At 48.8% G+C, this 72,089-nt stretch overlaps 1 protein-coding gene across 5 annotated transcripts; it reads left to right on the top strand.

Moving 5' to 3' along the window:
- The first annotated feature begins 15,004 nt into the window (after positions 1–15,004).
- Positions 15,005–69,600, top strand: LOC100216876 (uncharacterized). 5 transcript variants are annotated; one of them, XM_008681522.3, is made up of 20 exons: positions 15,005–15,553; positions 16,091–16,168; positions 16,276–16,310; positions 16,410–16,488; positions 16,797–16,889; positions 16,977–17,061; positions 17,359–17,434; positions 38,770–38,895; positions 39,012–39,110; positions 39,189–39,290; positions 39,559–39,717; positions 39,813–39,908; positions 40,708–40,759; positions 40,836–40,947; positions 41,046–41,116; positions 41,618–41,997; positions 48,226–48,323; positions 67,884–67,959; positions 69,062–69,184; positions 69,268–69,600. In XM_008681522.3, the coding sequence occupies exons 1-20, from the start codon at positions 15,157–15,159 to the stop codon at positions 69,334–69,336; spliced, it is 2,406 nt and encodes an 801-aa protein (XP_008679744.1). In that variant the 5' UTR covers positions 15,005–15,156; the 3' UTR covers positions 69,337–69,600. The 5 variants fall into 5 exon arrangements, 3 of the variants coding, with proteins under 3 accessions (XP_008679744.1, XP_008679745.1, NP_001296836.1); XM_008681523.4 differs by having other exon boundaries at positions 15,007–15,553; positions 39,198–39,290; NM_001309907.1 differs by having other exon boundaries at positions 15,108–15,553; positions 41,645–41,997; positions 69,268–69,547.
- The last annotated feature ends 2,489 nt before the right edge of the window (positions 69,601–72,089 follow it).

The following is a 72,089-nucleotide window of genomic DNA, read 5'->3' as shown; positions in this document are numbered from 1 at the left end:
TGCAAAACCTATTCAAAACTACAAAGTAATACCCCTTGCCCCTACTTCATGAGAAAGGCCATTTAATTCAAGAAATTGCTAGCACCTTTCCATTAAGCAAAAGTTTACCAAATCTTAGAATAATTGCTCTTGCACAAAGAAGAAGATAGGAAAAATTGGAAATTTGTTGATTGATATTTTTCAAGTATAGTGGTAGTAGAAAGGACCCCTTTGTCTAGAAACTTTAGAAAATAATAGCAAAATAACTAATAATTATTAGTGGCTGATAATTTGTACAAAACCATGTTATAACATCTAAATTCCAGCAAAAATAAGTCCTAGAGAATAACCCACTGCTAAAAGGGAGTTGTAGTTCAAAACACCCCCTCTGCCCTAATATTTGATAATTTTGTACGAGAGAACCCCTCACTTTTTAAGCCCCAAAACTTGAGACAAAAAATTATACGCCAGTGAGAAGCCACTGTAAGTTTTGAAGAATTTTTGAAAATTTATTAAGCTATCTTGTAGTTCAAACCCACCTTAAAAGCACAAGAAAAATAGAGAAGAAGAGAGGAATTAGAAAGATTAATAAGTATTACCCCAACATGGCAGCTAAGAATATGGTTAAAAATCCTTAAGATATAAAGAAGAAAATCAGTAGAACACTAAAATGGCTTAACCATTCAGTAATCAACTTGACCCTAGGTTGCTAAGTATACCACAAAAATCTCAAATAGTAAGAATAAGCCCTACCTTATTAAATTGATCATCCCCCATCAAATCTTAATTGTTAAATTACATATCATGCCATGCATATATCTTACTCATTGCATTCATTAGATTGCAATCTCGCTGATGGAGAGTACGTGCTCATCCCTGAGCAAGGAGCTGTCCACGAGGAAGACCAGGAGCAAGCTTCCGAGACTGCCATCGAGGATCTCCCCGCAGCCCGAGCAATTGAAGGCAAGCCCCGGTTTTATGCATAACTGTTATATATGCTAATTTACTACACTTAATATTTGTAGGCTTGTAATGTGCACTTAAGTGTACGAGTTGCTTGAAACCTCTAGTTGCATGAACTTAGGATTCCTTTTTGAGATGGATACTAGTATGCCAGGTCGAGTAACTGCTTGCTAAATCAGGATCTCGGTAGAAGTCGATTGATTTTTCTAGCACTCGCGCGAGGTCAGGAATTGATTGTATTCATCTTGATAACGAGATCTATGATGGTCTATGGACTTGGATCCAGGGAGGATGCCTTGTCCATGAGACGGGAAAAGGAATTAAGAATTAATGTGCGGATACCTGAGTCAAGCGTTTAAATGTACTAAGCACATGTCAAGAAATATGGTAACCGGTAAACCTAGTACCTGAGTGAAGCCGGGCGCGGACTTTACCCCTCACGCGACCTGAGACTGGGTCTCCCATGCTAGCTATAGTGGGTACAAGTGCGGTCACTGCACAGCGGCAGCAGGGGTCAGTGGAGCATTGTATGCCAAGGCGGTGAGGCCTGGCCGCGAACGGGAAATCGATGGGGACGGTTGACGTGTGTGGGGACGGAGTGCCCTGACATGTCGTGTGTTTAGGTTTACCTTGCAAGGTTTTAAAACTCGATTCAAATCGTCTGCTTCTCGCAGCTAATGAGACTGCTTGACCCCTTGTACTACATTGAGTAAGAAGTGAAATTAGGCTTTACATGAGATAACTTGTTGATTGCATTAAATGATTGTTACCATGTATGCTTAGAAAGAGCAAACTTAGCTAAAATAATGATATTAGAATTTGAAGAGCTAAAAATGAATTTTAGACTCAGGTAGTGCTTTTGGCAAACCAAACCCCTCAGCCAAACAGTTGCATGGTCTAGAGGTAGAGTAGTAGACTCCTCACACCGGGTAAGTCTAGCTGAGTATTAGTATACTCAGCGTTGCTTGTGGCATAATTTTGCAGGTATGCTTCAGGATATGGTTGATGGTGTGACTTGGCCTACCACCCTGCCACCGGGTTGGACGGTTGAGTGGGATGCTGCTCCAGCAGGAGAGGAGCAGGAGGAGTAGTGGGCTAGGCCTTGCCCCATTCCTCACTTTCGACGATATTGATTATCCGCTGCAATTTATTTTGTGAACTTATATCAGCTACTTGAAAACCCCCGATTTATGTAATAACTCCAGTACTTTAATTTGAGGTTTCCTGTTTTATTGTATTTCTTTTGCGACTCACCTTCGAGTGAGTTTGTGGTATTTGATCCTGGTTAAGTGGCTTTATCAGACTAGATCTGAGGGACTGACGGGTTATTCCGATTTAAGTGTGTTATGGCCCCTGAGGCATGACTTAGGCACTTAAGCTGGAATGATTTGGGCGGTTCTGCCACACAAGGGGCAGTTGCGGTTGGCCGAGGGGTCTCGGTTTGACGGGGCGGTACCGGTACCGGCGATCACCGGCAAGTAATCGAATGGACAAAGAAAACGAGGGAGAGAGAAAAGAAGGTTCGGCGAGGAAATTCACCTCAGGTGGGGCGGGAACGGTGGCGAGGCTGTGCCTGACGGTGGTGGAGCACGGTCACAGACGGCGGCGGGTTCGGGCGCAGGAGGCCTGGCGACGGGGAAGCTCCAGCGAGCTTGAAAAACAGGTGCGCGCAGCTCGGGTGAGTGGGCAGAGGCGAAATATGCGAGGCAGGGGGAGGTGAGGGTGTGTGGGGACTTGTAGAGGGGGTAGGGTTGCCGGTTTGGAGCTGGGTGGCGACGTGGGCGCGGCGATCTCGGCATGCGTGCGCGTGGTCCGCGCAGGTGAGCGGTTGAAGGAGGGGGGAAGGGACTGGCGAGCGAGGCCCGCGGGACAGCAGCACGGACGTGCGAGCACTCGACGGGCCAAAGCACCGACAAGGTGACCCCACAGAACAACAAGAGGGAGAGAGGAAGAGAGGCGCGGGTCGGTGCCGACAGGCAGGGTCCGCCTGTCGGAGACCGGGGACGCGCGCGCGGCTGGGCTTATTAGGCCGATTGGGCCGAAATGGCTTTCTTTTTTTTCCAGAGATTTTGCAATTGCTTTTCTATTTATTTTCTCTAGGTTTTCAATTCAAATTCAAACCAATTTTCAAATTCAAGCTAATTCAAACATGTGCAACAATTCAAAGAATATTTAAACTCATCATGATGCAACATTTCATGACTCATAATGTTTTAACCAAGAAAAATAATTAATCTCTCCCTAATTAAGCTAAATCTACACAAAAGGAAAAAGTGAGAGAGAAGCTAGAGAGAGATAGAAACTAGAGCGAGAGAGAGAAGAGTAACACCTGAATTTAGATGATAATAAGAAAGAAATTTTATACCCCCAAATTCATGGTGTTACATTCTTGCTCTCTCACCTTTTGGGAAGGCGAGGGTGTCATTGTAATATGAATATTGTTAATGCTTATTCATGTTTGGTGAAGATAATAATAAATGACTCATTGATATATAACAATTATTATCTTCATTCCTCTGTATTCCTTCACTTTCTAATTTATATTCACGTTTATATGGTAAAATGATGAAGGTGTGTCCTTCATGACCTTCGCCTGAAGATCATTATATCCGAGAGAAAATAATGCTTCGAAGGACGAAGGTCTTTAACCATTAACAATTGTGTTGCCTTATTCTTGATTTATAGCATTTGAGAACAAGTGACCAACAGTCTTAAATGACATATGCGGTACAGTTGATGCATAATTTATTTTCTTTTTAGACATTTTAGCAGTTTTAGCATGTGAAACAGAATGCTTAGAATGAGATGCTTCAGTTCTATAAATATGAGCATGATGAACATGACCATTTTTAACATGAGCATGATGATTCTTAGGATAAATAATGTAAGCATCATCATCATGAACAATTGAAGCCTTGCCCTTAACGAATTGAGGAATTTTCTTTCCTTGGGCATTAATTTGGGTGTTTTCTTTGCCCCTAGGTTGGAAGCCTACATCATCCTTAATGCTAGGGTGTCTCCCATTAGAATTCATGCTTCTAGCAAATTTAAACTTTTCATTCTCTAGTTCGTGCTCAGCAATCTTAGCATCTAATTTAGCAATGTGCTCATTTTGACTTTTAATTAAGGCAACATTATCAATCAAAGAATCAACATCTACATCTTTGCATCTAGTGCAATGGAAACATGTTCAGTAGAAGATGTAGAAGTATGAGCAACATTCAATTCCTTAATCTTAGCATGTAAATCAACATTCTCAATCTTAAGACAAGAAATTTAGTCATTGCATGTTTTTAGCTCATTAATCAAGTTTTTGCATTTTCAGTCTCATGAGCTAAAGCTTCTTTTAGCTTAACAAAATTTTTATTTCGTCTTGGTTTTCTAAAAGTTCATCCTTCTCGTTAATGGTTTTCACTAGCTCATTAATTTTTCTATATTTGTTCAAAGTTAAGGCCTTTGAAGAGAAAAGATAAATCATCATCATCATCACTAGAGTTACCCTCATCATCGAAAGTAGTATACTTAAGGGTGTCTCTACTGTATACCTTCTTCTTTCCCTCCTTGTTGAAAGGGAAATGTGCCCTTGGGCCATTTCTAAGTATTTTGGTGATTTAGTGTCCAACACAAGTGCCTAAGTGTTAAACTATGCCAAATGGTGGACAAAGTGCAAATAAATACAAAGGTATGATTCTAGACTTAGTATATTGGTTTTTGTGTACTAACATATTTGTCTAAGTGCTAGAATCAGAGAAAATACAATTGGATATGTCTTGGCTCGAGCAGCCAAGACTCTGCTCAGTCTGGGTGCACCGGAATGTCCGGTGGTGCACCGGACAGTGTCCGGTGCGCCAGGCTGGCTCTGGTGAAAAGGCCGCTCTCGGGAGTTCGTCGGCGGCGTACGGCTAAAATTCATCGGACTGTCCGGTGGTGCACCGGACTGTCCGGTGAGCCAACGACCGGCCGAGCCAACGGTCGGCCGCGCAATCCGCGCGTGACGCGTGGCCGGGCCAACGGTCTGAAGGGGGCACCGGACTGTCCGGTGTGCACCGGACAGTGTCCGGTGCGTCAACGGCTCCAAATCGCCAACGGTCGGCTGCGCCAAAATAGGAAAGAAATCCACACCGGACAGTGTCCGGTGGTGCACCGGACTATCCGGTGCGCCAGGCGACAGAAGGCAAAAATTGCCTTCCTGGAATGCTCTCAACGGCTCCTAGCTGCCTTGGGGCTATAAAAGGGACCCCTAGGCGCATGGAGGAGCACACCAAGCATTCTCTAAGCATTCCTAAGCACCAAGACTCCAATTCCGCGCATTTGATTCTTTGTGATAGCAACTAGAGCTCCATTTGAGTAGAGAACTCTTTGAGTTGTGTTGAGAGCTCAAGTTGTGACTTGTGTGCGTATTGTTGCTCTGATTTTGTGTCTTGTGTGCGTTGCTCATCCCATCCTTACTTCTGTGCTTCTTTGTGAACATCAAATTGTAAGGGCGAGAGGCTCCAAGTTGTGGAGATTCCTCGCAAGCGGGATATAGTGAAACAAAGCAAAACACTGTGGTATTCAAGTGGGTCTTTGGACCGCTTGAGAGGGGTTGAGTGCAACCCTCGTCCTTTGGGACACCACAACGTGGAGTAGGCAAGTGTTGGACTTGGCCGAACCACGGGATAAACCACTGTGCCTATCTGTGTTGATCTTCTTGTGGTTATTGTGTTTTGCAAGAACTCCTCTCTAGCCACTTGGCATTATTGTGCTAACTCCTAATCAAGTTTTGTGGCATTAAGTTTCAAGTTTTTACAGGATCACCTATTCACCCCCCCCCCCTCTAGGTGCTCTCAATTGGTATCAAAGTCGTTCTCTTCAAGAAAGGGACTAATCGCCCGAAGAGATGGATCCTAAGGGAAAGGGGATAGTGATCAACGACAAGGAGAAGGAGTCCTTCATCAATGAGCCGAAAGACGACAAGCCTACTGACTCAGGCTCAAGTCATAAGAAGAAGGACGGGAAGAAGAAGAGGCGCATCAAGAAGATCGTCTACTACGACGACAGCGACGAGTCCTCTTCTTCCCAAAAGGACAACGATGACAACGACTATGAGAAAAAGAAGACTGTTAACTCGAACTTTTCTTTTGATTATTCTCGTATTCCGCAAAATTCCAATGCTCATTTGCTTTCCATTCCCCTCGATAAACCCCCTCACTTTGATGGAGAGGACTACGGATTTTGGAGTCACAAAATGCGTAGCCACTTGTTCTCTCTCCATCCAAGTATATGGGAGATAGTAGAAAATGGAATGCACTTTGATAGTACGGATAGTCCCATGTTCATCAATGAACAAATTCATAAAAATGCACAAGCTACTACTGTGTTGTTAGCCTCATTGTGCAGGGATGAGTAACATAAGGTGAGCGGCTTGGACAACGCCAAGCAGATTTGGGACACCCTCAAGATCTCACATGAGGGGAACGACGTCACCATGCTCACCAAGATGGAGTTGGTAGAAGGCGAACTAGGAAGGTTCGCAATGATCAGGGGGGAGGAGCCAACCCAAACATACAACAGGCTCAAGACCCTCGTCAACAAAATAAGGAGCTATGGAAGCACGCGATGGACGGACCACGACGTCGTCCGCCTAATGCTAAGGTCTTTCACTGTCCTTGATCCACATCTTGTAAACAATATTCGTGAAAATCCTAGGTACACCAAGATGTCGCCCGAAGAAATACTTGGAAAGTTTGTAAACGGGCGGATGATGATTAAGGAGGCAAGATATGTTGATGATGCGTTGAATGGCCCAATCCACGAGCCTCAAACCGTTGCTCTCAAAGCAACAAGGAGCAGGGAGGCGCTACCTAGCAAGGTGGCGCAAGTTGAGGCGACCGGGCTTAACGAAGAAGAAATGGCCCTCATCATCAAGCGATTCAAGACGGCACTCAAAGGTCGCAAGGAGCATCCCAACAAAAGCAAGACGAAGGGAAAGCGCTCCTGCTTCAAGTGTGGTAAGATTGGTCATTTTATCGCTAATTGTCCCGATAATGATAGTGACCAGGAACAAGAGAAGAAGAGGGAAAAGAAGAAGGCTTACAAGAAGGCTAAAGGCAAGGCACACCTTGGCAAGGAGTGGGACTCGGATTGTTCGTCGTCCGACTCCGACAACGAAGGACTCGCCGCCTCGGCCTTCAACAAATCGTCCCACTTCCCCAACGAACATCACACCTGCCTCATGGCAAAGGAGAAGAAGGTAAACACTCGAAAGTCTACTTATGCTTCTTCTAGTGATGATGAATCTAGCGATGATGAAATAGACTACGCTAGTTTGTTCACGGGCTTAGATAGAACTAAGATTGATAAGATTAATGAATTAATTGATGCCTTGAATGATAAGAATAGATTATTAGAAAAGCAAGAGGATCTCTTGTATGAAGAACATGATAAATTTGTAGATGCACAAAATTCTCTTGCTTTAGAAGTTAAACGGAATGAAATGCTTTCTTGTGAATTGTCTACATGCCATGACTCTATTTCTAGCTTAAAGAGCATAAATGATGACTTGAATGCTAAGTTAGAAATAGCTAATAAATCAACATCTTGTGTAGAACATGTTATAATTTGCAATAGGTGTAAAGATTTCAATATTGATGCTTGTAGTGAACACCTAGTTTCAATTTCTAAATTAAATGATGAAGTGGCTAGTCTTAATGCTCAACTTAAGACTAGCAAGAATGAATTTGATAAATTAAAATTTGTAAGGGATGCCTACACGATTGGTAGACACCCCTCAATTAAGGATGGGCTTGGCTTCAAGAGGGAAGCCAAGAACTTAACAAGTCATAAGGCTCCCATCTCCGCCAAGGAGAAAGGGAAGGCCCCTATGGCTAATAGTGCTCAAAAGAACCATGCTTTCATGTACCATGATAGGAGATATTCTAGGAATGTTCATTATGATAGAAGTTACAATGATGTTGTCTCACATGCCATGATTGCTTCAAGTTCCTCTATTATGCATGATAGAAGTTTGGCTAGGAAAAATGTCATTCATCATATGCCTAGGAGAAATGTTCATGTACCTAGGAAAACAAATAATGAACCTTCTACAATTTATCATGCTTGCAATGCTTCCTTTGCTATTTGTAGAAAGGACAAGAAAGTGGTTGCTAGAAAATTAGGGGCAAAATGCAAGGGAGATAAAACTTGCATTTGGGTCCCTAAGACCATTGTTACTAACCTTGTAGGACCCAACACGAGTTGGGTACCTAAGACCCAAGCCTAAATTGCCTTGCAGGTTTATGCATCCGGGGGATCAAGCTGGATTATCGACAGCGGATGCACAAACCACATGACGGGGGAGAAGAAGATGTTCACCTCCTACGTCAAGAACAAAGATTCCCAAGACTCAATCATATTCGGTGACGAGAATCAAGGCAAGGTTAAAGGGTTAGGAAAGATTGCTATTTCATCCGAGCACTCCATTTCTAATGTGTTTTTAGTTGAGTCGCTTGGGTATAATTTGTTGTCCGTCAGTCAATTATGCAATATGGGATATAATTGCTTATTCACAAATGTAGAAGTGTCTGTCTTTAGAAGGAGTGATGGTTCATTAGCTTTTAAGGGTGTACTAGACGGCAAACTCTATTTAGTTGATTTTGCAAAGGAGGAGGCTGGTCTAGATGCATGCTTAATCGCTAAGACTAGCATGGGCTGGCTGTGGCATCGCCGTCTAGCACATGTGGGGATGAAGAACCTTCACAAACTTCTAAAGGGAAAACATGTGTTAGGTCTAACAAATGTGCATTTCGAAAAAGATAGACCTTGTGCAGCTTGTCAAGCAGGTAAACAAGTGGGAAGTGCTCATCACATCAAGAACGTGATGACTACTTCAAGACCCCTGGAGCTGCTGCATATGGACCTCTTCGGACCAGTCGCCTACCTCAGCATCGGGGGAAGTAAGTATGGTTTAGTAATTGTTGATGATTTTTCCCGCTTCACTTGGGTATTCTTTTTGCAGGATAAATCTAAAACCCAAGGGACCCTCAAGCGCTTCCTAAGGAGAGCTCAAAATGAGTTTGAGCTCAAGGTGAAGAAGATAAGAAGCGACAACGGGTCTGAGTTCAAGAACCTTCAAGTGGAGGAATACCTTGAGGAGGAAGGAATCAAGCACGAGTTCTCCGCTCCCTACACACCACAGCAAAATGGTGTGGTAGAGAGGAAGAACAGGACGCTTATAGACATGGCGAGGATGATGCTTGGAGAATTCAAGACGCCCGAGCGGTTTTGGTCGGAAGCTGTGAACACGGCTTGCCACGCCATAAACCGGGTCTACCTTCATCGCCTCCTCAAGAAGACGTCATACGAGCTTCTAACCGGTAACAAACCCAACGTTTCGTATTTTCGAGTTTTTGGGAGTAAATGCTACATTCTGGTGAAGAAAGGTAGAAATTCAAAATTTGCTCCCAAAGTTTTAGAAGGGTTTTTGTTAGGTTATGACTCAAATACAAAGGCGTATAGAGTCTTCAACAAATCATCGGGTTTGGTTGAAGTCTCTAGCGACGTTGTATTTGATGAGACTAATGGCTCTCCAAGAGAGCAAGTTGAGCTTGATGATGTAGATGAGGAAGATGTTCCAACGGACGCGATTCGTACCATGGCGATTGGAGACGTGCGACCGCAGGAACACAAGGAACAAGAGCAGCCTTCTTCCTCAATGACGGTGCACCCCCCAACCCAAGATGATGAACAGGTACCTCAAGAGGAGGCGTGTGATCAAGGGGGAGCACAAGATGTCCAAGTTGAAGAGGAAGAATCACCACAGGCCCCTCCAACTCAAGTTTGAGCGACGATTCAAAGGAATCATCCCGTCGACCAGATATTGGGTGATATTAGCAAGGGAGTAACTACTCGCTCTAGATTAGTTAATTTTTGTGAGCATTACTCTTTTATCTCTTCGATTGAGCCTTTTAGGGTAGAAGAGGCCTTGCTAGATCCGGACTGGGTGTTGGCCATGTAGGAAGAGCTCAACAATTTCAAAAGAAATGAAGTTTGGACACTGGTGCCGTGTCCCAAGCAAAATGTTGTGGGAACCAAGTGGGTGTTCCGCAACAAATAGGACGAGCATGGGGTGGTGACGAGGAACAAGGCTCGACTTGTGGCAAAAGGTTATGCCCAAGTCGCAGGTTTGGACTTTGAGGAGACTTTTGCTCCTGTGGCTAGGCTAGAGTCGATTCATATTTTGTTAGCCTATGCCGCTCACCATTCTTTCAGGCTGTACCAAATGGATGTTAAGAGCGCTTTCCTCAATGGGCCAATCAAGGAGGAGGTGTACGTGGAGCAACCCCCTGGCTTTGAGGATGAACGGTACCCCGACCATGTGTGTAAGCTCTCTAAGGCGCTCTATGGACTTAAGCAAGCCCCAAGAGCATGGTATGAATGCCTTAGAGACTTTTTAATTGCTAATGCTTTCAAGGTTGGGAAAGTCGATCCAACTCTTTTCACTAAGACATGTGATGGTGACTTATTTGTGTGCCAAATTTATGTCGATGACATAATATTTGGTTCTACTAACCAAAAGTCTTGTGAAGAGTTTAGCAAGGTGATGACTCAAAAATTTGAAATGTCGATGATGGGCGAGTTGAACTACTTCCTTGGGTTCCAAGTGAAGCAACTCAAGGACGACACCTTCATCTCCCAAACGAAGTACACGCAAGACTTGCTAAAGCGGTTTGGGATGAAGGACGCCAAGCCCGCAAAGACTCCAATATGGGAACTGACGGACACGTCGACCTCAACAAAGGAGGTAAGTCCGTTGATCAAAAAGCATACCGGTCCATGATAGTTTCCTTGCTCTATTTATGTGCTAGTAGACCGGATATTATTCTTAGTGTATGCATGTGTGCTAGATTTCAATCCGATCCAAGGGAGTGTCACTTAGTGGCGGTGAAGCGAATTCTTAGATATTTAGTCGCTACGCCTTGCTTTGGGATCTGGTATCCAAAAGGGTCTACCTTTGACTTAATTGGATATTCAGACTCCGATTATGCTGGATGTAAGGTCGATAGGAAGAGTACATCAGGGACGTGCCAATTTCTAGGAAGGTCCCTGGTGTCATGGAGTTCTAAGAAACAAACCTCCGTTGCCCTATCCACCGCTGAGGCCGAGTACGTTGCCGCAGGACAGTGTTGCGCGCAACTATATTGGATGAGGCAAACCCTCAGGGACTTTGGCTACAATCTGAGCAAAGTCCCACTCCTATGTGACAATGAGAGTGCTATCCGCATGGCGGACATCCTGTTGAGCACAACCGCACAAAGCACATTGACATCTAGCATCACTTTTTGAGAGACCACCAGCAAAAGGGAGATATCGAAGTGTTCTATATTAGCACCGAGAACCAGCTAGCCGATATCTTTACCAAGCCTTTAGATGAAAAGACCTTTTGTAGGCTGCGTAGTGAGCTAAATGTCTTAGATTCGCGGAACTTGGATTGATTTGTAGCATACATGTGTTCATGCCTTTGATCATGTTCCTTATGCATTTTGTTGTTTATTTATGGTGCTCAAGTTGTACTCATGATCCCCGGACCTCACAAGTCCAATTGCAAGTGATGCACTTATTTAGGGGGAGGCATGCTACAACTTGACCCTTTAAGACTAACCATGTGCTTGAGTTTACTTGATTTAGTCTCAAAGGTAGATTGAAAGGGAAAGGTGAACTTGGACCATGCAAGACTTCCACTGCACTCCGATGAGAGGGTAACTCACTCCAAGTTCGTCTTCATATTCTTATTGCCTTTGTACTCTTAGTTGAAAGATTTTGGTGAGGCAATGGGGTTTAAGGGCCAAGATTGATCCCGTTTTGGTGCTTGATGCCAAAGGGGGAGAAATTAAGGGCCAAAGCAACAAATGGATCAACTACCACTTGATAATTTTGAAAATAGAAGGGTAGAGTTTTGTTTTGTCAAAACACTCTTATTGTCACTTAGTGCTAAAAGTCTGTCTCTTGTGGGGAGAATGTTTGACTATGGGAAAAAGGGGGAGTTTTTGAATCTTTGATCAATTTCTCTCGGAATACCTCTCTTTATGTCTCTTCAAGTGAATTTGACTTAGAGATAAGAATTTGAGTTTGATTTGCAAAAACAAACCAAGTGGTGGCAAAGAATGATCCAAATAAACCAAATTTGAATCAAAATCATTTCTTGTTTGAAATTACATTGATATTGCACTTCTTTTAGTTGCTTTATGTTGTGTTGGCATAAATCACCAAAAAGGGGGAGATTGAAAGGGAAATGTGTCCTTGGGCCATTTCTAAGTATTTTGGTGATTTAGTGTCCAACACAAGTGCCTAAGTGTTAAACTATGCCAAATGGTGGACAAAGTGCAAATCAATACAAAGGTATGATTCTAGACTTAGTACATTGGTTTTTGTGTACTAACATATTTGTCTAAGTGCTAGAATCAGAGAAAATACAATTGGATATGTCTTGGCTCGAGCAGCCAAGACTCTGCTCAGTCTGGGTGCACCGGACTGTCCGGTGGTGCACCGGACAATGTCCGGTGCGCCAGGCTGGCTCTGGTGAAAAGGCCGCTCTTGGGAGTTCGGCGGCGGCGTACGGCTAAAATTCACCGGACTATCCGGTGGTGCACCGGACTGTCCGGTGAGCCAACGGTCGGCCGCGCAATCCGCGCGTGACGCGTGGCCGGGCCAACGGTCTGAAGGGGGCACCGGACTGTCCGGTGTGCACCGGACAGTGTCCGGTGCGCCAACGGCTCCAAATTGCCAACGGTCGACTGCGCCAAAATAGGAAAGAAATCCGCACCGGACAGTGTCCGGTGGTGCACCGGACTGTCCGGTGCGCCAGGCGACAGAAGGCAAAAATTGCCTTCCTGGAATGCTCTCAACGGATCCTAGCTGCCTTGGGGCTATAAAAGGGACCCCTAGGCGCATGGAGGAGCACACCAAGCATTCTCTAAGCATTCCTAAGCACCAAGACTCCAATTCCGCGCATTTGATTCTTTGTGATAGCAACTAGAGCTCCATTTGAGTAGAGAACTCTTTGAGTTGTGTTGAGAGCTCAAGTTGTGACTTATGTGCATATTGTTGCTCTGATTTTGTGTCTTGTGTGCGTTGCTCATCCCATCCTTATTTCCGTGCTTCTTTGTGAACATCAAATTGTAAGGACGAGAAGCTCCAAGTTGTGGAGATTCCTCGCAAGCGGGATATAGTGAAACAAAGCAAAACACCGTGGTATTCAAGTGGGTCTTTGGACTGCTTGAGAGGGGTTGAGTGCAACCCTCGTCCGTTGGGATGCCACAACGTGGAGTAGGCAAGTGTTGGACTTGGCCGAACCACGGGATAAACCACTGTGCCTATCTGTGTTGATCTTCTTGTGGTTATTATGTTTTGCAAGAACTCCTCTCTAGCCACTTGGTATTATTGTGCTAACTCCTAATCAAGTTTTGTGGCATTAAGTTTCAAGTTTTTACAGGATCACCTATTCACCCCCCCTCTAGGTGCTCTCACTTGTCCATGAGGCATTTTGTGGCCAACGTTGGGGAAGATGATGACTTTATTGACGATGATGTTGGTGGTGTCCTGATCGGAAGAGTCGGAGGAGCTCTCGTCGGAGTCCCATTGCCTCCCGACATGTGTCTCACCGCCCTTCTTCTTGTGGAAGAATTTATTCTTCTCCATCTTCTTCTTCCCTTTCTTGTCTTTGTCCCTATCATTATCGTTAGCATATGGACATTTTGCGCTACAATGATCGGATTTACCACAACAATAGTAAACCCTCTTGGAATGTGGCTTGTAGTCCATGCCCTTACTTTGCTTAGGATTTGTTGGAAGCTTTTGATGACGAGGGCCATCTTCTCATTATCAAGATTGGAGGGTCAATTTGAAGCCCCTTGCTTGGAGTAGTCTCCTCCTCTTCCGTCGCCTTGAAGGCAATGGCTTGTGGCTCGAGCGTGGAGGAGTTGCTATGGGCAATGTCCTCCACATGTTTGGAGTCTTTGACCATAAGTTCAAAGCTCACATACTTTCCAAACACCTCCTCGACGTCATCACCTCGTATCTAGGATTTTCACGAAGTAATTGAACAAGAGTAGCATTAGGAAATACGAGTTACCTTAGCATGATTTTAACAACTTCATGGTCTTCTCATTTGGTGCTCCCAATGTTTTAGACTTGGTTCACCATTGTTTTGAGCCGGTTGTACATTTTTGTGGTCCTTCTCCTTTATTGAGGGCGAACCATTTGAGCTCTCCTTCAATCACATCCATCTTAGTGATCCTGTCACCTTCGAGCGTTGTCTTGAGGACATCCCAAATCTCTTTGGCGCTATTCAACCCTTGTACTTTGTTGTACTCCTTCGTACACAAGGAAGCAAGAAGTATCGTATTTGCTTGTGAGTTAAAGTGCTTGATTTGGGTGACCTCGTCCAAATCGTAGTCCTCGTCCCAACCTGTGGAACCTGCATTCCAATCTCAATAACATCACATATGCTCTCGTGGAGCGAGGTTAGGTGATATCTCATTTTATCAAATAAACCTCACCATCGAATTGTGTGCTAAATTTTATTAAAAAAATATTGTACTAGAAATAAAAAGGGCTTTAGAGAGTGTTTGGTTTCCTAGCTAAAGTTTACTTTATATCGCATCACATTAAATATTTAATATACGTATTAAATATAGACTTAGTTAAAATTAATAGATTTGTCTTTTTTTAGTTTTTATCTTTGTAATTAATTTTATATTTAGATCATATTTAATACATATAATTATTATACAAATATTAGATGTGATAGAGACTAAACTTTAATTAGTTGTGGGATATGATGAGAATTAAATAGGGTGTTTGGTTTTAGGAATAAACCAAACCATCATTTTCTTACTATTTTTGTTTGATTTGTTGAATAAAATGAGTTGATTTTTCACCGCTTCATTCTCATAATTAGTTAGAATATAATTATCTCATTAAATTTAATAAATTGACTTATAACACCTCATGCTAAACGCTTCCAAAGTTCTTCGACTGACAAGCATTATCGTCAACCGGTGAGCCCAGTCGTGTATGCACCCACGTGTCGTCCAATGACGCTGTTTGTGCCGTCCCATCAGGCTTCCTTTTCCAAGCACTTTTAGCACGCCACGTCTAGAGCTGCAGGCTGCAGCTGCCCACTATACAAACGGTGGCGGCCTTGCCAAGAAAGCACCATCGCTCCAGTTCGCGCTCATGGCCCCCACTGCTGTGGATCCCGGTCCCAGCGACCACCTTCTAGCGCCGGCGCCGGCTGCCATGGCTGGAGGAGGGGATGGCGGTGATGGACAGATGGAGGTGGTGTTCAATGTGAGCAGCAGCGACACCGACTCCGATGACCTCGGCGCCGGTGGTGGAAAGAGGTCGCGGCCCGTGGCGGGGCAAGGTGGTGGCAGGGATCGAGAGGACAAGAAGGCCAGAATCTTGGCCGCTGCCGCCACGGTCCCAGCCGGATTCCTAGAGCCGCTTTCGCCGGTGAGGTTACTCCCCCCGCCGGCGCCGGGAAGGAGCGTGACGAAGCAGTTCTGGAAGGCCGGAGACTACGTCGGCAAGCCGGATCACCTGCTTGCCGTAGTGGCGGCTCAGCATTCTGGTAACAACTCGCACCATTATAATGCACCATTGTTCCGTGGGACAGATTTACTATAACTTGGTTATCTGAATTTTAGTTTTTTTTTCAGAAGACACATATATACTTTATACTAAAATTACATATTCTGTTTGGTTTGTTGCAATTTACGCAGACATAACTGCAATTTTTGGTTCTGACAGTTAAAAAAACTATTAGACAAATTCACAGAAAATCTGGTCCGTGTTGGAAGATAAAGAAGAAAATGATTGGTTATGTATAAAGACAAATCACAAACCATAAAATCAACAATAAATCATTAAAAATCAGGCACCTGAAATATAGGAGAAATGAATAACTAAATATTAGAATTTGTTTGTCTATTTTCTTTTGGATATAGTTGTGGGCATGCAAATATTTTGTCATCACACCTCTGGTCTGAAAGTCGGTGTGTCATATGGTAAAAAAAAAGTCGGTGTGTGATCTTTTATCCTTTACAGCTTACCTTCCGTATGACCTGCATGCATGGCCATTCAGTTGTTATGTCTTTGCTATCGTCAGATTCTGGAATGGATCACGTTCGTGTGCATCCCAAATTTCTACATTCCAACGCGACAAGCCACAAGTGGGCACTAGGAGGTACCTTACATTTGATGCATGCCCAACCACCGAGACATTTTTTTTGGGTCGCTTGCCTTGTTGGTTATAAATGCTGCTAGATTATGATGCCCTGGTCGATTTCACAGCTTTCGCCGAGCTGCTTGACAACTCTCTTGATGAAGTATGTGTGCTTGACTGAAATGAAGATTCAATTTCTTCAGATCTAAGGTGTTGTTTTTCGGTCCTTGTGTTCTTACCTCATGGATGTTTTTTTTGCAAGGTTGTGCATGGAGCGACATATGTGAACATTGACATGATAGAAAGTAAGAAGGATGGAACTCCAATGCTGCTTGTTCAAGGTGCGATAGGAAACCCCCAATTTGCATGGGTGACTTGGCATGCTTTCATGAACTGATTGAAGATCCTTTTAATAATATAGTGGATGTGTTTCTGTTGTGCTCATGCTACATTTCGTAGCATGCTTTTATGCTAGAGTTGATTGTAACAACTTTGTTATCCTTCACTCCAAAAGTAAATCAGTGTCATAGGATCCTAGCACCTCCTTTTTCACAAAATGTGCTTCATTGAAGGTTACTGATGTAGTGATAGCTTTGCTGATAATTGTTTATCTCCTATCTCATTTAATATAATTTTCAATTGTTGATAGACAATGGTGGGGGGATGAACCCAGATAAGATGCGTCATTGTATGTCCTTGGGTTATTCTGCGAAGAGCAAAGTCAAGAATACCATTGGACAATGTAAACTGATTGTTTTGAATCCCGTTTGTTATCTTCTGACCACAACACAACACAAAGATTCAATTTACTTACTCTACTTCTTTGCAGATGGAAATGGTTTTAAGACAAGTACGATGAGACTTGGAGCTGATGTCTTAGTGTTTTCATGTAGTCGTGGTATTGAAGGAACAAGGTTGTCTTCATTACCTTGAAATATGGTAGAAGTGTATCTTTATTATCACTAAGTTTGTGTTGCCATTGCCATGCACCCTGGCCATCCCTACCATATGTCAATTTCATGTACCTGCAGTAAAACACTGTTAATATTGACAAGATTAGTTGGGGAGACTATGCTGAATTTACCATTAGAGTTTTCATTACAAGCAGGCTGTACATTTCACTTCAGCTATGCTCTTTATAAGATTTCTTGGCTTTTTTCCTTGCAAAGCCGACAATGACATGTACCCTTCTTCCTTTTGTTCACACGAAGGCCTACACAAAGCGTTGGGATGCTATCATACACCTTCCTAAGGAGCACCAACAGAGATGATATCATTGTTCCTATGGTAATCTTGATTTCACCATTGCTTTATTGCCTGCATCATCTTTGTGTTGATGATATTTTTATCGCTTTAATAGTGGTTTCTTTTGTTAACACTTTAAATTTTTGAGGTTGATGATTTTGTTTTGTTAAATATGGATAGTTTACTAGGTGATTGGGCACCACCAAGTTTGGGTTGTCAACCAAAATGATATCATGAGTAAACCAATCTGGATGGATTATTCTTGCATCACTTATTGAGAGTGTATTGTAATATGTGACTTAGTGTTCCAAATGTAATTGTTGATTAAACATCTGAACTAATCCTTTTAAGTGAAGAGTGCAAGCAGGGTTGTCACATGTGTTAGAGAATCTGCTACATATGGAAGGGCCTGAGCCTGGCAATCCTGTGTCGGCCGGCCACTGTACTTATGGATAGAGGGAATTAGAGATAAGAGTCCGGATCTGATTGATCCTGTGTATTATTAGCTTCCATAGACATAGGGGTTTCCTTTTACCTCTCTTCCTCCTCTCCTATATATGTACACAATTTGTCCCTCATTCAATACAACAATCATTCTTCCTCAATCCTTCTTACTTACATGGTATCACAGACCTAGGTCTACCGACCGATCCTTCTTTTTTTCCCACTACGCTTCCACCTCAGTGCGCGCCCACCATTCGGCGCTGCCATGACTAGCCTTCCTGTGTCGCCCCTCGACGCTGTCTCTGGCTCCGAGGTGCTTCAGCATCCCAACATCGCCGACACCTCTGCTGAGCGCGCCGATCTTCTTCGCGCCGCCAAGGATGAGCACTAGCGACGGGCTCTGACCGCCCGTCAGGCTGCCCTTGCGCGCGCGGCTGATGCCGACCGCGAGGCTGCGCTTGCCCAGCAAGAACGCAACGCAGCCGAAGCCCGCGTTCGCGCTGCTGAGGAGCGCGCCGTCCGGGAACGCGCAGTCGCTGCTCCTCCCCACCCGGAGGAGGATACTCGTTCGTCTGGCACTGCCGCCGCCGACGACATCCCACCTGCACCTCTTCATGCTGCTCTTCTCCACCACGAGGCAGCCGCGCTGCTAAACCTTCATGCCCAGGCTGTTGCAGTAACCAACATCCGGGCTCTTGTTCCACTACTCCTTGACACCAACTCCACCTTCTACGCCCGCTGGTGTGAATCTTTCCTTCTCACCCTCACCAAATTCTCCTTGGAGTGCCACATCCTCTCCGATTCTGTTTTTCCCGAGTCACCCGATTGGGTTCGCATGAATGCCGTCATCCGCACTTGGCTTCTTGGCACTCTTTCCAATGCCCTCGCTGGCATCATTTCTCAGCGCGGCGCCTCTGCCCGCACCCTCTGGCTCTCTATAGAGTCCCAGTTTCTTGGAAATCGCACCACACGTGCTCTTTATGCCGACCAAGAATTTCGGTCCTTCTCCCGAGGCGATCTCCGCGTCGCCGAATACTGTCGCCGCTACAATAAACTCGCCGAAGATCTGCGTGATCTCAGCGAACCTGTTTCTGACCGGACTTTAGTCCTTAACATTGTCAGAGGCCTTAACGAGCGCTTCCATGCTCTCGGTCTGCATCTGCGCCGCACCAACCCACTTCCTAGTTTTCTGCAGGTCCACGATGACCTGGCTCTTGAGGAACTCACGATGGCAAAGGCTGCTCCAGTCGCTGCCCTCGCTGCCCTGTCCGACATCGGCAGCTCCAGTGGATCCCAGTCGTCCCAGCCTGAGAGCACCTAGAGGGGGGGGTGAATAGGTGATCCTGTAAAAACTTCAAACTTAAGCCACAAAAACTTGTTAAGTGTTAGCACGATTATTGCCAAGTGGCTAAGGTGAAGTCTCAACAGTCTCAACAAAACACAGTACCACAAGAGAATCAGGCACAGAGTGACACAGTGGTTTTATCCCGTGGTTCGGCCAAGACCAACGCTTGCCTACTCCACGTTGTGGCGTCCCAACGGACGAGGGTTGCAATCAACCCCTCTCAAGCGGTCCAAAGACCCACTTGAATACCACGGTGTTTTGTTTTCCTTTCACTATCCCGTTTGCAAGGAATCTCCACAAATTGGAGTCTCTTGCCCTTACAAGTATATGATCACAAATGAAACACAGAGTAAGGGAGGGAAGCAACACACACAAATCCACAGCAAAAGCGCACACACACGGCCAAGAATCGAGCTCACACGACTATCTCAGAGTTCTCACTTAGAACAGAGCTCGAATCACTTAGAAACACAAACGAATGCGCAGAGACTTAGTGTGGATGATCAAGAATGCTCAAAGGTTGCTTGTGTATCTCCTCCATGCGCCTAGGGGCTCCTTTTATAGCCCCAAGGCAGCTAGGAGCCGTTGAGAGCAAATCCGGAAGGCCATCCTTGCCTTCTGTCGTCGGGGGCACCGGACAGTCCGGTGCACACCGGACACTGTCCGGTGCCCGATTTGTTTCCTTAAACGGCGAAGACAACCGTTGCAGACCGTTGGCAGATCTGGCGCTGTTGGCGCACCGGACATGTCCGGTGCACACCGGACAGTCCGGTGCCGTCTTCCGACCGTTGGCTCGGCCACGTGTCCCGCGCGGATTGCGCGGCCGACCGTTGGCCCTGGCCGACCGTTGGCTCACCGGACAGTCCGGTGCACACCGGACAGTCCGGTGAATTTTAGCCGTACGCCGCCGGCCAATTTCCCGAGAGCGGCCAGTTCGAGTCGCGCCAGCCTGGCGCACCGGACACTGTCCGGTGCACACCGGACAGTCCGGTGCTCCAGACCGAGCTGGGTCTTGGCAGCACACAGCCAAGTCCCTTCTCCTTTTCTCTATTCTTCTTCTTTCTGTTTCTAACACTTAGACAAATATATTAGTACTTAAAACCAATGTACTAAGGCTTAGAAACATACCTTTACTTCATGATTTTCACCTTGTTCATCCATGTACATAAATTCCCAATTAAGCACATGTGTTGGCATTCAATCACCAAAATACATAGAAATGGCCCAAGGGCACATTTCCCTTTCAATCTCCCCCTTTTTGGTGATTTATGCCAACACAACATAAAGCAACTAGAACAAGTGCAAAATCACTTTAAATAAAAACTCAAATTGGTTTTATTCAATTTTGGCATATATGGATCATCCTTTGCCACCACTTGGTTTGTTTTTGCAAATCAAACTCAAATCTCTAAGTTAAACACACATGTAGAATCATTCCAAAAGAGATTGATCAAAGATTTCGAAAACTCCCCCTATTTCCCATAATCAATACTTCTCCCCACAAGAAGCCAATTATTGACAAGAGAGACAACATAAGAATTTTGACAAACCAAAAATTCTATTCTACTATTTTCAAAATCTCTCAAGTGGTAGCTGATCCATTTATCACTTTGGCCTTTATTTTCTCCCCCTTTGGCATCAAGCACCAAAACGGGATCAATCTTGGCCTTTGAACCCCATTGCCTCACCAAAGTCTTCAATAAAGAGCAAATGGTAATAAGATTTCATGAGATGAACTTGGAATTAGTTACCCTCTCATCGGAGTGCAGTGGAAGTCTTTCATGGTCCAAGTCCACCTTTTTCCTTTCAATCCTCCTTCGAGACTAAATTATCAAACTCAAGCACATGGTTAGTCTCAAAGGGTCAAGTTGTAACACATCTCCCCCTAAACATGTGCATCACTTTGCAACGGACTTGTGAGGTCCAGGGAGGGTTTGTACAACTTGAGCACCACAATAAGCAACAAAATGCAGAATGAACCTGATCAAATGCATAAACACATGTATGCTACAATTCAATCCAAGTTCCGCGAATCTAAGACATTTAGCTCACTACGCAGCCTGCAAAAGGTCTTCTCATCTAGAGGCTTGGTAAAGATATCGGCTAGCTGGTTCTCGGTGCTAACATGAAATACTTCGATATCTCCCTTTTGCTGGTGGTCTCTCAAAAAGTGATGCCGGATGTCTATGTGCTTTGTGCGGCTGTGTTCAACAGGATTCTCCGCCATGCGGATAGCACTCTCATTGTCACATAGGAGTGGGACTTTGCTCAGATTGTAGCCAAAGTCCCGGAGGGTTTGCCTCATCCAAAGTAGTTGTGCGCAACACTGACCTGCGGCAACGTACTCGGCCTCAGCGGTGGATAGGGCAACGGATGTTTGTTTCTTAGAATTCCATGACACCAGGGACCTTCCTAAGAATTGGCACGTCCCCGATGTACTCTTCCTATCGACCTTACATCCAGCATAGTCGGAGTCTGAGTATCCAACTAAGTCAAAGGTAGACCCCTTTGGATACCAGAGCCCGAAGCAAGGCGTAGCAACCAAATATCTAAGAATTCGCTTTACCGCCACTAAGTGACACTCCTTAGGATCGGATTGAAATCTAGCACACATGCATACGCTAAGCATAATATCCGGTCTACTAGCACATAAGTAAAGCAAAGAACCTATCATTGACCGGTATGCTTTTTGATCAACGGACTTACCTCCTTTGTTGAGGTCGATGTGTCCGTCGGTCCCCATCGGAGTCTTTGCGGGCTTGGCGTCCTTCATCCCAAACCGCTTTAGCAGATCTTGCGTGTACTTCGTTTGGGAGATGAAGGTGCCGTCCTTGAGTTGCTTCACTTGGAACCCAAGGAAGTAGTTCAACTCGCCCATCATCGACATCTCGAATTTCTGCGTCATCACCCTGCTAAACTCTTCACAAGACTTTTGGTTAGTAGAACCAAATATTATGTCATCGACATAAATTTGGCACACAAACAAATCACCATTACAAGTCTTAGTAAAAAGAGTTGGATCGGCTTTCCCAACCTTGAAAGCATTAGCAATTAAGAAATCTCTAAGGCATTCATACCATGCTCTTGGGGCTTGCTTAAGTCCATAGAGCGCCTTAGAGAGCTTACACACATGGTCGGGGTACCGTTCATCCTCGAAGCCAGGGGGTTGCTCCACGTACACCTCCTCCTTGATTGGCCCGTTGAGGAAGGCGCTCTTCACATCCATTTGAAACAACCTGAAAGAATGGTGAGCGGCATATGCTAGCAAGATACGAATTGATTCTAGCCTAGCCACAGGAGCGAAAGTCTCCTCGAAATCCAAACCTGCGACTTGGGCATAACCTTTTGCCACAAGTCGAGCCTTGTTCCTCGTCACCACCCCGTGCTCGTCCTGTTTGTTGCGGAACACCCACTTGGTTCCCACAACATTTTGCTTCGGACGAGGCACCAGTGTCCAAACTTCATTGCGCTTGAAGTTGTTTAACTCCTCTTGCATGGCCAACACCCAGTCCGGATCTAGCAAGGCCTCTTCTACCCTGAAAGGCTCAATAGAAGAGACAAAGGAGTAATGCTCACAAAAATTAACTAATCGAGATCGAGTAGTTACTCCCTTGCTAATGTCACCCAGAATTTGGTCGACGGGATGATCCCTTTGAATCATCGCTCGAACTTGGGTTGGAGGTGCCGGTTGCGCTTCTTCCTCCATCACATGATCATCTTGTGCTCCCCCTTGATCACACGCCTCCTGTTGATGAACATGTTCATCGTCTTGAGTTGGGGGATTCACCATAGTTGAGGAATAAGGTTGATCTTGCTCTTCTTGTTCCTGTGGTCGCACATCACCAATCGCCATGGTTCGTATAGCGGCTGTCGGAACATCTTCTTCATCTACATCATCAAGATCAACAACTTGCTCTCTTGGAGAGCCATTAGTCTCATCAAATACAACGTCGCTAGAGACTTCAACCAAACCCGATGATTTGTTGAAGACTCTATACGCCTTTGTATTTGAGTCATAACCTAACAAAAACCCTTCTACAGCTTTGGGAGCAAACTTAGAATTTCTACCCTTCTTTACTAGAATGTAGCATTTACTCCCAAATACACGAAAGTACGATACATTGGGTTTGTTACCGGTTAGTAGCTCATATGACGTCTTCTTGAGGAGGCGATGAAGGTAGACCCTGTTGATGGCGTGGCAAGCCGTGTTCACGGCTTCCGTCCAAAAGCACTCGGGGGTCTTGAACTCTCCTAGCATCGTCCTCGCCATGTCGATGAGCGTCCTGTTCTTCCTCTCTACCACACCATTTTGCTGTGGTGTGTAGGGAGCGGAGAACTCGTGCTTGATCCCTTCTTCTTCAAGGAACTCCTCCACTTGAAGGTTCTTGAACTCGGACCCGTTGTCGCTCCTTATCTTTTTCACTTTGAGCTCAAACTCATTTTGAGCCCTCCTGAGGAAGCGCTTGAGGGTCCCTTGGGTTTCAGACTTATCCTGCAAAAAGAACACCCAAGTGAAGCGGGAAAAGTCATCAACAATAACTAGACCATACTTACTTCCCCCTATGCTTAGATAGGCGACGGGTCCGAAGAGATCCATATGCAGCAGCTCCAGGGGTCTTGAAGTGGTCATCACATTCTTGCTGTGATGCGCTCCTCCCACCTGTTTCCCTGCTTGACAAGCTGCACAAGGTCTATCTTTTTCGAAATGAACATTGGTTAGACCTATCACATGTTCTCCCTTTAGAAGCTTGTGGAGGTTCTTCATCCCCACATGTGCTAAGCGGCGATGCCACAGCCAGCCCATGCAAGTCTTAGCCATTAAGCATGCATCTAGACTGGCCTCTTCTTTTGCAAAATCAACTAAATAAAGTTTGCCGTCTAATACACCCTTAAAAGCTAGTGAACCATCACTTCTTCTAAAGACAGACACATCTACATTTGTAAATAAACAATTATATCCCATTTGACATAATTGACTGACAGATAGCAAATTATATCCAAGACTCTCCACTAAGAATACATTTGATATAGAATGCTCATTAGAAATTGCAATTTTACCTAGCCCTTTTACCTTGCCTTGATTCCCATCACCGAATATGATTGAATCTTGGGAATTCTTATTCTTGACGTAGGAGGTGAACATCTTCTTCTCCCCCGTCATATGGTTTGTGCATCCGCTATCAATAATCCAGCTTGAACCCCCGGATGCATAAACCTGCAAGGCAAATTTAGGCTTGGGTCTTAGGTACCCAACTCATGTTGGGTCCTACAAGGTTAGTGCAAATATCCTTAGGGACCCAAATGCAAGTCCTGTCTCCCTTGCATTTTGCCCCTAACTTCCTAGCAACTATTTCCCTATCCTTTCTACAAATAGCAAAGGAAGTGTTTAAAGCACAATAAATTATAGAAGGTTCATTCACTACTTTCCTAGGAGCATGAATAACATTCTTTCTAGGCACATGAGCAATATTTCTCCTAGGCATATCCCTATCATGCTTATAAGAAGAACTAGAGGCAAACATGGCATGAGAATCATAAACATGTGAATCAAAATCATTATAAGCATTTCTAGCATTTCTCCTATCATAATACATAAAAGCATGGTTCTTTTTAGCATTACTAGCCATAGGGGCCTTCCCTTTCTCCTTGACGAAGATGGGAGCCTTATGGCTTGTTAAGTTCTTGGCCTCTCTCTTGAAGCCAAGACCATCCTTAATTGAGGGGTGTCTACCAACCGTATAGGCATCCCTTGCAAATTTTATTTTATCAACTTCATTCTTGCTAGTCTTAAGTTGGGCATTAAGACTAGCCACTTCCTTATTTAATTTGGAAATTAAAACTAGATGTTCACTACAGGCATCAACATCGAAATCCTTACACCTAGTGCAAATCTTAACATGTTCTACACAAGAATTAGATTTATTTGCTACTTCTAACTTAGCATTTAAATCATTGTTAACACCTTGTAAAGTAGAAATGGTTTCATGACAAGTAGATAGTTCATAAGAAAGCATTTCATTTCTTTTTACTTCTAAAGCATATGATTTTTGTGCCTCTACAAATTTATCATGTTTATCATACAATAAATCCTCCTGCTTTTCTAAAAGCCTATCCTTTTCATTCAATGCATCAATCAATTCATTGATTTTATCTATCTTAGATCTATCTAAGCCCTTGAACAAGTATGAATAATCTATGTCATTATCACTAGACTCACTATCACTAGAAGAAGCATAAGTGGAGTCTTGAGTACTCACCTTCTTCTCCCTTGCCATAAGACATGTGAGACGCTCGTTGGGGAAGAGAGCCGATTTGTTGAAGGCAGTGGCGGCGAGTCCTTCGTTGTCGGAGTCGGAGGAGGAGCAATCCGAGTCCCACTCCTTTCCTAGATGCGCCTCGCCCTTTGCCTTCTTGTATTGCTTCTTCTTTTCTCTTTTGTTCCCCTTTTCCTGGTCACTTTCATTATCGGGACAGTTAGCGATAAAATGACCAAGCTTACCGCATTTGAAGCATGAGCGCTTCCCCTTGGTCTTGGTCTTGCTTGGCTGCCCCTTGCGACCATTTAGCGCCGTCTTGAATCTCTTGATGATGAGAGCCATCTCTTCATCGTTGAGTCCGGCCGCCTCAATTTGTGCCACCTTGCTAGGTAGCGCCTCCTTGCTTCGTGTTGCCTTGAGAGCGAGAGGTTGCGGCTCGTTGATCGGACCATTCAAGGCGTCGTCCACATATCTCGCCTCCTTGATCATCATTCGCCCGCTAACAAATTTCCCAAGAACTTCTTCGGGCGACATCTTGGTGTACCTGGGATTTTCACGTATATTGTTCACCAAGTGAGGATCAAGAACGGTAAATGACCTTAGCATTAGGCGGACGACGTCGTGGTCCGTCCATCGCGTGCTCCCGTAGCTTCTTATCTTGTTGATAAGGGTCTTGAGCCGATTGTATGTTTGCGTTGGCTCCTCGCCCCTTATCATTGCGAACCGTCCAAGCTCGCCCTCCACCAACTCCATCTTGGTGAGTAAGGTGACGTCGTTCCCCTCATGAGAAATTTTGAGGGTGTCCCAGATTTGCTTGGCGTTATCCAAGCCGCTCACCTTATGGTATTCATTCCTGCACAAGGAAGCTAGAAGAACAGTAGTAGCTTGTGCATTCTTATGAATTTGTTCATTAATGAACATGGGACTATCCGAACTATCAAAATGCATTCCACTCTCTACAATCTCCCATATACTAGGATGGAGAGAGAATAGGTGACTACGCATTTTGTGGCTCCAAAATCCGTAGTCCTCTCCATCAAAGTGTGGGGGCTTGCCGAGTGGAATGGAGAGCAAATGAGAATGTGAACTTTGCGGAATACGAGAGTAATCAAAAGAAAAGTTCGAATTAACCGGTTTTCTTCTCTCGTAGTCGTTGTGGTCCTCGTCCTTTTGGGAAGAAGTAGACTCGTCGCTGTCGTAGTAGACGATCTCCTTGATGCGCCTGGTCTTCTTCTTCTTCCCTTCCTTCCGTCTTTGGCCCGAGCCGGAGTCGGTAGGCTTATCGTCCTTCGGCTCGTTGACGAAGGATTCCTTCTCTTTGTCGTTGATCACTATACCCTTCCCCTTAGGATCCATCTCTTCGGGCGGTTAGTCCCTTTGTGAAGAGAACGGCTCTGATACCAATTGAGAGCACCTAGAGGGGGGGGGGGGGTGAATAGGTGATCCTGTAAAAACTTCAAACTTAAGCCACAAAAACTTGTTAAGTGTTAGCACGATTATTGCCAAGTGGCTAAGGTGAAGTCTCAACAGTCTCAACAAAACACAGTACCACAAGAGAATCAGGCACAGAGTGACACAGTGGTTTTATCCCGTGGTTCGGCCAAGACCAACGCTTGCCTACTCCACGTTGTGGCGTCCCAACGGACGAGGGTTGCAATCAACCCCTCTCAAGCGGTCCAAAGACCCACTTGAATACCACGGTGTTTTGTTTTCCTTTCACTATCCCGTTTGCAAGGAATCTCCACAAATTGGAGTCTCTTGCCCTTACAAGTATATGATCACAAATGAAACACAGAGTAAGGGAGGGAAGCAACACACACAAATCCACAGCAAAAGCGCACACACACGGCCAAGAATCGAGCTCACACGACTATCTCAGAGTTCTCACTTAGAACAGAGCTCGAATCACTTAGAAACACAAACGAATGCGCAGAGACTTAGTGTGGATGATCAAGAATGCTCAAAGGTTGCTTGTGTATCTCCTCCATGCGCCTAGGGGCTCCTTTTATAGCCCCAAGGCAGCTAGGAGCCGTTGAGAGCAAATCCGGAAGGCCATCCTTGCCTTCTGTCGTCGGGGGCACCGGACAGTCCGGTGCACACCGGACACTGTCCGGTGCCCGATTTGTTTCCTTAAACGGCGAAGACAACCGTTGCAGACCGTTGGCAGATCTGGCGCTGTTGGCGCACCGGACATGTCCGGTGCACACCGGACAGTCCGGTGCCGTCTTCCGACCGTTGGCTCGGCCACGTGTCCCGCGCGGATTGCGCGGCCGACCGTTGGCCCTGGCCGACCGTTGGCTCACCGGACAGTCCGGTGCACACCGGACAGTCCGGTGAATTTTAGCCGTACGCCGCCGGCCAATTTCCCGAGAGCGGCCAGTTCGAGTCGCGCCAGCCTGGCGCACCGGACACTGTCCGGTGCACACCGGACAGTCCGGTGCTCCAGACCGAGCTGGGTCTTGGCAGCACACAGCCAAGTCCCTTCTCCTTTTCTCTATTCTTCTTCTTTCTGTTTCTAACACTTAGACAAATATATTAGTACTTAAAACCAATGTACTAAGGCTTAGAAACATACCTTTACTTCATGATTTTCACCTTGTTCATCCATGTACATAAATTCCCAATTAAGCACATGTGTTGGCATTCAATCACCAAAATACATAGAAATGGCCCAAGGGCACATTTCCCTTTCACAGCCGCGCCCCCTTCACCCAATCAACAACAGCAGACTGGTGGGCGTGGTGGTGGCGGCTCCTTTCAGCACCGGGGCAAGCGGGGCAAGCGCGGTGGCCGATCCTCCGGTGGCAACCGCGGTGCTCCCAATGCTGGTTCCAGCCATGCTTCCACTCCCCCAGGCGGCCACAACTACTACAATCCCTGGACGGGATCCATTTACATGTGGCCAGGGTCACGACCGCCAGCACCTCGGCCACCGACCTCAGGGCCTCCTGCTCCAACTCAATCGCCTCAGGCCTTTCTTGCTGGTCCTCCCGGCCAATGGGCAGGCTCCTGGGGGCCCCCTCAGGCATATGGGCCGGCCCCTGACTACACTGGCGCTGCTCCACCCCCTCCTTGTTGGGATCTCCAACAACTCGCCATCAATTTCCAAGCCACCACTCTTCAACATCCCCAGCTACGAGAGTGGTTCTTCGGCACAGGTGCCTCCAGTCACATGACTTCCGACGCTGGTTGTCACACCCGGTTCTGCGGGCAAAACCGAATGCATAGCATATGTGTGCCAAGATCCACTTTTCACACATATGTTGACGTCACAAGTGTAATATATCAAAAGACAATGCAATAAAGGCGTAAAGAGAGTAGAATAGTCTTTATTACAACATCCAGATAATAGTATCTTAAAATGTATCATCAAAGTAAAGTGGAAATAACATGGGTATCTCCCACAGGAAGATGACCGGCGCATCGTTAGACTCAGTATTCATCGAAATCTCCATCAAGGTCTTCTTCATCACCCTCTGATCAAAATATTAGCAAGGGTGAGCTCACTTATGGTCAGGGCTCAGCAAGTGGGGGAAAATTAATGCAAGTTTAACAAGGTGAGGCTAAGGCTAAGCGGTAAGCATTTTAGTTGGTCAATATTTTATTAGCAACACATGTCTTACTAATAAGTGTATATCCCAAGTATCCCAATTAAACAAAGGTATAAGAGTATAACAAAAACACTTAAGTGAAACCACTTAAGCAAACCATTGGCAAATCATCAGATCTCGATTTATTGTCCATTTTAAGTTCAATTATCATGTGAGGGTCCAGGTTGCTCTTAACCGTGAGCACGGTTGACATATCAGTTTTACACTCTGCAGAGGTGGTACAACTTTACCCACAAGACGTGTATCCCATCTAGCCTGGGTTGTACGGACCTTTAAACACAACCGAGATGAATGGCTAGGGATCCACTATGAGGTTTTCACAGAATACACAATACAAAGGCCTGCTAAGGTTTTCAAGTCGGTGTGGAGGCCCTCTGGGCGAGGTACCTTAGCCAAGAATACGTCCCCATGTTAACATGAGCTGCCACCACTGCCGCTCCCCCTCTTGCCATATTTCAGGTAAGGTTGCTAGGTACTAAGCGCATTAAGCTAATTACCAAAGCCAGAGCCATGATAGCACTCGTAGTTGCACTGTTATCCTGGGTGGTCACTCCATGTTCCAATTAATATGAAATAATATTGTTTAACCATCGGGTTAACACCATAATACCAATTTCATTTCCGGAACATTAATATCAATAATGAGTGACATCAAAATTATCAAGTTGAGCGGTAGCACAAATTTGCAAAGCATAATATTTTCCCAGGGTAATCAAGGAATACAGTTGGTAAATCTAGGAAATCCTTAATTAGACAAATCCCATCAAATTATGCAATATATCCAAAAAGTAAACATTATTATATGCATTAATTGGGTACAAATAGAATATGCAGAGGGAGAATCCACTTGCCTTGCTCGAAAGTGTCCTGTGGGTCGTCCTCGAACGAGTTTGGTTCGTCTACCTCACAGTCAACTTCTAGCATCGATTTGCGTATCGTACATACAAAAGAATACGTACGCCAAATAAATAAACATACACCATTACATGGATAATCATTCACCATTACATACACATTCATACATCACACATTTATACTCATAAATACGTTTTAAAGCGTAAATACTTATTAATTCATTATGATTATTACTGCGAGTCATTATTGGTGAAATTATGAGTAGGTGGCTATAATACTAGTTTATCTAATATAATATGTATTAACGTTCTTTATGAAAAATAAATGCTAATTATTTTATTTTTACTAATAATAGACTAATAAATTTTATTCCTTTTATTTCTAAGTAGAATTTGCGTATAGCTAAAAATGGTTTATCTATGATTCTTCTAACATTAATATTTCAAACATTAATGTAAATCACTAATTGGACTTTTAATAACATATTCATGGTTATTATGATATAAACAAGTGTTTTACTAATTCTAGTTAATTTAATGCTATACTTATGAACACATGTATTTTGACTAGTAAAAATCTACTTTCAATATGACTAATGATATTCTTTTAGTTTTATATTTTCTTTCTAAAAGAAAGTGTCCTTAATAATAATCGGAGATCAAAACATCTAATAACCTATAATTCTGGCACTATAGTAAATTCTACACCACTTACTAATTCCGCGCTCAAGAATTTCCATTATTTATTTAGTGAGCCTAAATGAATCCTTTGATTATAACTTCTAAATAAATATTAAAATTCATCCTAAACAGAATTAGTTATAAAATCACTTATTTAGTATTTTTACCACATGTCTACCGAATTTCGTCATTCTTTCTAATCCAATATTCTAAAACCATTGCGAACAAATAACATGTCTAATAACAATTCATACACATATACTCAACGATTCACATACACATGAATTGCCAAATCACATCATTCCAATATTACAACGGTAATTCACAAAATTCATAAATTAACTCAAAACATGATTTCAAAAATAAATTCAAATGCTTGGCAGCCCCTTAGAATATGCTTGTCTAGGACATCATAACATCTCTAGGACAATATCTCTAGGAGCATCTTAGAATATGCTTGGCAGCCCCTTGAGCTATAAATATGTAACCCCAACTCTTAGATGCTTATGACAGTGTTATTCTCTCGATGAGAGTAAGAGTCCCACTACTTACAAGGAGAAGGTAAATTTTTTATGGCCCATAAGAGATGAATATAAGTTTAAATGCCATACTAGAAATTTTCTTCTATTGCTACAATGCATCATGAAGGGAATAATTCCAGTCTCAAACAAATAAACAAACAACAATTATTCCAATGCGACCAATAATGCTTCTCTAGCTATAACGAGGAATCTCCATCTTATTAGTACAACAAGCAAAATGATGGTGATACTGGCGATCAATGTAATGACGATACATAGATGAAGGTCGATGTGGATGGGGAGCACAACAACAACAACAAGCAAGGCCTAAGCGAAGGTGGCAAGGCACACCGACTTGTGGCCATTCTTCTGTACTCCTAGGCTGCCTCGAGGTAGATGGTGCCCTGACAAGATCAACAACTCGATTTTGAAGCTGCGGGGGACGAAACTCTAACCAGGCCATCAGTTTCGATTTTGAAGGTTAATATGGTTGTGGGCGCTAGGGAGCCAAGGTTGCCCCTATGGTTGGGCTTTTGAGCCTTCTTTTGCATTTGCAAAATCCAACCAATGGGATGAAAAGCCACAAATACTTTGGGCTAAAAGTTGCTTTTGCTCTAGTACAAAACTGAAACCAGCTAACCCCCTGCTTTTCCCTGTTGTGAAGGTGGTATTTTTTTAAAAAATTACCCACCTGCCATGTGATTTTGTTAGAGTGTTAGGCCTGTTAAGGCTAGGCCCATGTGGCCCATGTAAAATACTATATAGCTAACCTGTTGGGTTAGCCCTAATCTATGGAATCATCACCTTAACATGGTATCAGCTAGGTTCTCTCCCTCTCCCCTACAGCCGCCGCCGCCTAGGGTTGCTCCCTAACCCTACAGCCGCCGCCGCCCCTAGGGTTTCTCCCTAACCCTCTGGCCGCCGCCGCCGCCCCTAGGGTTTCTCCCTAACCCTCTGGCCACCGCCGCCGCTTGGCACTGCCCGCACGCCGGCGCCGCGCCCCGCGCCCGTCCCTGCTCTCCTCCGCGCCGCGTCGGGAGGACCCGCGCCCAGTCCGCGCGACGCCGCGCCCGTCCCTGCTCTCCACCGCGCCGCCGCGCCAGGAGGACCCACGCCCAGTCCAGGCGACTTCCCCGCGCGCCCGAGCAGCGCCTTCCCCGCGCCAGGAGGACCCGCGCCCAGTCCAGTCCAGGCCCCGTCACCACACACCTTGAATCATCCGCGCCCCTACACCGACCCTGGCCGCCCTGCGCGCACCGGCCGTCGTCCGCGCCCTGCACCAGTGCCCGACCGAAGCCCCAGCACACCGCCGCTCCCCTCCCATGGCTGGCGAGTTCCCTCTCCTCTCCTCTTGGGCGCGTGCCGCATCCCCTGGCAAGCGCGTCGCCGTCACTACTGCCACTGCGGCGGCCGCCATCGGTGGGCGTGCCCCTCTGGCCCCTCCCCACCCCCTCCCAGTCGCTGCAGGTGCGCAGGCACTGGTGGCAGGGGCGTGGGGGTCCGTTCCCGCCTCCCCTGCGCTCGGGCCGGCGTGGGGGGCAGGGCCCACCGTCGCCGGTGGGGCCCTCACCGCTGCAGGCACCGCCTCGGCCCTTGCGGCTGTGGCGGATGTGCTTCCCGCGGGGGTTGCCGGTCCGGAGGACCCTCCCCCGCCAATTCCCCCGTCGCTGGTCGTCGATCCACAGCCTGTCGTCGATCAGCCGCCTCCTCCACCGGTCGCCCACCCGACATACACCGTCGCCGCCCTGACTGCTGCCCGGGCGGAGCACGCGACGCGACAGGCCCATTTGCGGGAAGTGACCCTCGTGTGGGAGCGCGAGCGCGAAGCCGCGAACGCTATCGCTGCTCAGATTGCCGCGGCGGAACAGCTCCTCGCCTCGCCTGCGGCCCACGACGGCGGGACCACCTCCTCTGACACCATGGGCGGCGTGTACGGTGTCCCAACCTCACCGACCGTCGGAACCGGGCCTCACACCATCCCCACGGTGCTCTGGCATGACCCGGCTGACCCGCTCATGGCTCAGCTCCACCTTCAGGCTGGGAGTGTCCAGAACATTCGCCTCATGGTCCCTGTTGTCATGGAGCCAGAGTCGCCGTCCTACTCACGCTGGCGGGACTTACTACTCACCCTTCGCCGCTACGCCCTGGATGACCACGTCCTCTGCGACCCCACCGGCGTGGCGCCCACTGCCGCGTGGGTGCGCCTCGACAGCATCGTGCTCACCTGGATCGTGGGGACGATCTCCGTTGACCTCCACAGCCTCCTCCAGAACCTTCCTCATGCTCGGGTTGTTTGGCTTGCCATCGAGGGTCAGTTCCTGGGCAACGCCGAGGCCCGGGCTCTCCGCCTCGACGCAACCTTCCGCACCTTCGTCCAGGGGGACCTCAGCGTCGGTGAGTACTGCCGCAAGATGAAGACCATGGCGGACTCACTGGGCGATCTGGGCTGCCCCGTGGAGGACCGCATCCTCGTCCTCAACGTCCTCCGCGGTCTCAGCGATCGCTACGCCCACCTCCGGCCGTTGATCATGTGCCAGCGCCCCTTCCCTACCTTCCTCCAGGTCCGCGACGACCTCGCCCTGGATGCGATCACTCTGGGTGCTCAGGCTGCCTCGATCTCCGGCCCAGGGTCCTCGTCCTCCTCGACGGCACTGGCGGCTGTCACCCCGACTCGTCCACATCCTCCGTCGCATTCTGCCCTTGGCCCTCGTCCTTCCGGGCCGAGCATGGGCGGCGGGGGTCGAGGTGGCAGAGGCGGGGGCGGTGGTGGACGTCGCCGCGGTGGTGGCCGCGGTGGTGGTGGTGGTTTCAGGCAGTGGTGCCCGTGGCATCACACCGACGCCGGGACCCCAGCAGGGTGCGCCTTGGCCCACTTTCCACCACCCGTGGTCAGGGCGCATCTCCATGTGGCCGTTCCAGGGGCCAGGTTCTGAGGCTCGTCCCGCGGGGGCCATGTTCGCTGGTGCGTAGCCGGGGTTCGCCTTCGCCTCACCGTCGCCCTGGACCTTGACGCCTGCCGCTTCGTCGTGGCCCACGTCGTCGGCTACGCCATCGTCCGGGCTGATTGGTTGGGACGCGGCCGCCCTGGCTGCCTTCCAGACTCCCACTCTGACTCTGTCGATGGGTCCCGAGTGGATCGTGGACACCGGTGCTACCTACCACACCACTCCCAACCCTGGTATACTCACCTCTGTTCGCCCTCCTTCCTCTCTCCCTTCATCCATCATGGTGGCGAATGGCTCGTGTCTTCCTGTCACATCTGTGGGTGCTGCCCGCCCTCCCGGCTCTTTTCGCATTCCCGATGTTCTTGTCGCTCCTTCTTTGGTCCACAATCTTCTTTCTATTCGTCGGTTTACTGCTGATAATTCTTGTTCTGTCGAGTTTGACTCTTCTGGTCTTACTGTGAAGGACTCGGCAACTCGGCGCCCCCTCAGATGTGACAACACCGGCCCCCTCTACACCCTTCGGCTTTCGCACGCCACATCTTCTTCGTCACCTGATACAGCTGCTGCTTTTGCCGCCACCACATCTTCTACTACCTGGCATCGTCGCCTTGGACACCCCGGACGTGATGCATTACTGCAGCTTACTCGTAGTGCCACTATCCCATGTACTCGATCCCCTGAGGAGCATCTATGTCATGCGTGCCAGTTAGGCCGCCATGTTCGTCTTCCGTTTTCCTCTTCTTCCTCGCATGCTACTCATGCTTTTGATCTTGTACACTGCGATTTGTGGACTTCACCCATTACCAGTATGTCGGGTTACAAATACTATGTTGTCATGCTTGATGATTTTTCTCATTATGTGTGGATTTTTCCGTTACGTGCCAAGTCTGAGACTTTCCCCACCCTCCGCCACTTCTTCGTCTGGGTGTCCACTCAGTTCGGCCTCACCATTAAGGTCGTTCAGTGTGACAACGGTCGGGAGTTCGATAACTCCGCCTCCCATGACTTCTTTCTCTTCCACGGGATGCAGTTGCGGATGTCTTGCCCATATACCTCCTCCCGGAACGGCAAGGCTGAACGCATGATCCGCACGACCAACGACACCATCCGGACTCTTCTTCTCCAGGCGCACCTACCGCCACGTTTCTGGGCCGAGGCCCTCCACACCTCTACCTACCTTCTCAACCGTCTCCCTTCCACTGCGTGCCCGGCCCCCACTCCTCACCAGGCACTTTTCGGTACCCCTCCGCGCTATGACCACCTCCGTGTCTTCGGGTGTGCTTGCTACCCGAACACCGCTGCCACTGCTCCTCACAAGCTAGCACCCCGTTCCACCCTCTGTGTGTTTCTCGGGTACTTTCCGGACCACAAGGGCTACCGGTGCTTTGACCTTTCCTCTCGCCGGATTCTCATCTCTCGCCATGTGGTGTTTGATGAGTCCGTATTTCCCTACTCCACCACCACACCACCCTCCTCCGACCTTGACCTTGACCTATTCACTCCATTCCCGACTGACGCGGTGGTCGAGCCACCTATCCTTCCTCTCTATGCAGGTACTCACTCACCGCCTGTCGGTCCTACTCCCAGCCTGGTGCCTTGCTCGAGTCCGGTGGTGTCGCCTACGGCGGTATCGCCTCTCCGTGGAGCCCCGTCTCCGATCGCCCCCGGGTCGAGCGGGGGTGGTGGGACTACACCGCCTACGGGGCCGTCGTTACCGACCCCTCCGGCCCGCTTCGCTCAGCCGGTGCGGGTCTACCAGCGCCGGCTGCCACCGCCGTCCCCACCGGTGGCCCAGTCCCCGCCAGGGACACCTACACCTCCGCCGCGGCCTCCTGCGGCACGTGTCGAGACGCCGGTGTACCACCCACCGCTCCTTCACCGCGACCCGCGGCACGTCCACCCGATGGTGACGCGGCACGCGGCTGGTACCCTGCCGCCCTGTGTCCTGGTGGCCACGACTGGAGACTCGCAGGTTTCTCCGGTACCCTCCTCCGTCCGCACTGCCCTGCTGGACCCCCACTGGCGTCAGGCGATGGAGGAGGAGTACGCGGCGCTCGTCGCCAACCAGACGTGGGATCTGGTGCCCCGTCTACCCGGCACCAATGTCGTCACCGGCAAGTGGATCTGGACGCACAAGCGCCGGGCCGATGGGACCCTGGAGCGGTACAAGGCTCGCTGGGTTCTTCGGGGCTTCACTCAGCGCCCCGGAGTCGACTACGATGAGACCTTCAGTCCGGTTGTGAAGCCGGCCACCGTCCGCACGGTGCTCTCGCTGGCCCTTGCTCGCTATTTGCCGGTTCACCAACTCGACATCAAGAACGCCTTCCTGCACGACGCCCTCACCGAGACCGTCTACTGCTGTCAGCCTGCGGGGTTCGTGGATTCCTCTCGCCCTGACATGGTCTGCCGGCTCAACAAGTCCCTCTACGGCCTCAAGCAGGCCCCCGGGCGTGGCACTCCAGACTAGCTACGTTCCTGGTGACACTGGGCTTCGTAGAGGCCAAGTCAGACACGTCTTTGTTCGTCCACCATCATGGAGCAGAGATTGCCTACTTGCTCCTCTACGTGGATGACATTGTCCTCACCGCCTCCAGTCAGTCCCTTATTCGCCGCCTCGTCGACGCGCTTCAGCGGGAGTTTCCGGTCAAAGATCTGGGTGTGCTTCACCATTTCCTGGGGGTCACCGCTGAGCCTCGCCCCTCCGAACTCCTCCTTCACCAGCGGCAGTACACTCTTGACATTCTGGAGCGGGCCCAGATGAGTGACTGCAAGCCCTGCTCCACCCCAGTCGACACGCAGGCCAAGCTCTTAGAGGCCACAGGTGACCCGGTCGCGGACCCCACCGGCTACAGGAGTCTTGCCGGTGCCCTTCAGTACCTCACCTTCACTAGGCCGGATATCTCCTACGCAGTGCAGCAGGTCTGTCTCCATATGCACGACCCCCGAGAGCCCCACCTCACGGCTCTCAAGCGCCTCCTCCGCTACCTCCGGGGCACCGTCGACTACGGGCTGCTTCTTCACCGGTCTACCTCATCCGAGCTGGTCGTCTACACCGACGCTGACAGGGCTGGGTGCCCAGACACTCGGCGATCCACCTCCGGCTACGCCGTCTTCTTAGGCGGCAACCTGGTGTCCTGGTCGTCGAAGCGTCAGCCGGTCGTCTCCCGCTCGAGTGCCGAGGTGGAGTACCGTGCTGTGGCCAACGGCGTGGCGGAGGCTGCCTGGCTCCGGCAGCTCCTCGCCGAGCTTCACAGCCCCCTGTCCAGGAGCACGTTGGTCTACTGCGACAACGTCTGTGCGGTCTACCTCTCCACCAACCCAGTGCAGCATCAGCGGACCAAGCATGTCGAGATCGATCTGCACTTCGTCCGCGATTATGTCGCCGCCGGTGCTGTTCGGGTCCTCCACGTCCCGACCACCTCCCAGTTTGCTAATATCTTCACCAAGGGTCTTCCGACCTCGACCTTCGCCGAGTTTCACTCTAGCCTCAACATCAGTAGTGGCTAGTTGCGTCTGTGTGGGGATCCTGTGGTGTTCCTTTTGAGTCCAGTCTGTGAACTCCGCTGCGTCGGAAGTCCAGACTGCGGGGGGGTGTCGTCTTCTTTTGAGTCCAGTCTGTGAACTCCGCTGCGTCGGAAGTCCAGACTGCGGGGGGTGTTAGAGTGTTAGGCCTGTTAAGGCTAGGCCCATGTGGCCCATGTAAAATACTATATAGCTAACCTGTTGGGTTAGCCCTAATCTATGGAATCATCACCTTAACATGTTTGTTTTTTTCTTATTTCCCATCTTCGATCTCTTCTTGTTCATGAGACCATGACCTCTTTCTCATCCCGTGCGGCATCTTCGATCGGTGGCGGTGCTCCTTCCTCTCCCGTGCTTGGCTCCGGCGACCCCTCCTTCTCTAGCATCCTCGGGGTGAGGCCATCCCCTCAAGCGTGGCCCTGGCCCTAGCCACCGCCCAATACCTTGGCCACCACACAGGCAAGCATGACCTTGGCCACCATGCATGTGAGTGTGGGTCTGCCTTCTCGGGCGAGCGCCACCTCGGTCGGGAATCCATCTGTAGGAAGATGAGGCTGACGGTCGGGGTCCGCTTGTCACTGAGAGATTCTAACAACAGTATTTCCAAAAGCCACAACTATTGAACCAAATGGCTTTTAGCTTTCGCACAACCCATAACCCACAACTGCTTTTTCACGGCCCACAATAACTTTTTCAAAAGCCATAGCTCAACGAAATACACCCTGAGGGACTGCAACAGATCAATTTTTCACGATCTGAGAGGAGGTAGCGGGCAGAAACAGAGGGGAAACACTAGGGTTTTCATACCTAAACTCCTATGAACGAGGGACCGAGATTGGGAGAGTAACAACTAAACGGATTGGTCTAGGTGGGTAGATAGATAGAGAGAGAGAGAGAGAGAGAGAGAGAGAGAGAGAGAGAAATAGGATCTTGGAGCACCTCCTTACTTGCCTCACCAAAATTAACTGAGACTTCCAGGCACTTAATACAATTTCAAGAAAAAAAGTTCTATGATGCTGGCTGCTTCTGAAACCAGTGGAGTTGTGGTGTTTAGGCATTTGGGAGGGAGTCATGGAGTAGAGCAGTCCAAACAAGCCCTAACTTGTGTCTTCCTTTTTTCGGTATAAAGTGATGAAGTTAGTGAATTGGACATGAACTTTCATTAATGCAGTGATGCTTGTACATAACCCTTTGCAGATTGACTATGAAAAAGAGAATGAATGGAAAAGGAAGGCACGGACAACATTGACTGATTGGTGTATGAGCTTAGAAACAATAATACAATGGTCTCCTTATTCCACAGAAGCAGAACTTATTCAGGAGGTATAGCTGATGTAGTATGATTTTTTATCTGGGAATACTTGTAATAATGAAGTGTATACACTCATTTCCAGTGAAGGCATTTGTGTTCTTGATGGCTGTATGCTGCTTATCTGTAGTTTGGCTCAATAGGGGAACAAGGAACTCGAATTATCATATACAATCTGTGGGAGGATGATGAAGGAGAGCTGGAGCTTGATTTTGATGCTGACGCAAATGTAAGTTTCAAACTAGTGAGTAATTAGTTCATATTGACACCAACATTGTCTGCTATCTTATTGATGCTCAAATTTCAGGATATTCAGATTAGAGGTGTTAACAGAGATCAGAACAAGATCAAGAAGGCAAATCAGTTTCCAAACTCCAAACACTTCTTTACTTATAGACATTCTCTAAGGGTAAGTTTATATGTACTTATGCATTTGTGCCAGTTAGTTTTTTCTATATTCAGTGGAGCAGTTATTCAAGTTGTGTCCCAATCAATATTTGGTCCATGACTGTTAGAGGCACCATGAGTGAATATTTGGTCCACTCACTGTATATCATTTTACTGCACTGTGCAAGCAGTCACAGAGAAAATTGGAAAACTTTATATGAAAGAGCAAATCATGAACTGAAATGAGTAATATAGTTCTGTAAACCCTAAATATTTCTTCGTTTGTGCAGAGTTATGCATCAATTTTATATCTTATGCTCCCGGATAACTTCCAAATGATTTTACGGGGAAAAAAGATTGACCACCATAACATTATCAATGATCTCATGCTAAAGAAGCAACTTACTTATAATCCAACAGTGGGCGATGGACTTCCAAAGGATATGCATGTAAACCAATGAGCTTTTTCTCACAGCTTTTTGTGTAATGATGCATGTGCATTGATCTCATAACATGTTATGTTCCCTCACTCTCAAATTTTCAGGTGGCAGCTAAGGTGACAATTGGTTTTGTTAAGGATGCGAGACAACATATTGATATTCAAGGGTTTAATGTTTACCACAAGAATCGCCTAATAAAGGTATTATGTTAGAAATGTCATGTGTGATGTTTTTTAAATGAAAATAGCAAGGGAGACCAGCTGCTGAAGTAGTTATATTATAATAAATAAGGGGAGAAAATGGCACCAATGTTTTTTTTCTCGAATACGCAAGAGAATTGCGTATTTTTGTATTAATAGGAGAAGCAAAAACACAAAAGACATAGCCAAGAGGCCACACAAGAATTACAGAGGGTTTACAAGAGGAGAGAAACATAAACAAACAAACAGTCCCAAACACACATGAAACACAATAGCACTTAGGTAGCAACATCTGGCAGCGACAGACCGTTGGCACCAGCCAGCTCCCATAGCATAATATCATTTCCAACCATGGCTAAGGCAGCAGAAAGATTTGGACTCATCCCATTGAAAACACAATCATTCCGATGCTTCCAAAGACACCACGCTCCTAGGATCACTAGGGAATTAAGGCCAGCCTGAGAAGACCCCCCAAGGGAGCGGAGATGCCTTTCCACCATGCCATGAAGTCCTCTTCACCCGGTTTTCTCAATGAAGATATTTTCTTTGCATTTTTTCAGTTTGCAGAATGTCTCCTGTGTGCACAGAGATTACAAAATTCATAGCTATGTAGTGGATGGTTCACAGTGTGGTTTTGTATGAACATGCAGCATTGTGCTCCCTTACTTAAAGGCCTATAGTTAACCTTTTTTTTTGTCATTTTATTTCTGCTTATTGTGTAATGCCGGGTACTAGGTAAAATTTTCTGCCAACTTGAAAATCTCTTTAAGAATTTATGATTAGTATATTTATTTTTTAGCCTTTTTGGAGAGTATGGACTTCTGCTGGAGTTGCTGGCCGTGGTATCATAGGTATGAAATCTTGTTGCTTTTTTTTTCTTTTTAGGGTATGGTGTTTTTGTCTTTCTGTGATCGTTCTTGTATGCAGGTGTACTGGAAGTAAATTTTGTAGAACCAGCTCATGACAAGCAGGACTTTGAACGCACAAATTGCCTTGCAAGACTCGAAGCACGATTAAACCGAATGCAGAAGAAATATTGGTCTGTTTTGTTGTCAGCTGGCAATGCCCGTTCTGTGGCCAACTAGCACATGCTGTAGAAAATCTTGTCTAATCTTAGTATGCATTTGTTTTTTCAAGGTCTGATAATCGCCATCGAATTGGCTATGGAACCAATGATGCTAGCACAGATTCTGTAAAAAGGAAAACAGGTAGGTTAATATCCTTGTTTTGTGCATTTGGTTGGTGCGGATGGCCAGATGGGTGCATGTTTATTTTTATCATGAGTAAGCAGTAGTTCACCGACATCTTCACCAAGGGTCTTCCGTGTTCGGTGTTCTCAGAGTTTCGGTCTAGTCTCAATACCTATCGTGGCTAGAGTTTCGACTACATAGTGTTAGACAATTATTTGTGTGCTGTATTATTTGCTGATTGTGTGTGCGTAATGGGCCTAGAGCCCAGACCATGTATGGCTTATTAGAGTTAGGGGAAAACCCTAGGCTGGGTATATATATGTACACTGATTCCTCATCAATGATACATCTGAATTTGGCCCCCGTCTGACTGAGGATGCTGTCCCCCTGCCCCTTCACATCTCTAATAAAATGAAACACAGCTATCTTCCGTTTTCGAAAAAAACAAAGACTTGTTGGATGAAGTCAGTTTTCCCTCAATTGGGACATATAGCTCAGCTGATAATAATCTGCATGCAGGACTGTCGTTGCGTCCATTTGGCCAAGGTTCCTGGAAGTCAGGGTATCTGCAAACGATCAGAAGTGATGGCAGATCATGTTCTAATACAACAAATAATATTATGAATGCAAGCATGTCATCCCCAGAAACTTCCAAGCTTAGTGGTCCCAATAGAGAGTTCTCTTCAACAACAGTGTGCCAGCACAGAGCTGAAAAGTCTGCAAATACCATAAGATCTGAAAGATCAGTTTTGCATGGCTTGTCAAATACAGATGGTGGAAAGACTGAGACTGCCAACGCCCCATCCAAATCAACTTCCCCTATCCTAAGGACTAGTTTGCCACCAACTCCCAATGAAGGAAAACGAAGTGAGAGGATTGCTGCCAAATACCAATCGAAGGTAGTTTCACTGCTCCTACATTTTTTTGACTTGAATATGCAGGATATCTGCTTATTATGATTAAAGAAGAAAATATGGTATGCAACTTGTTCGTACCGTTCCCACTTCTAGCATCTTTTGCTTAAACTGTACTCAGTAATTGTTAAGTAAACCATGAGTCCGTGGCACATGCTTGCATGCCAGCATTCAGCCTATCTTTCTATGCCTAGCATACAGTCATGTATGTGTTTCTTTCTGGAAGACAAGGGAAACCAAGTTGTTCAGAGATCTTGGTTGCTTTGGAGGGCTAGAGGAGCTTAGTATATTTAGCCTGAATTATGTTCCTAGAGCTGGAAGCTTTGTATACCTCACCTTCCCCAGGATGCTGAGTTGTAAATGCAGGGCTGTGTTCTGATGCAAACCCATAGTTCTGGACAAATCTAATTTGCTCTATGATGAATTTAGACTAAGTTGTGTGATGCACTCAACAAACATGAAACTATAAAAGGATGGAGTAGATTTTGTAAAGTATATCATATATTGAAGTAAGAAATTATAGATCGATTTTTTTGAAAAAACAATTTACTCTTGTTACTCTGAATAAATGCATTGATATCACTTACTTGATCTGAAAATTTCTAGTTGTTTATGTAGTTTTGCTGGCAAAAACTGATAACTAATAACTAATGTGTTATGAATCAATACAACACTAAGTAGATCAAACTCAGAGAAGACACAAATTTAACGTGGAAAACCCCTCTAAAGCGAAGGGGAAAAAACCACGGGCGCCGGCCAGCAACAATACCACTATTTTTCGGGTGGTTAGTGTCAAGGACGCCAAATCCCCGACTGGCCGGACCCCGGCTACGTAACTCGTAGCCGCTGTCCGTCACGCCGGCGAGGTTATACCCCTCAGCCGTCGGTTTGTAGAGAAGAGAGGGAGATTAGGACTGAATTATTCCTTCCCAAATGATGTCTCGTACATGCTTATATAGCCACAGAGGGGGCAGCTATAAGGAAATAACTAACAAGGAAACAACTAGTAAGGAAATAACTAACAAGGAAACAACTCACAAGGAAACAACTAATAAGGAAATAACTAACACAGGAAACAATTGATTAGGTGGCTAACTTTCCTTCTAGCCACTTGCCTTCCCTTCCTGTGTCCTGGCTACGCGCTCTGTTCCCCTGCGCACATCACGCGCGCGCCTGGCGTATGTGCGCCCGCACATCACATCTCTCCCGCCGTCGAAGACCAGCTCGTCCTCGAGCTGGAAATCAGGGAAGCGAGCGCGAAAGTCGTCGTAGTCCTCCCAGCTTGCTGACGCAGCTGGCTCACCTTGCCACTGGACCAATAGCTGGCGAATCCCACGAGCCAGGCGCCCGGCTGTGACCCCTGCTGGCACGGGCACCACAGCGCCGTTGTGCGTGGGGGGTAATGCCGGGGGTGTTGCTGGTGGTGTGCCGACGAACTTCTTGAGCACTCCAACATGGAACACATCATGGAGGCGGGCCCCTGGCGGAAGCTCGAGCCGGACAGCCACGGCGTTGATGATCTCCAGGACGCGATACGGTCCAACGAACCGTGGCTTGAGCTTGCCGGTGGAGGTCCGTGGTAGTGATGCTGCCGGGCGTTGCCGGAGTCGTAGTAGTGCCCAGTCCCCAACTTGGTACTCCACCGGACGATGGTGTTGATCATAGACACGCTTTTGGCCCGCTTGGGCCTGTTCGAGGCGGTAGCGGACGTCGGCGAGAAAAGTCGTGCGGTCCTCCATCTCCAGTGCAACAGCTGCCACACGCGTCTCACCAGGCTCATAAGAGCGGATGGAGGGCGGGTCGCGGCCATAGACCACGCGGAACGGCGTCTCCCGGAGCGACGATTGGAAAGCCGTGTTGTAGGTGTATTCGGCCCACGGAAGCCAGCGAAGCCACTGCCGAGGACGATCGCCTGTGAAACAACGGAGGTACATGACGATTACCCTGTTGGCGGCCTCCGTCTGTCCATCCGTTTGCGGGTGAAAAGCCGACGACATGAAGAGCTTGGTGCCAGTGAGCCGCATGAGCTCGGTCCAGAATGTCGACGTGAACACCGGGTCGCGGTCCGAGACGATGGATTGCGGCACACCATGAAGGCGGACGATGTCGCTGAAGAATGCTTGGGCGACAGACTCGGCGGTGTAGGGGTGTGCTAACGGGATGAAGTGGCAGTACTTGCTGAAGCGGTCGACGACGGAGAGGATTACTGTCTTGCCCTGCACTCGGGGGAGTGCTTCAATGAAATCGATGCCGATGTCGGCCCACACGCTGGACGGAATGGGCAGTGGCTGGAGCAGCCCGGCCGGCCTCAGGTGGTCAGTCTTGTACCTCTGACATGTGGCGCACGCCTTCACAAAGTCCTGCACCACACGACGCATGTTGGGGAAATGAAAATCACGCCGCAGGCGGTGCAGCGTGCGATGAACGCCTTCATGGCCGTCGTCGTGGACCGCGGCCAGGATTTCCTGAAGTAGTGGCGATGCTGGCGGGATGTAGAGGCGCCCCTCCAGGGCGACCATGCCGTCGGTGATGGTCCACGGCGCCGTGCGGGTCCCCGCCCGGAGCTCATCGTGGACGGCTACCAGCGCCGGGTCGGTAGCCTGGGCATGGCGGAGGCGCTCGATGAAGTCGAACCGGGGCGCTGAGATGGCCAGCAGCTCTCCTTCCTCGTTGTCGCGGCGGGATAGGGCGTCGGCGACAGTATTCGTGGCCCCGGAGCGGTACTCCACTGTGAAATCGAAGCCCAAGAGCTTGCCGACCCAGTGGTGCTGCGGAATCGTGGCGAGGCGCTGGTCGAGGAGGTATTTCAAGCTGTAGTGGTCCGTCTTGACGAGGAAGCGGCGCCCCCATAGGTATGGCCTCCAATGCCGAACCGCCTGGACCATGCCAATGAGCTCTCGCTCGTAGGCGGCCAGCGCGCGGTGGCGCGGCGCTACTGGCCGGCTGAAGTATGCCACCGGGTGTCCCTCCTGGACTAGGACCGCCCCAAAGTCGATGGTTGACGCGTCACATTCGACGACGAACAGCTTGGCGAAGTCGGGCATGGCGAGGACTGGTGCCGAAGTGACCGCCGCCTTGAGCGCGGAGAACGCCGTGGCCGCTGCATCATCCCAAGTGAAACCGTCCTTCTTGAGCAACGCCGTCAGGGGCGCGGCCACCGTGCCATAGTTATGTACGAACTTGCGGTAGTACCCCGCGAGGCCGAGGAAGCCACGGACGGCACGGGCGGATCGTGGCGTCGGCCAATCATGGATGGCTTGCACCTTGACGGGATCCATGGCGACGCCCGCCGCAGAGATAACGTGGCCGAGGTAGGCGACGGCGGAGACCCCGAAGGAACATTTGGTGCGCTTGACGAAGAGCTGGTGACGGCGCAGTTCTTCCAGGACAGCACGCAGGTGCCGGAGGTGATCTGCCCAAGTCCTGCTGTAGATCAAAATATCGTCAAAAAATACGAGGACGAAGCGACGGAGGAACGGCCTCAGGACGTCGTTCATGAGGGCTTGGAATGTGGCCGGCGCGTTGCAGAGTCCGAACGCCATGACCAGGAACTCATATAGGCCGTCATGCGTGCGGAACGCCGTCTTGTGGATGTCCTCGGGTCGCATGCGGACCTGGTGGTATCCCGACCGTAGGTCGAGCTTGGAGAAAAATTTGGCGCCGTTGAGCTCATCCAATAGCTCATCCACCACCGGGATCGGGAAGGCGTCCTTGACCGTCATGGCGTTCAGGGCCCGGTAGTCGACGCAGAAGCGCCAGGATCCATCGGCCTTCTTGACAAGGAGGACCGGCGACGAAAACGGGGAGTCGCTGCGTCGGACGATCCCTTGTTCCATCATGGCTGCACACTGCCGCTCCAACTCATCTTTGTGGGCAGCTGGGTACCGATAGGGGCGCACGGCGACCGGCTGTGCATCGGGCTTCAACAGGATGCGGTGATCATGTGCGCGCTTGGGGGGCAGTCCCGTTGGAGTGGCGAAGACCCTTGCAAACGCTCCGAGGAGAGCATCCAAGAGCGATTCTTCAGCGGACAAGGCGCACACCGCCAGGCCCGACGTCGTGGATAGGCCCGCCCATGAGATGGTGCGGCCCCCTCGCTGGAAGGACATGCGCCTGTTGGCCAGGTCCCAGACAATGGGTCCCAACGCGCCGAGCCATTTGGTGCCGAGGACGATGTCGTACCCGGCCAAGGGCATGACGAACAGCTCCGCCGGGAACGCAGCACCAGCGATGATTAGTGGGGCTTTGCGGATGACGCCGGCGCAGGTGATCTTCTCACCATTAGCCACCATGGCCGTTAGGCGGGGACGTTGTTGGAGCGGAAGACCCGTTCGCCGAGCGGCTTCTTCGGAGATGAAATTGTGGGTGCTGCCGGAGTCGAGGAGGGCTACGAGCTGAGCGGCCCCTAGTGTGACCGCGAGCTGCGTGGTGTCCGTCATGGACACCCCAGCCACCGCCTGCAGCGAGAAGCAGGGGGCGTCCCTGTCCCCGTCGTCGGTGACGGGTTCGGTGTCATCAATCTCCACCCCGTCCACGAAGAAAATCCGCTTGCAAAACCTGTTATGGCCACGAGAATACTTTTCGTCACAGTTAAAACAAAGGCCAAGGCGACGTCGTTCCGCCTGCTCCGCCGTAGAGAGGCGCCGCTGGTTGCCCTCGCGTCGTCCCTGGTCGTTACCCGCCGGCAGGTTTGGAAGAGCCAGCTGCTGGGGTGGCGCGGCCGGAGCGGTTCGAGGCGGCGGTGGCGGAAGTAGACCGCGCGCTCCCTGTCGTACCAGCGGTCGCTCGAGCTCCATGAGCTCCACTTGCCGCGCCAGGCTCATCGCAGCGGCGAGCGTGGTCGGATTATGGATGCGCACCGCATGACTGAGAGGCGGGAGGAGGCCTCCGGTGAAGAGTTGCACTCGTTGAGCTTCGTCCAGCCGACCGGCACGGGGCAGGAGCGTCTGGAAACGATTAGAGTACTCCTCCACAGATCCGGTGCGCCGGCATTCCGAAAGTTCGAACAACGGCGCGGAACGGAGTGGAGGTCCGAACCTCTCATTCAGGAAGTCTTTGAATCGACCCCATGACGGGGCACCATCATCTTCTTCAAGCTGGTTGTACCACAGCTGCGCGACGTCGTCCAGATGGTATGATGCCATCCGAACACGTTCCTCCCCCAAGGTGCGGTGATGCCGGAAGTATGACTCACATTTGTTGATGAACAACATCGGATCGACGGAGCCGTCGAAGCGGGGGAAGTCCCACTTGCGGTGCTGGAGGTACGGATCGTGGTCGCGCTGCCCCTCGGGTCGCCGACCGTGGCCCCCGTTGTCCGAGGCCGACGCAGACTTGTCCTTCATGGCCGCCATGTCGAACTGCAGCGTGTTGACGTCCGTGCGGAGTGCCCGCAACTCAGCGAGGACGTCGGCAATGGTGGGCTCGGCCATGGCTGTGGTGGAGGCTGGGAAAGGTGGTGGCGTTGGCGGCTGCTGGGCGTGGTTGGAGCGGGTGGGTGAGGATCGACGAGACCGTGATACCAGGTTGTCAAGGACGCCAAATCCCCGACTGGCCGGACCCCGGCTACGTAACTCGTAGCCGCTGTCCGTCACGCCGGCGAGGTTATACCCCTCAGCCGTCGGTTTGTAGAGAAGAGAGGGAGATTAGGACTGAATTATTCCTTCCCAAATGATGTCTCGTACATGCTTATATAGCCACAGAGGGGGCAGCTATAAGGAAATAACTAACAAGGAAACAACTAGTAAGGAAATAACTAACAAGGAAACAACTCACAAGGAAACAACTAATAAGGAAATAACTAACACAGGAAACAATTGATTAGGTGGCTAACTTTCCTTCTAGCCACTTGCCTTCCCTTCCTGTGTCCTGGCTGCGCGCTCTGTTCCCTTGCGCACATCACGCGCGCGCCTGGCGTATGTGCGCCCGCACATCACAGTTAGAGATCGCAGGAGATTTACAATGAGGTGACGATCTCCCGCGAATTACAAGTATATTTATAGAGGCGAAACTCTAAGGTGAGTAGGGAATGATCTGTACCTACGTTTCGGCCTAAGCCTCCAGGCAATGGGCCTCCGCTTCGCTCGCCAACTTGGCCACCTTCTTCGGAATTTGGATCACGAACTCAACATAATGGATCACTGGTTGCAAGTTGCTTTTGCTAATTCTTGAATTAGAAATTAGTCATCATATTTTGTCATCTTTGCTTTCCAGCAAGTAAATGCAACAACTAATGGAGACAGGGAATCCATTGTTGACCCTGAAGCTATCATCAAGAAGTTGAAGGAAGAAAATTCATCGCTAAAGGAGAGGTACATATTAGAAATGTTTATCCAATTTTCATCAATCAAAATCTAGTAGACCTTCCCCTTAACTTGGTAAAGGTTCACTGCTTGATTATTTAGTTCGCTGTTTTTTTACAATGGAACAGTAGGGGAAGCCCCCACTGTGAATTTAATTTTATTGAAAAAACACTGTACAAACAGTAGAAAAACAGAGAAAAAGAGTCACAAGTTGGCCAGCCAGCTTTCCATGTCACTACTAAGAATATGATTCATTCTATACTGTTAGGATCGTAGACGGGAAAAAAGACACGCATAGTTTAACGTGGAAAAAACTCTCCCGATATGGAGGACCACGGGAAAACAGATCTATTATGTGGTGTATTGTACAGGGTACAAGGAGGCCTATTTATATAGGCAAAGGTGATAGAGATAGGGTTATATCTTCTTATCCAACAAATCTCCTCTTGACGCTAAATCTATAAAACTGTTTCCCCAAACACCACTAGGGTGCTAAGCTCTACGAACACCTACCAAGTCAAGACAATGCTTGAATTTGGTATTAGAGAATGACTTTGTAAGCATATTTGCATGGTTTTCATCTGTATGTATCTTGTCCACTTTAATTTTGCCTTCAGCAACAATATCACGAATGAAGTGGTACTTGATATCAATATGCTTGGTCTTGAATTGATACATGTCATTCTTGGTCAGACAAATAGCACTATGACTATCACAATAAACCTTAATAACATCCTGAGGAACACCGAGTTCAGAAATAAAACCTTGCATCCAAATAGCTTCTTTAACCCCTTCAGTAGCTGAGACATATTCTGCTTCAGTAGTGGAAAGAGCAGTAACAGACTGAAGTGAAGCCCTCCAACTCACTGCAGAACCGCATAATGAAAATATATAGCCAGATATGTAGTGTCTCTTATCAAGATCACCAGCAAAGTCAGAATCAACAAATCTCTCAACAAATCCCATAACACCAATTTCTTTCTTTGAATTCTTGTCAAACAATAATCTAAAATGAGAAGTACCTTTCAAGTAGCGAAGAATCCACTTTACTTCATTCCAATGTTCTTTACTAGCATTGTGAATGAATCTGCTAACCACACTAACAACATGAGCCAAATCGGGTCTTGTACAGATCATAGCATACATGAGATTCCCAACATCATTAGAATACGGTATGTGAGACATGTGTTCTTTCTCATCTTCAGTAACAGGACGTTGCCTCGATGACAATTTAAAATATGAAGCAAATGGTGTAGCAACAGATTTGCAATTACTGAGATTATACTTTTCAAGAACTTTCTCAATATAACTCTTCTGAGATAGAAAAAAGAGTATCAGCACGACGATCATGCTGAATTTCCATCGCAAGAATTTTCTCTGCTAGTCCAAGATCTTTCATATCAAATTCATGGCTAAGTTGAGCCTTCAATTCAACAATCAGTGGCTTATCATGAGAAGCAATCAACATATCATCAACATAAAGCAGTAGATACACAAAAGATCCATTAGGGCACTGCTTCAAATAAATACAATGATCATAATTGCTTCGATAATAACCATGTGCAATCATGAACGAGTCAAACCTCTTCTACCACTGACTAGGAGCTTGTTTCAAATCATAAAAAGATTTCTGTAAATGACAAACTAAATGCTCTTGACCAGGAGCAGAAAAACCCTGATGTTGTGTCATATAAATCTCTTTATCTAAGTCTTCATGAAGAAATGCAGTTTTAACATCAAGTTGCTCTAACTCCAAATCGAATAAAGCAACAATAGCAAGCATAACTCGAATAGAAGTGTGACAAACAACAAGAGAGAACACCTCATTGAAATCAATACATTTTCTTTGTTCGAAACCTTTCACTGTAAGCAACGGGACTCTTACTCTCATCAAGAGGATGACACTTTTGGTTGGGGGACTCTTACTCTCATCGAGAGAATGACACTATGGGTTGGAGCAATTTTCTATTTATTTTCTCAAACACTACACAATGCCATATCCGTCTGAGGGTTGGGATACATATTTATAGCCCAAGGGGCTGCAGCATATGCTTCCTAGAGATGCGAATATGCTATCCTACAAACTGCACGAACCACTAGATGCTGTTGTACTCTAGTCAAAAGAAAAATTGCAGCAAGATGTTGTCCTCCAAAAGTTGAAAGAAGGAAAAGGAGATGCCTGCAGCACGCTGTCCTTGCAGTCAAAAGACTGTTGTTGCTGCTGTCCTACAGCAGAGATGCTGTAGGACTGTCCTTTGTTGCTGTCCTGACTGTCCTCCATACCAAAAAATTAGAGATTTTGTCCTCCATATGAAGACCACATGACTTATTCCATCATTCTCCCCCTAAGTCTTGTGCGTTGCCTTATGGGAAAGTTGAGTCATCCCGGACCTATAACAAAGCTCAAGGAACTTGATCCTCCCAAGGGGCTTGGTGAGCAGGTCCGCAAGCTGATCCTTAGTGTTGATGTAGCGCGCCTTGATGCTCCCTTTTGCCAAACAGTCGCGGATGAAATGGTACCTCACCCGGATGTGTTTGCTCCATTCATGGAACACGGGGTTCTTGGCCAACGCTAGGGCGAACTGGCTGTCCACGTGGAGTTCCACTGCTCCAACGTCTCTCCCGAGGAGATCACCGAGCAGGCGAGCAAGCCAGAGCGCCTGAGTTGAAGCGGTGGAGGCCGCTATGTACTCGGCCTCGCAGCTGGACATGGCCACCACCTGCTGCTTGACCGACTGCCAGCTGATGGGGCACTTGCCGAGGAAGAAGAGGATCCCGCTTATGCTCTTGCTGGTGTCGATGTCGTCGGCGTGGTCGCTGTCACTGTACCTGACAAGGTGTGCCTCCCCAGGGCACCTCGGGTAGTAGAGACCGTGGTCAAGAGTCCCCGCAACATAGCGGACGATCCTCTTCACAGCCTGCTCGTGCTCCGTCGTCGGCCGCTCCAGGACCCAACTAACGTAGCCAACGGAGTATGCCAGATCCGGTTGTGTGTGGACGAGGTAGCGAAGACTCCCTACAAGACGTCGGTACTGAGTAGCGTCCACCTCCTCCGTCGTGCTGTCACGGCTCAGCTTCAGCCTCTCCTCCATCGGAGTGAGAGCTGAGTTGCAATTAGTGAGCCCAGCCAGCTCACCAATGCGCTTGGCGTCGGCGGTCTGGCGAAGTGTGATCCCAGAGTCACTCTGGTGCACCTCAATCCCTAGGTAGAAGGAGAGATGCCCTAGGTCACTCATCTGAATGGTGGCCTTCTTCTCTTCCTTAAACGCCGCCACCTTTGCATCTTTGGCGCCGCTGATCGCCAAACCGTCGACGTAGACACCCACCAGCAGGGCATTTTCTCCATTGCCCCGCCGATAGATGGTCGCCTCATGCGGGCTCGGCATGAAGCCCATCCTCTTGAGCGTGGAGTCCAGCTTGGAATTTCATGCCCTCGGTGCCTGTCGCAAGCCGTAGAGGGTCTTGCGCAGGCGCAACACCTTGCCCTCCTCGCCAGGGATCACAAAACCTGGCGGCTGGTGTACGTAGACCTCCTCCTTTAAGTCATCGTTAAGAAACGCCGACTTGACGTCCATGTGATGAACGTGCCAGCCCTACTGGGCTGACAGCGCAAGGAGTCACACGGAGTAGTGGCGTTGAACGCCCTCATCCGTGCAGTACGATGCGAACTCAGCCGCTATGAATTCACCGCCGTTGTCGGTGCGCAGCACACGCAGCTTGCGGTCGCACTCCACCTCCGCAGCGACCTGCACACGATTGATGACGTTCGCAGCCTCTCCCTTGCTGTCAAGGACCATCACCCACATGTAACGGGAGAGGTCGTCGACGAGCAGCAAGAAGTAGCGTCGTCCTCCTGGTGTGGCTGGTGTCACCGGGCCACACAAGTCCCCATGCACGAGCTCGAGCCTCTCCTTGGCTCGGAAGCTCGACTGCTGGGGAAAGGGGAGCCGTCTCTGCTTTGTCAACACGCAGACATCGCATAATTGCTCCACATGGTCAAGGCACGGCAGGCCTCGTACCATCTTTTTAGCACTGAGCCGCTTTAGGGCCTCGAAGTTAAGATGCCCGAAGCGCTCGTGCCACTGTCATGCCCCGTCGTCTCGACGAGCAACAAGGCAACAAGGTTGTGCACCTTCACGTTGATGATATAAAGCCGATTTGGCCCCGGTCGAACTCTGGGTCGCCATCAAGCGCCTCTTCGAGGCCAACAAGGCTCCACGCGCCGTTTTCCTGAGCCACGAGTTTCACTCGATGACTCAGGACGACTCCTCCATCAACAACTATGCCCAACGCATGAAGGCCACCGCCGACGCGTTCCGCGATGTCGGCCGCACCATCACCGACGCGGAGCTCGTCCTCAACCTCCTCCGTGGCCTCAACCCACGCTTCGCCAGCACCGCCGACAACATCGCCGACTCACACCCGCTGCCGGACTTCGCCACCACTCGCGAGAAGCTCGTGCTGAAGGAACTCCGTCTCGCCAACTAAGACACGGTTGCGGCCCAGACGGCATTCCACGCCTCGTGCGGCACCGGCTGCCGCACCACCCCCACCACCAACAGCGGCGGCTCCACTGCCAGCAGACAGGGCGGTCACGACAGTAGCTCCAGCAGCGGTGGCAACTCAGGTGGTGGCGGCGGCCGCTGGAAGAAGGGCAAGGGCGGATCCCACTCCGGCGGCGGTCACAGGTTCCCTGCCGCACCCTGGTACTGCTACCCCCCCTGGACCACCGGGGTGCATCAGCAGCCCTGGCGCTCGCCGGCGACGACCCCAGCCTGGCGCAGTCCTGGCATCCTTGGCCCCTTCACTCAGGCTCAGGCGCACACTGCGCTTGCCCCCGTCCAGTACTCCGACAACCCTGCTCCACCAATGGCAGAGCAGGGCGGCTGGGATCAGGCTGGCCTCATAGCCGCACTGAACCAGATGTCCCTGCAGGGGTCCTCTCCTTGGGTCCTCGACACCGGCGCCACATCTCACATGTCGTCTTCGGCTGGTATACTCCTGTCCCGTCTCCCCCCTCCTTCATTCGGCATCACAGTTGGAAATGGCACCACCATACCTATCACCTGCCGTGGCACATCCACACTCTCCTCCCCCACCTCTACCTATCGTCTTAACAATGTTCTGGTAGCACCTGCACTTGTGCGCAATCTCCTATATGTTCGTCAATTCACTCGTGACAACTCTTGTTCAATTGAATTTGACGCTTGCGGTTTTTCTGTCAAGGACAAACAGACGGGGCACGTGACTCTTCGCTGCAATAGTGGTGGCGACCTCTACACCTACCCCTCTACCACAGCTCCCTCCTGCAGCCTCGCCACCACGTCGTCTCTGTGGCATCATCGACGCGGCCACCATTCCTGCCCCTATACCTCACCACAAAACGGCAAGGCCGAACGCATGCTTTGCACTACCAACAACACCATCCGCACCATGCTGCTCCATGCGTCCATGCCACCTCCATACTGGGCTGAGGCCCTCACAACAGCAACATACCTCCTCAATAGGCGCCCCTCCTCCTCCATACAAAACCAAATACCTCACCAAATACTTCACGACACAATCCCAGATTACGCCTCCCTTCGCATCTTCGGATGTCTCTGCTATCCGAACCTTACTACCACCTCCCCTCACAAACTCGCCCCTCGATCCACTCCTTGTGTCTTCCTCGGATACCCATCTTCCCACAAGGGCTATCGCTGTCTTGACATGTCCACTCGCCGCATCATTACCTCGCGCCATGTTATTTTTGATGAGTCTGTGTTCCCATTCTCGGCTGCACCATCGGCGGGCTCCATGCCGTCGTCACTTGATTTTCTGATGCAGGATCTCACCTCCTCGATGGCACCAGCAACCACTCCTCCATCGCTCGCTGCCAGCAGCGAGGATGATCTCCAGGTGCTCCTGGACCCGGCCATACTTCAGCTCGGCCCCCGGGTTCACCCTGCGGGCGGGCCACAGCTGGGCGCTCGTGGGCCCCAAGTGGGGCAGTCGGCGGCTCCTCCTGAAAGTCGCCTAGAGGGGGGGTGAATAGGGCGAAACTGAAATTTACAAAATTAATCACAACTACTAGCCGGGTTAGCGTTAGAAATATAATCAAGTCCGCGAGAGAGGGTGCAAAACAAATCGCAAACGAATAAGGAGTGACACGCGGATTTGTTTTACCGAGGTTCGGTTCTTGCAAACCTACTCCCCGTTGAGGAGGCCACAAAGGTCGGGTCTTTTTCAACCCCTTCCCTCTCTCAAACGGTCCCTCGGACCTAGTGAGCTTTCTCTTCTCAAATCAACCGGGAACAAAACTTCCCCGCAAGGACCACCACACAATTGGTGTCTCTTGCCTTGGTTACAATTGAGTTTTGATCACAAGAAAGAATGAGAAAAAAGAAAGCAATCCAAGCGCAAGAGCTTAAAGGAACACAACAAATCACTCTCACTTAACACTAAAGCTTTTGTGGAATTGGGAGAGGATTTGATCACTTGGGTGTGTCTAGAATTGAATGCCTAGCTCTTGTAAGTGGTTGGAAGTTGGAAAACTTGGATGACTTGAATGTGGGGTGGTTGGGGGTATTTATAACCCCAACCACCAAACTAGCCGTTTGGTGGAGGATGCTGTCGCATGGCGCACCGGACAGTCCGGTGCGCCAGCCACGTCACCAGACCGTTGGGTTCCGACCGTTGGAGCTCTGACGAGTGGGCCCGCCAGGCTGTCCGGTGGTGCACCGGACAAGTCCTGTAGACTGTCCGGTGTGCCACCCGCGCGTGCACTGCTCCTCTGTGCGCGCTGGCGCGCATTTAATGCGTTGCAGACGACCGTTGGCGCGAAGTAGTCGTTGCTCCGCTGGCTCACCGGACAGTCCGGTGTGCACCGGACATGTCCGGTGAATTATAACGGAGCGGATTCCCGAAGCTGGCGAGTTCAGAGTCGCTCTCCTCTGGAGCACCGGACACTGTCCGGTGTGCACCGGACATGTCCGGTGAATTATAGCGAAGCACCTCTGAAAATTCCCGAAGGTGCGAAGTTCGGCTTGAGTCCCCTGGTGCACCGGACACTGTTCGGTGGCATACCGGATAGTCCGGTGTGCCAGACCAGGGCTGCCTTCGGTTATCCCTTGCTCTTTTTGTTGAACCCATTTCTTGGTCTTTTTATTGGCTAAGTGTGAACCTTTGGCACCTGTATAACTTATACACTAGAGCAAACTAGTTAGTCCAATTATTTGTGTTGGGCAATTCAACCATCAAAATCAATTAGGAAATAGATGTAAGCCTAATTCCCTTTCAATCTCCCCTTTTTGGTGATTGATGCCAACACAAACCAAAGCAAGTATAGAAGTGCATAATTGAACTAGTTACAAACCAAAGCAAGTATAGAAGTGCATAATTGAACTAGTTTGCATAATGTAAGTGCAAAGATTGCTTGGAATTGAGCCAATATAAATACTTATAGAATACGCATGGATTGTTTCTTTTATTTTTAACATTTTGGACCATGCTTGCACCACATGTTTTGTTTTTGCAAATTCTTTTGTAAATCCTTTTCAAAGTTCTTTTGCAAATAGTCAAAGGTAAATGAATAAGGCTTTGCGAAGCATTTTCAAGACTTGAAATTTTCTCCCCCTGTTTCAAATGTTTTTCTTTTGACTTAAATAAAACTCCCCCTTAATGAAATTCTCCTCTTAGTGTTCAAGAGGGTTTTAAGATATTGATCTTGAAAATACTACTCTCTCCCCTTTTTAAACACAAGGAGATACCAAATTGAAAATCATACCAATTGAAAAACTCTTTTTAAAATTAGTGGTGGTGCGGTCCTTTTGCTTTGGGCTCATGCTCTCTCCCCCTTTGGCATAAATCGCCAAAAAACGGAATCATTAGAGCCCTTTCCTGAATATTTTCTCCCCTTTGGCAAATAGAACATATGAGTGAAGATTATACCAAAGCTGGAGAGATGCTCGGAGCGACGGCGAAGGATGGGTTACGGAGTGGAAGCCTTTGTCTTCGCCGAAGACTCCAATTCCCTTTCAATATATCTATGACTTTGTTTGAAATATACTTGAAAACACATTAGTCATAGTACGTGAAAGAGACATGATCAAAGGTATATGAATGAGCTATGTGTGCAAATTAATCAAAAGAAGTTCTTAGAATCAAGAATATTTAGCTCATATCTAAATTTGTTAAAAGTTTGTTCATCAAGTGGCTTGGTAAAGATATCGGCTAATTGATCTTTAGTATTAATGTATGCAATCTCGATATCTCCCTTTTGTTGGTGATCCCTTAGAAAATGATACCGAATGACTATGTGTTTAGTGCGGCTATGCTCAACGGGATTATCCGCCATGCGGATTGCACTCTCATTATCACATAGAAGAGGAACTTTGGTTAATTTGTAACCGTAGTCCCTAAGGGTTTGCCTCATCCAAAGTAGTTGCGCGCAATAGTGGCCTGCGGCAATGTACTCGGCTTCGACGGTAGAAAGAGCTACGGAATTTTGCTTCTTTGAAGCCCAAGACACCAAGGATCTTCCCAAGAACTGGCGAGTCCCCGATGTGCTCTTTCTATTAATTTTACACCCCGCCCAATCGGCATCGGAATAACCAATCAAATCAAAAGTGGATCCCCTAGGATACCAAAGCCCAAACTTAGGAGTATAAACTAAATATCTCAAGATTCGTTTTACGGCCGTAAGGTGAGCTTCCTTAGGGTCGGCTTGGAATCTTGCACACATGCATACGGAAAGCATAATGTCCGGTCGAGATACACATAAATATAGCAAAGAGCCTATCATCGACCGATATACCTTTTGATCGACGGATTTACCTTCCGTGTCGAGGTCGAGATGCCCATTGGTTCCCATGGGTGTCTTGATGGGTTTGGCATCCTTCATAATAAACTTGTTTAGAATGTCTTGAGTATACTTCGTTTGGCTAATGAAGGTGCCATCTTGGAGTTGCTTCACTTGAAATCCTAAGAAGTACTTCAACTCTCCCATCATCGACATTTCGAATTTTTGTGTCATGATCCTACTAAATTCTTCACATGTAGACTCGTTAGTAGACCCAAATATAATATCATCAACATAAATTTGGCATACAAACAAGTCATTTTCAAGAGTTTTAGTGAAGAGTGTAGGATCGGCTTTTCTGACTTTGAATCCATTAGTGATAAGGAAATCTCTAAGGCATTCATACCATGCTCTTGGGGCTTGCTTTAGCCCATAAAGCGCCTTAGAGAGCTTATAAACATGGTTAGGGTACTCATTATCTTCAAAGCCGGGAGGTTGCTCAACATAGACCTCTTCCTTGATTGGTCCATTGAGGAATGCACTCTTCACGTCCATTTGATAAAGCTTGAAGCCATGGTAAGTAGCATAGGCCAATAATATACGAATTGACTCAAGCCTAGCTACGGGTGCATAGGTTTCACCGAAATCCAAACCTTCGACTTGGGAGTATCCCTTGGCCACAAGTCGAGCTTTGTTCCTTGTCACCACACCATGCTCGTCTTGCTTGTTGCGAAAAACCCACTTGGTTCTTACAACATTTTGATTAGGACGTGAAACCAAATGACATACCTCATTCCTAGTGAAGTTGTTGAGCTCCTCTTGCATCGCCACCACCCAATCCGAATCTTGAAGTGCTTCCTCTACCCTGTGTGGCTCAATAGAGGAAACAAAAGAGTAATGCTCACAAAAATGTGCAACACGAGATCTAGTGGTTACCCCCTTATGAATGTCGCCGAGGATGGTGTCGACGGGGTGATCTCGTTGGATTGCTTGGTGGACTCTTGGGTGTGGCGGCCTTGGTTCTTCATTCTCCTTTTCTTGATCATTTGCATCTCCCCCTTGATCATTGCCGTCATCTTGAGGTGGCTCATTTGCTTGATCTTCTGCTTCATCAACTTGAGCCTCATCCTCATTTTGAGTTGGTGGAGATGCTTGCGTGGAGGAGGATGGTTGATCTTGTGCATTTGGAGGCTCTTCGGATTCCATAGGACACACATCCCCAATGGACATGTTCCTTAGCGCGATGCACGGAGCCTCTTCATCACCTATCTCATCAAGATGAACTTGCTCTACTTGAGAGCCGTTAGTCTCATCAAACACAACGTCACAAGAAACTTCAACTTGTCCAGAGGACTTGTTAAAGACTCTATATGCCCTTGTGTTTGAGTCATATCCTAGTAAAAAGCCTTCTACAGTCTTAGGAGCAAACTTAGATTTTCTATCTCTTTTAATAAGAATAAAGCATTTGCTACCAAAGACTCTAAAATATGAGATATTGGACTTTTTACCGGTTAGGAGTTCATATGATGTCTTCTTGAGGATTCGGTGTAGATATAACCGGTTTATGGCGTAGCAGGCGGTGTTGACCACCTCGGCCCAAAACCGATCCAATGTCTTGTACTCATCAAGCATGGTTCTTGCCATGTCCAATAGAGTTCTATTTTTCCTCTCCACTACACCATTTTGTTGTGGCGTGTAGGGAGAGGAGAACTTATGCTTGATGCCCTCCTCCTCAAGGAAGCCTTCAATTTGTGAGTTCTTGAACTCCGTCCCGTTGTCTCTTCTTATTTTCTTGATCCTTAATCCGAACTCGTTTTGAGCCCGTCTTAAGAATCCCTTTAATGTCTCTTGGGTATGAGATTTTTCCTGCAAAAAGAATACCCAAGTGAAGCGAGAATAATCATCCACGATAACTAGACAATACTTACTCCCGCCGATGCTTATATAAGCAATCGGGCCGAATAGATCCATGTGTATGAGTTTCAGTGGCCTGTCAGTCGTCATGATGTTCTTGTGTGGATGATGGGCACCAACTTGCTTTCCCGCTTGGCATGCGCTACAAATCCTGTCTTTCTCAAAATGCTGTCCGGTGCGCCAGCCACGTCACCAGGCCGTTGGGTTCCGACCGTTGGAGCTCTGACGAGTGGGCCCGCCAAGCTGTCCGGTGGTGCACCGGACAAGTCCTGTAGACTGTTCGGTGTGCCACCCGCGCGTGCACTGCTCCTCTGCGCGCGCTGGCGCGCATTTAATGCGTTGCAGACGACCGTTGGCGCGAAGTAGCCGTTGCTCCGCTGGCTCACCGGACAGTCCGGTGTGCACCGGACATGTCCGGTGAATTATAACGGAGTGGATTCCCGAAGCTGGCGAGTTCAGAGTCGCTCTCCTCTGGAGCACCGGACATGTCCGGTGAATTATAGCGAAGCGCCTCTGAAAATTCCCGAAGGTGCAAAGTTTGGCTTGGAGTCCCCTGGTGCACCGGACACTGTCCGGTGGCACACCGGACAGTCCGGTGTGCCAGACCACGGCTGCCTTCGGTTATCCCTTGCTCTTTTTGTTGAACCCATTTCTTGGTCTTTTTATTGGCTAAGTGTGAACCTTTGGCACCTGTATAACTTATACACTAGAGCAAACTAGTTAGTCCAATTATTTGTGTTGGGCAATTCAACCACCAAAATCAATTAGGAAATAGGTGTAGGCCTAATTCCCTTTCACCTCCGACTGGTGGTCAGCGCTTCAGCAGCACCTACACTCGCCGCGCCCAGCCCCCAGCAGCACCAGTCACCGAGGACGTGGCTCCTGTGCCTGCTGCACCTCCAGCGCCAACAGCGGCTGCACCAGCTTCGCCCGAACGGCCCCAACAGCTCGGCTCCTATCTACTGCAGCAAACCGGCCTGTGACACGCTCATAGACCGGCTCCCTCCGCACTGTCCAGCGCTTCGGCTTCTCCGCCTCCGTCGCCTCACCAATCCCGGCGAACTATCGCAGTGCCCTGGCCAATCCAAATTGGCGTGCTGCGATGGCGGACGAGTACAAGGCATTGATCGACAACGGAACTTGGCACCTTGTACCTCGGCCGCCTGGTGCGAACATTGTCACTGGCAAGTGGCTGTTCAAACACAAGCTCCACTCCGACGGCTCCCTCGCCCGGCACAAGGCACGCTGGGTCGTTCGTGGCTTCTCCCAGGAGGAAGGCGTCGACTACGACGAAACATTCAGCCCGGTTGTCAAGCCGACCACGATCCGCACCGTCCTCAGCATTGCTGCGTCCCGATACTAGCCCATCCGGCAGCTCGACGTGAAGAATGCCTTCCTCCACGGCAACCTCGAGGAGATTGTCTACTGCGAGTAGCCGAAAGGATTCGTCGACCCCGCTGCACCTAACTCTGTCTGCCTGTTGCAGAAGTCCCTGTATGGGCTTAAGCAGGCACCGCGAGCCTGGAATCAACGCTTCTCCAGCTTCATCCGAAGTATTGGCTTCACCACCTCCAAAACGGATGCCTCCCTGTTCATCTACAAGACTGGAGACGCCATGGCCTATCTCCTCCTCTACGTCGACGACATCATCATCACCGCATCATCACCGGCTCTTCTCCAGCACGTCACCTCCCGCCTATCGTCGGAGTTTGCCATGACGGACCTCGGGGACCTCCACCATTTCCTCGGCATCTCGGTGACACGGGACAACAGTGGACTGTTCCTCTCTCAGCGGCAGTACGTCGTTGATCTCCTCTAGCGCGCTGGCATGTCTGAATGCCACCCGACAGCTACTCCGGTGGATGCCCGGACAAAGTTGTCTGCCTCCGAGGGCGCTCCAGTCGCCAGCCCCTCGGAGTACCGGAGCCTCGCTGGTGCTCTCCAGTACCTCACTCTGACCAGGCCGGACCTGGCCTATGCTGTCCAGCAAGTCTGCCTCTTCATGCACGACCCTCGCGAGCCGCATCTTGCGCTAATCAAGCGCATCCTGCGCTATGTCAAGGGCTCCCTGTCAGCAGGTCTGCACTTGGGACCCGGCGCCGTTGATCAGCTCACAGCCTACTCCGATGCCGACTGGGCCGGCTGCCCCGACACGCGTCGCTCCACCTCCGGCTTCTGCGTCTACCTCGGCGACAATCTGGTGTCATGGTCGTCCAAGCGTCAGACGACTGTATCTCGCTCCAGCGCCGAAGCCGAGTACCGTGTTGTGGCCCATGCTGTTGCCGAGTGCTGCTGGCTGCGTCAGCTACTACATGAGCTGCACATCTTCATCTCGCGTGCGACCGTGGTCTACTGTGACAATGTGAGCGTTGTGTACATGGCAGCCAACCCAGTCCATCACCGCCGCACGAAGCACATCGAAATCGACATCCACTTCGTCCGTGAGAAGGTAGCTCTGGGGCAGTTCCGTGTTCTTCATGTTCCGTCTACGCACCAGTTCGCCGACATCATGACCAAGGGTATGCCCGTACAGCTCTTCACTTATTTTCGGACCAGTCTTTGCGTCTGTGATTCTCCCGCTCAGACTGCGGGCGGGTATTAGGATATGTATATATCAGGATCAATCAGAGCCTGATTGCGATTGATTGTAATCCCCTAGATTGGCTAGCTGCCTTGTATAGTCTAGGATTACTTTCTATCTATAGCCTAGGACTGTTTCCTTGTACAGGGAATAGCCTCCCATACATGTACCTTCCATGCATGCCTATTGGCTATATATGACAGGCTCCCCACCCTCAATGGGTGTGTGGTGATTCACTCCATTCTTCCCTTTCTACACTACCACTGGTGCTCAGGCGTCTTTCGGTGGACAAGCCCCTCGCACTTCGTCGACCGGGGCCCCCGCTTGTCCTGCTGTCGTGGCCCCTCTTCTGACTTCCACCGCTGATGGCGGTCGTCGCCTCGGTAAGGGCGGACGCGGTGGCGGCAACTCCACCAATGGAGGTTTCACTAGCCAGGGTGGTGGTCAGGACTGGCCGTCATTCTACAACCCCTGGACCGGAACCATCTCCATGTGGTCGGGTCAGGCCCCATCGCCTCCCATCCTCTGGCGCCAGCACCAGCTCTCATGACTGCGCCTCCCTACGGCGCACCTCCGCCGCCTGCCTACGACATACCTCCATACGTCGTGCCCAATACCACCCCGGCCCCGCCTCAGCTCCCGCCTCCGCGGACCCCCACCATGATTCCCTGGTCCCCGTTCACTGGAGGCTGGGACCCAGCCTCTCTCGCCGCCGCCTACAGCACCATGGCGTTGGCTCCACCTTCTCCTGACTGGGTCATCGACTCTGGTGCTTCCTACCACACCACCCCCACCGCAGGCATGCTATCTCGCTCTCAACCACCTCATTCCTCCCACCCGCCTCGACCGTCGTTGGTCTCCACTCTGCCAGTCACCCAGTAGGTGCCTCGGTTCTCCCTAGACTGTTCTATCTCAATGACGTTCTCGTAGCCCCCCACATCACCCACAATCTCCTTTCTGTCCGTCGGTTCACCACCAACAACTTTTGTTTCATTGAGTTTGACCCCTCTGGTTTTTCTGTGAAGCATCTGGCCACCAGGACCTCTCTCCCCGATGTGACAACATCGGGCTCCTCTACACGCTCTGGCCTTCCTCCACCGGTGCATCTCCACCACCCGTCATAGTCTCCGCCACCACCTCCACCACTTGGCATTGTCGTCTTGGCTACCTAGGACCTGACGTCATTGTCGTCTAGATTCTTCTTGTAGTAGGGGACATTTTGAGGGCCTCTGTCACGCTTGTCAGTTAGGCCGACATACTCGTCTCCCATTTACTACCTCTTCTTCTCGGGCTGAGCAGGCTTTTGATCTGGTTCATTGTGATCTCTGGACCTCCCCTGTACTCAGTCTTTCTGCAAATAAATACTATTTGGTGATTTTGGATCCCATTTTCTCTAGATTTTTCCTCTTCGATTGAAGTCCGACACATTCACCACCCTCACACACTTCTTCGCCTGGGTATCCACCGACGCCCGGTCCGTGCCCTCTAGTGCGACAATGGCTGCGAGTTTGACAACACGTCTCTCGATCGTTCTTTCTCACCAGTGGCGTTCAGTTGCGTCTCTTGTGCCCCTACACCTTTGCCCAGAACGGCAGGGCCGAGCGCATGATTCGCACCACCACCAATATGATCCATTGCCTTCTCTTCCAGGCGTCTCTTCCTGCCATCTACTAGGCAGAGGCCCTGCAAACTGCCACCCCCTCCTCAGCCGCCTCCCATCGAAGGCGGTGAGCCACCCTACTCGCCACTTCGCGCTATACGACACAACCCCCTCCTACGACCACCTCCGCGTGTTCGGCTCTGCCTGCTATCCCAACACTTCCGCTACTGCTTCTCATAAATTGTCCTCCCGCTCCACCCGCTGCCTCTTCCTCGGCTACTCACCTGACCACAAGGGGTATCGCTGTCTTGATCTCGTCTCCCGTCATGTCGTCTTCGATGAAGACGTGTTTCCCCTTTTTTGGCTCCTCCCCACCCACCGATCTCGACTCCATCCTTGAGTCCGACCCCATTACCCATCCACCCCAGGCGCCTCGCCTTGCATAGTTGCTTGCGCCATGCGTGGCCCCGTCGACCCCGCCTGCGCCACGCGCGGCTCTGACGCCTCTGCTCTCACCTCTTCCCGTGCCACGTGCGGCCCCGTCGACGAGCTTGCCTCTCTTCGTCGACCCCGCCCTCGTCTACCACCACCGCAGGAGCGCCCCTCCCTCGGCACCCACGGACCTGGGCCCCTCGACAAGCGCGGCCCGATTTGCCCCCGATTTGCCGACCCCACCGTCGTTTATCACTGCCGTGAGCCGGCCACGCCAGCGGCCCCTGATGTCCCTGCGACCCACTCTGAGCCGTCTGTGTACCATCCGGTCGCCATTCACCACGACCACGGGCACGTCCACCCGATGGTGACTCAACGCGCCGTCGGTGTCCTTCGGCTCGTTGACCGGCTGATTCTGGTCGCTGACACGACCACCACTCCTCCGGACGCCTTCCCGGTCCCCTCCTTCGTTCGCACCGCCCTCGCTGACCCACACTGTCGTCGGGCTATGGAGTATGCCGCCCTGCTAGCCAACCACACCTGGGACTTGGTGCCGTGTCCTCCAGGCACTAACATGGTCACCGGCAAGTGGCTCTTTCGCCACAAGCTGACTTCGGACGGCTCCCTTGATCACTACAAGGCCCGTTGGGTCCTTCGGGGCTTCACCCAGCACCCCTGAGTGGACTACGACAAGACCTTCAGCCCCGTTGTCAAGTTCGCCACCGTCCGCACCGTCCTCTCCCTCACCCTCCTGGGGCTGGGCGATCCATCAACTCGACATCAAGAATGCCTTCCTCCATGGATCATGGCACTCTGACGGAGACTGTCTACTGCAGCCAGCCCACTAGCTTCGTTGATGCCACTCACTCGGATTCGGTCTGCCAGCTGAATCGCTCCCTCTACGGCCTCAAGCAGGCGACGCAGGCCTGGTACAGCTGCTTCGCCTCCTACTTAGCCTCCATCGGTTTCGTCGAGGCCAAGTCAGATACGTCACTCTTCATCTACCGGTGTGGTGAGGACACCGTCTACCTCCTCCTCTACGTCGACGACATTGTTCTCACGGCATCCACCGTCGATCTCCTACAGCGCACGATCGTCGCCCTCCAGCTGGAGTTTGCGATGACGGACCTGGGGACCCTCCATCACTTCCTCGGCATTACCGCCAAACGTCGGCCCCAGGGTCTCTTCCTGCACCAGCGCCAGTACGCCATCGACATCCTAGAGCAGGCTGGCATGTCCGACTACAAGCCCTGCTCCACGCCTGTCGACACTCAGGCGAAGCTCTTTGAGGACGACGGGCCCCCGGTCACCGACGTGATGTCTTACCGGAGCTTGACTGGCGCGCTCCAGTACCTCACTTTCTCCCGGCCCGACATCGCCTACGCCGTCCAGCAGGTGTGCCTTCATATGCACACTCCACGGGAGCCCCATCTCACCACTCAAGCAGATCCTGTGCTACCTCTGCGGCTCTCTCGACTACGGCCTCCTCCTCCGACCATCCTCGATGACGGAGCTCGTGGTCTACACCGACGCTGACTGGGCCGGCTGCCCCGACACGCCGGTCCACTTCCGGCTATGTCGTGTTCCTGGGCGCCAACCTCGTCTCCTAGGCCGCCAAGCGGTAGCCCGTCGTCTCCCGCTCCAGCGCAGAGGCCGAGTACCGCGCTATGGCCAACAGCGTGGCAGAGGCCTCCTGGATGCGCCAGCTCCTCCACGAGCTCCATAGCCCCCCTTCAGCGCACCACCCTCGTATACTGCGACAACATTAGCATCGTCTACCTCTCCACCAATACCGTGCAAAATCAACGCACGAAGCATGTGGAGATCGACCTGCACTTCGTCCGTGACCGTGTCACTGCAGGTGACGTTCGGGTTCTCAGCGTCCCCACCACGCTGCAGTTCGCCGACATCTTTACCAAGGGGTTACTGTCGAGTGTATTCCTAGAATTTCGGTCCAGTCTCAACATCTGTACAGGATAGAGTTGCGATGCAGGGGGTGTTAGAATACCCATTAGGGTTTAGGGCTTTCCCTGTGTAATTACCCTCGCCCCCTCTGTAATGGGCCTGGCCCAACTTCCTAAGTCTATTAATACAACACCCCACTCTATTACAGGGTTAGGGTTTCCCATAGCTTGGACGCCACCTGTACTGCTCGCTGGCCTCCCTGGTTTGCTGTGCCAGTAAGTACCTCACTGCTGCGGCGCTCAGAAGCTCGTGCCAAGATCATGGCAGTTTGCAGATGAACTGATGCCTGGAGTTAAACCTTGTGCGGAGGAGTTAAATGTGTTGAAGGAGATTTTAAGAATCTTTGGCATAGCCTCAGGACTTGTGACCAATATAAGTAAATGCTTTGTCGCTCTTATCCATTGTAAAGCGCAAGATTTATCAACGGTACAAGAAATGCTGCCTTGTAATGTGGTACACTTCCCCTGCAGTTATCTTGGGTTACCATTCTCAGTGTGGAAGATCACTAAGGCTGATATTATTGCCCTCATCGACAAGATTGATGACCGACTACCACGTTGGAAAGCTGCCTTGATGCACCAAGCTAGAAGAGCCACCATGGTCAAATTGGTGCTTATTGTGATCCCAATTTACCGTTTCATTGTCTTACATTGTCCCAAATGGGTCCTCAAGTCCATTGATAAAATAAGAAGGGGATTTCTATGGAAGGGCCAGAAAAATGTCATGGGGGGGGGGGGGGGGGGGTCACTGCCTTGTTGGCTGGGAACGTGTTTGCAGATCGCTTGATCTTAGTGGGCTTGGCATTCATAATTTAGAATTCTTAGGTTCGTCGTTGATCTTGAAATGGTTGTGGAAGAAAAAGATTTGTCTGAGGGCCACTGGAAGGAGCTGCAACTACAGGTACATCCGAGTGTAGCTGCTCTATTTGCTGGTTCAGTTGTTACGATTGTTGGAAATGGTGCAAATACTTTCTTTTAGACTGATAGGTGGATTCAGGGGCAATATATTGCTTTTTTAGCTCCTTTGGTGCCTGCAGTGCCAAGCCTTTCCTTTGTATTTGTACTTGGTTTATTTTTGGACCCTCCTTCCTTTATTAATATAATATATCATAATTAAGTATGTTGCCTGCATTTATTTATGTTTTTTAGAGTACAAAGGTCCGACTAAACAACAATGTTTTGTGTGACCTGGTCGTTGATCATAAAAATAATTGTTCCGGTCTTGATCTGATTAACACAATTTTAATAAAGATAACTTTAGCCTATGTTGTGCCAGACTTGAGGGAAAATAGGACTTAGAACATGAATAGGGCATGCCATTTTAATTATGTTTTTTTATAGAATCTTGTTGGTGCATGCAACTTAATATGGTATCAGAGTCAGATGTCATGAGTTTGAATCTTAGCTAGCACAATTAAATAAAATAATTGTTGTTCGTTCCTATATTCCACGTCAGAGACCTAAAAGAGGCTCGACGTGAGGGGAATTGTTGGAATATAATTTAAGTGAATTGCCCACTTTCTTTTATCAGCTTAAGTTTTTGGTTGGACTGGTTGGTGCATGCAACTTAATAGGCCAAAAGGGGGCTGGATAATTCTGTTCGTTGCCCCCTTTGTGATCAAGAAGAGGAAAACATTCCTCACCTGTTGATCAAGTGTGTTTGCCTGAAGTATATGGTACATTGTTCTAAGCTTGGTAAATTTACAACAGTTCGCTCCAAGCCCTCTTGATATCACATTGCAAGAGTGGAGTGAAACGGAGAAGATGTTGAATCATCACAAGAAGGGGTTCAATTCCATTGTCACCCTAGTTGCTTGGTGGATTTGGAAGCATAGAAATACTTGTGTCTTTGATGGCATTGCCCCAAGTGTCTTGGTATTGCACCAGAACATCAAAGATGAAACTGTTGTCTAGTGTAGAGCCGATGCGTCGAGTTTGTGGCCTTATTAGGTATTTTATCATGGATGCTTTCATGTACTCAAGTTGCGGCCATCATAGGGTGCCTTTCCTTCGTATTTGTACTTGGTCTATTTTTGGACCCTTCTTCCTTTCTTAATATAATATATCATAATTAAGTATGTTGCCTGCATTTATTTATGTTTTTTAGAGTACAAAGGTCTGACTATACAACAAAGTTTTGTGTGAACTGCTCATTGATCGTAAAAATAATTGTTCCGGTCTTGATTTGATTAACACAATTTTAATAAAGATAACTTTAGCCTATGTTGTGCCAGACTTGAGGGAAAATAGGACTTAGAACATGAATAGGGCATGCCATTTTAATTATGTTTTTTTGTAGAATCTTGATGGTGCAGGAATCATTATCAAGGGAACTGCAAATCGAGCGGGATAAGAACAAGTCTCTGACCGAGAGGGTAAGCAGTTTTAAGATCCGCTATCATATTTTGCTTCTACTAGTTGGAACTCATGGTAGTAAACCTCTTCTTGTTTCGTGTAGATTGTGTGAATTACCATTTGTCTTGAGTAATAATGCAACAGTGCTACATTATTGTTAGATGTTACTATATAAGGGCCTAATTGCCATAACTGCTGCTTCTGGTTTTCTAGGGAAGTGATTATGTAGCTGAAAATGATTCTCTAGTGATTTTCTAGGATAAACACTAGGGATGAAATGATTTTGTGCAGGAAGTGAATCTGGATAAGCTAGTTTGTCAGCTCCTGTCATCTTAATTAGTTTCATAGAATCACTTTGGGAGTTGTTTTCCATTGGAAACTCTCTCCAATAGTACCAATTGACTAGAAATGCAAGTTCTGTTTGCTGCAAACAGATAAAAATTGCATACATTTATCAGGCAAAATTCAATTGTTGTAGACTCATTTGTGGGTCACCAGTATAGGAGAGGGACCTTAGATGTGTTTCAGTATTGTTATGGAAGTGCAACTAAACTATAAATGGCACTTTAGGTTGTAATCAGGATTATTAAAGAAGGAATAAATGGCGTGGGGTTTCCTTCGACGGTGGCATCGAAGGGCTCTGAGACACCACTGCTGATCCCCACAACTGGTCTCCGCTATCCCCTTCGCTCTTCTCAGTCGCGGCTATTCCTCTGCTTGACCCTACGTACTCCTCACCTCACCGCTGACGCCGTATCAATTTGGTATCAATGACCAGCACAGAGTCATGGACTGCCTTGCCTGTCCCCATTAACATTGCAACCGCGTCTCCCATGACCGGCCTTGCTATCCCTTCACTCCTCAGTTGCAGCTACTCTTCTGCTTGCTCCTGTGCTACTCCGTACCGCTAACGCCATATCCAATAGAATTTGTTTTCTACCTTACCGATTTTCTTTTACGCCATCCTTGATTGTACCTACTTGTCCACAGGAAGTTTCCCACGGTTGTATTTCGTATGAATAATTGAATGCCGCTGTGGATATAAGGATGGTATTTCTGGGAGGTCTGAGGATCTCCTTGTGCTTTTTAATAGCCAGATGAAGTTTTATCTTTTGTTTTCAGTTTGAGGATGTGGAGAGGCAACTCGAGTTGGCAATTAAAGAGCAAGAAGCAACGGTAGAACTCTTTGCAGAAGAAAGGAAGTGCCACGACCAAGAGGTGGAAAACCTGAAGCGGAAGCTCACGGTTAGTTCCTGTGTTACCAACGGAGTCATCTAACTTGATGATGGTGTGCATGTCGCCTATAAACTATTGCTGTCTTTTTGCAGGAGGCCTCTTCCACCATTCAGGATCTGATGGAGCAGCTCAATGCTGCCCGGAACTGCTGCAAGAGATGAAGCAGCAGACGAAGCAACTTCACCCCCCAGTAATACGTTAGTACGTGTATGTCACCAGCATGCTCTTAGCATAAATAATGCCCAGATGGTTGTGGAGCTGTTAGCAGTAGCAGACCAGAATGCTCTATGTATGTTTCACGTCCTGTTGTTAGATGTGTGGTAGCAAGTGTAAGATGATTGAATGAGACTAACGTGATGAATTCCCTAGGCCCTCATGGTTCCTGATTTAGTGTAATAATAATTAGAGAGGATATTGAGAGTGAATTGCAACTGGCTTTGTTTGGGAGCAATGATACTGAAGGGGATTAGAGGGCCTAAAATCTGAATAGCAAGAGGATTTTAGCCTTTTCAATCTCTTTCGGTATTCTTGCTCTCAAACAAGCCGCTAAGATGACCACGATTTACGATGATCAACCCAGGTAGGAAACAGGGGGATTTTCTTGACATGCTAATCCCCTCTCCGAGGGCTAGTTTGACAACCCTATTTTTTTTGAGGGATTTTTTATTTTCTTAAGGAAAATTAGTTCGTTTTTTTCTCAAAAAATTAAAAAAACTTTTAGAAAAATAGAATTGTCAAACTAGCCCCAACCGGAGCCGAGAATTTAGTTATTTCTATGCGGCTGCTTGAAATTATGAAGTTGCAGGAGATTGGATGATGGAATCTAACAGATCAAGCATAAACAAAGTTGTCAGGTGGCTTCACTTTTCTGCACTGTTGAAAATTTAGAACATTTAATTTAAATTTAATCTGAAAATAAAGCAGGATCAGGATGATGAACGTTATAACATTTAATTTTAATTTAATCTGAAAATAAAGCAAGATCATGACGATAAACTTGTATAGAAAGCGAATAAACCTAAATATGTGCATCATATCAATTAAAATTAAACCTTGAACTGATAGAGCAATGTGTAAACAGATTAAACAGATACCAATTAAAATTCAACCTTGAACTGATAGAGCAATTTGTAAACAGATTAAACATAACAGCGTGGAAAATATGATGAGATAGTTGCATGTTTGTTCCTTGTTGACGATGAGGTAGAGAAGACAACGTCGATATTCAACATTGTCTCATTGTTGTCGATGATGTAAAACGTCCACGCGACGAGTAGGTCGACGAGTCGTAGCGACGAGGAAGCATCCAAGCAGGATTGTCGAGGGCGATGGTTCTAGAGACAAACCTGCTCTCCGGTCCGCTAGTGCATAACGACGATATAGATGAAGTAGCATATGCGGCAGCCCAGCACGCAGGACGAGACTAGAATAAATGTGTTGGCTGCTGGTGTGTTTAATGGTAGCACACGTAGGTAAGTATTTATAAGGGAAAACCGTGTTTGGTTCCAAAAAATCAGTAACCGATAAGGATTCACTAGTTCGTATTAGATAAAGATCGTACCAAGTAAGAATCAATTGATCCGGTCTGCACCTGATAAGCCTTAGCAAATTAGGAATCCATATTAAACTTATCAAATAAGGGTTCTGGAATAAGCGGCAAAACAAAACTGCAAAAGCAAGCCGTGGGCGCGCAAGGCTTGGACCCCGAATTGGCCTGGCCTGGCGAAACGAGTGAGTGCGCGCATGTGTTTTCCTTCTACTTATGACTGCGCGCCACTCCTCAGCCACGCCGGCGACTTCCCTCCCATGACTCCCTCCCTTCCTCCACGAACGATGGAACGTATATCGATTAAATGCCATCAAAGTGGCATGCCCTCTACATCCTATAAATCCGGGCACGAGATCACTCATCCCCTCCCCTGCTAGTTCTCCCACTTGCTTGCCCTGTCCCTCCCCATTTCTCTCCCACGCAGGAAATGCTCGCACGCAAGGTAGTGGACGACGCCAATCTACTAGCTCACGCTGGCCACAACCCCTCCCGCGCCTGCTCGTTTTTCTCGAGTAGTGGAGCTCACAACGACTGCCCGTTCACCTCTGCACTGTTGTTACGCCATCAATCGTGCCCTCTGCTCTTCCCGCACACGTCGATCTCCATTAATGAAGATCCTCCACCGGTGGCGTCTGCTCGTCTCCCTGGCGCCCCTCAGTCTCCCTCACCGGCCTATAAAATCTCACCGAGCTCGCATCCTCCTTAGTTGCTCTCCCTTGCTGCTCTGTCTTACCTGCCAGTTTTTCCTCGCGCTCTCGTCATAGCCTGCTGCCGCGCTCGCGTCTCGCCGGTCGTCGCTCTCATCGAAGCTCTGCGCCCATGCCACAATACGGCGTCGTGGTTGAACTTCTACGCGCTGCAACGTTGATCTCTGTTAGAGTACGCTGTTGGGAATGAGTCGAGCACCACTCCCGGCGCTCAGATCCTCTCTCGAAGTTTATGGAGGTAGCAGTAGGTATGGGGATAGGGTACACGACGGCACACCGTCGGTTCGCCGGACGCAGCCGGGTCCAGTTCCAAGTTCCAGTCCAATCCTTTCCTCCTCTCCACGGCAGTGTATATTCTTCTCTCTGTTAGCTGCTAAACCATCTGGGCCTAAATCATTTCACCCATTCATGGCCCGAGAGCCGGACGTTGGGCCGTGTCACCCGTTGGCTTCTCCTAGGCCCATCAGCGCGCACACCTGGCTCCATTCCCCATCTCTCTCCCACACTGACGCTTGCATCTCCATCCGCCGGTACGCTGACATTTTCCCCTCCTGAAACGCCAGCTTGTCCCCAAGCTGGAGCGAATGGAAAACGCCGCTTGATGTCGCTTTCTCCCTCCCAGGTGGCCAATGTCGGATGCCATCCACTCCATTGAATC

This window comes from Zea mays, chromosome 4, assembly GCF_902167145.1.
Source record: "Zea mays cultivar B73 chromosome 4, Zm-B73-REFERENCE-NAM-5.0, whole genome shotgun sequence".
Lineage (NCBI taxonomy): Eukaryota > Viridiplantae > Streptophyta > Magnoliopsida > Poales > Poaceae > Zea > Zea mays.
Note: the sequence above shows the minus strand (reverse complement) of the source record. Positions and strands in the feature narration are given on the sequence as shown.

Excerpts from the sequence above, each read along its gene's own strand:
- LOC100216876 (XM_008681522.3), top strand. The coding sequence starts at position 15,157 with ATGGCCCCCACTGCTGTGGATCCCGGTCCCAGCGACCACCTTCTAGCG. Across the intron at positions 16,311-16,409 it reads TTGACAACTCTCTTGATGAA|GTTGTGCATGGAGCGACATA; the intron begins GTATGTGTGCTT and ends TTTTTTTGCAAG. Across the intron at positions 17,062-17,358 it reads CGTGGTATTGAAGGAACAAG|GCCTACACAAAGCGTTGGGA; the intron begins GTTGTCTTCATT and ends GTTCACACGAAG.